Below are 72,089 nucleotides of genomic sequence, written 5' to 3' on the forward strand. Positions count from 1 at the left end.
CCTGGGTAGAGTGCTATGGCATCACAGCTCACAGCAACCTCTAACTCCTGGGCTTAAGCGAGTCTCTTGCCTCCACCTGCTAAGTAGCTGGGACTACAGGCGCCTGCCACAATGCCCGGCTATTTTTTTATTGGAGCCGTCATTGTTGTTTGGCAGGCCTGGGCTGGATTCAAACCGGCCAGCTCAGGTGTATGTGGCTGGCGCTTTAGCTGCTTGAGCCACAGGCGCCGAGCCCAATTTGTTCCTCTTACGATGGACAAAGAATCTCCTAGTATCATTTGCCCCTGTCTCTCCTTAGCCCTATTTAAGAGGATAAAACACATCTTTAAGACTTTGAGACATGATATTTGTAGAGTATTTCTTTTTTTTTAATTTTTATTTTTGTAGAGACAGAGTTTTACTTTATTGCCCTCGGTAGATTGCTGTGGCGTCACACGGCTCACAGCAACCTCCAACTCCTTCCTGGGCTTAGGCGATTCACCTGCCTCAGCCTCCTGAGTAGCTGGGACTACAGGCTCCGGCCACAATGCCCAGCTATTTTTTTTTGGTTGCAGTTTGGCCGGGGCTGGGCTTGAACCCGCCACCCTTGGCATATGGGGCCGGTGCTCTACTCACTGAACCACAGGGGCCGTCCTCTTTTTTTTTTTTTCTTTTTTTTTGTAGAGACAGAGTCTCACTTTGTCACCCTCGGTAGAGTGCCATGGCATCACACAGCTCACAGCAACCTCCAACTCCTGGGCTTAAGCGATTCTCTTGCCTCAGCCTCCCAAGAAGCTGGGACTACAGGCGCCAGCCACAACACCCGGCTATTTTTTTTGTTGCAATTTGGCCGGGGCCGGGTTTGAACCTGCCACCCTCGGTATATGGGGCCGGCACCTTACCGACTGAGCCACAGGTTCCGCCTGTAGAGTATTTCTTCCATATGAATAATAAGTGTGAAAAATATTTTAAAATATTATCACACTACTTATATACATAAAATATCTCTATGAATTCTATTATGTACTGAACTGCTTGAGTACTGGTTATACGATTTGACACTTTCTTCATATTTGTAGGGGTTTTCTGTGTTAATACGTTTTTCATGTATAGAATGGTTTGAGCACAAGTTAAACACTTGTCAACTTCACATTTGTAGAGTTTCTCTTCAACTTGAATTCTATTGTGTATAGAAAAGAGTGACTGCTACTCAGGAGGCTGAGGCAAGAGAATCGCCTAAGCACAGGAGTTGGAGGTTGCTGTGAGCTGTGTGATGCCACGGCACTCTACCCAGTGTGATAAAGTGAGACTCTGTCTCTACAAAGAAAAAAAAATAATAAAAAAAGCAGGGCCAAAAACTTCAAAAAAAAAAAAAAAAAAGAAAGAAAAAAGAAAAGAGTAACAGCTGGCATAAGGCTTTATCACATTTTCATATTGTTACAATTTTCCTCTGATTTGATTACTTGTATTGTTAATAAGGGCTGAAGACCAGTTAAAACTTTTGCCATGGCTTGGCACCCATAGCACAGTGGTTACAGTGCCAGCCACATCCACTGAGGGTGGCGGGTTCGAACCCGGCCTGGACAGCTAAATAACTACAATAACAAAACAACACAAACCAAAAAAAAAACGTTTGCCACATGGGTGGTGCCTATAACTCAGTGGGTAGGGTGCCGGCCACATACACCAAGGCTGCAGGTTCAAACCCAGCATGGGCTAGCTAAAACGACAATGACAACTGTAACAACAACAAAAAATAGCCAGGCATTGTGGCAGGTGTTTGTAGTCCCAGATACTTGGGAGGCTGCAGCAATAGAATCACTTAAGTCCAAGAGTTTGAGGTTGCTGTGAGCTGTGAAGCCAGGGCATTCTACCAAGGGTGACATAGTAAGACGCTGTATCAAAAATAAATAAATAAATACAAATAAAAAATAAATAAACCTTTGCCACATTATTTCCATTTGAAAGATTTCTCTCCAATACAAATTTTCTTATGCATAGAAAGATTTGAGGTCCAGTTAAAGTCACTGCCACACTTCACATTTGTAGGATTTCTTACCAGTGTGAATTCTTTAATGGTTAGCAAGTTATGAAAACAAGGTAAAGGTATTGCCACATTCTTCTTTTATTTTGAGATAGCGTCTCACTATGTCATACTAGGTAGAGTGCCATGGCATCATAGCTCACAGCAAGCTCAAAGTTTTGGGCGCAAGAAATCTTCTTGCCTCATCCTCCTGGGTAGCTGGGTCTACAGGCAGGTGCACAATGTGTAGATTTTTTTTTTTTTTTTTAAAGACAGGGTCTTGCTCTTGTTCAGGCTGGTCTCAAACCTGTGAGCTGAGGTGAGCCACCTGCCTTGGCCTCCCGGAGTTCTAGGATTGATCCACTGTGCCTGGCCAGAATGAATTTGTTCATTTTTAGTTAGGTTCAAACTAAGATTAAAGACTTTGGCACATTCTTCAAATTTGTAGGGTTTCTCTCCAGAATTAATTATTTTGATGTACAGAAAGATTTGATTACTGGTTAAAGGCTTTGCCACATTATTGACATTTGTAGGGTTACTTTGCAGAATGAATTTTTTAATGGATATTAAGGTTTGAACTAAAGTTGAAGGCTTTCCCACATTCTTGACATTTGGAGGGTTTCTCTCCAGAATGAATTCCTTTAAGTACAGAAAGGGTTGAGCATTGGTTCAAGGCCTTGCCACATTCTTCACATTTGAAGGGCTTCTCTCCAGAATGAATTCTTTGATGCCTAGAAAGGGCTGAATACTGGCTAAAGCCTTTTCCACATTCTGGACATTTGTAGGATTTCTCTCCAGAATGAATTCTTTGATGTACAGACAGGTTTGAGTACTGATTAAAGGCTTTGCCACATTCTTCACATTTGTAGGGTTTCTCGCCAGAATGAATTCTTTGATGTACAAAAAGGTTTGAGTACTGGTAAAAGGCTTTGCCACATACTTGACAATTGTAGGGTTTCTCTCCAGAATGAATTCTTTGATGTTTAGTAAGGGCTGACCTAAGGTTAAAGGCTTTGCCACATTTTTGACATGTGTAGGGTTTCTCTCCAGAATGAATTTGTTCATGTGCAGAAAGGTTTGATTGTTTGTTAAAAGCTTTGCCACATACTTGACATTTGTAGGGTTTCTCTCCAGAATGAATTCTTTGATGTACAGAAAGGTTTGAGTACCGGTTAAAGGCTTTGCCACATTCTGGACATTGGTAGGGTTTCTCTCCAGAATGAATTCTTTGATGTACAGAAAGGTTTGAGTACCGGTTAAAGGCTTTGCCACATTGTTGACATTTGTAGGGTTTCTCTCCAGAATGAATTCTTTTATGTCTAGAAAGGTTTGAGTACTGGTTAAAGGACTTGCCACATTCTTCACATTTGTAAGGTTTCTCTCCAGAATGAATTTTTTGATGTTTAGTAAGGTTTGATGTAAGGTTAAAAGTTTTGCCACATTCTTTACATTTGTGGGGTTTCTCTCCAGAATGAATGGTTTGATGTCTAGAAAGGTGTGAGTACTGGTTAAAGGCTTGGCCACATTGTTGACATTTGTAGGGTTTCTCTCCAGAATGAATTCTTTTATGTCTACAAAGGTTTGAGTATTGGCTAAAGGACTTGCCACATTCTTCACATTTGTATGGTTTCTCACCAGAATGATTTCTTTGATGTTTAGTAAGGTTTGAGCAAAGGTTAAAGACTTTGCCACATTGATGACATTTGTAAGGTTTCTCTCCAGAATGAACCCTTTGGTGTCTAGAAAGGGCTGAGGATTGGTAAAAAAATTTGCCACATTGTTGACATTTGTAGGGTTTCTCTCCAGAATGAATTCTTTTATGAACAGAAAGATTTGAGTATTGGTTAAAGGCTTTTCCACATTCTTGACATTTTTAGGGTTTCTCTCCAGAATGAATTCTTTGATGGATAGAAAGGTTTGAGTGCCAGTTAAAGGCTTTTCCACATTCTTGACATTTGTAGGACTTCTCTTCAGAATGAATCCTTTTATGTCTAAAAAGGTGAGAGTACTGTCTAAAGGATTTGCCACACTCTTCACACTTGTAGGGTTTCTCTCCAGAATGTTTTCTTTGATGTTTAGTAAGGGTGGAACTAAGACTAAAGCCTTTTCCACATTCCTGACATTTGTAGGGTTTCTCTCCAGAATGAATATTTTGGTGTCTAGAAAGGGTTGAGGAGTGGTTAAAAAATTTGCCACATTGTTGACATTTGTAGGGTTTCTCTCCAGAATGAATTCTTTTATGAACAGAAAGATTTGAGTACTGGTTAAAGGCTTTGTCACATTCTTGGCATTTGTAGGGTTTCTCTCCAGAATGAATTCTTTGATGCACAGAAAGGTTTGAGCTCTGGTTAAAGGCTTTTCCACATACTTGACATTTGTAGGGCTTCACTCCAGAATGAATTCTTTCATGTCTAGTAAGAATTGAGTACCGGTTAAAGGTTTTGCCACATTGTTCACATTTATAAGGTTTCTCTCCAGAATGAATTTTTTGATGTTTAGTAAGATCTGAACTAAGGTTAAAGACTTTCCCACATTCTTGACATTTGTAGGGTTTGTCTCCAGAATGAATTTTCTGATGTCTAGAAAGGGTTAAAGAACTAGTAAAGTTTTTTCCACATTCTTGACATTTGTAGGGTTTCTGTCTAGAATCAATTATTTTACATCCAGAAAGGTGTGAGTACTGATTGGCAAGTGTGGCACATTCTTCATAAAGGTAGGGTTTTCCTATAGTATCAGTGCTTCTATGGTTATAACATGTTGATCTGTGGCTAAGACAATTGCCATAATTTTTATACTTGTAGAGTTTTACTCCAGTGTGAAGTCTCCTATGCTTAGAGAGGCTTGAACAAAATTTGAATACTTTGCTACCCTCTTTACATTTGTACTGTTTTTCTCCAATATGAATTATCTTATTTTTAGTAATGTGTGAGCATAGGTTGGAGGCTTTCCCATACTTTTTACACTTAAAAGTTCTCTCTATGGTATACATCATCTTATGTCTATTTAGATTTGACAGTTGTCTGAAGACTTTCAAGCATTTACTACGTTGGAAGACTTTCCCATGGGTAGCTGTTAAACATTGGTCAAGTCCACTGTCACATACTTTCTGCTGCTTACACTCATACACACTTTCCCAATGTTTTGTTAAGTTTAAATTCTCAGGTCCACAGCTTTGATATCCTCTCAGAATCATCTCTGGGAATAAAATATTTGTGTCCAGATCTTGCAAATAATCTTGGCCAGGATGATTAGATATAGCTGGAAGAAATTTAAATGATAACAATTTTAGCCACTGACATTTTAATCAGAATTGAGTAGATATAGTTACACATTTTATCTGCAAAATCATGGCAAGTACATTAGGAAGATTGCATAATACGGTACACAGATACTAATTATCTTAAAGATAAATAAATGTTGCATGTATACACTGCATTTTGGGGAATTCTAAAAACCAGGTAAGAATTTGCAGCACAGCAGATGAGTAGAAGTTGTAGAGTCAACATAGAGGCTAGGCGCACTGGCTCATGTTTGTAATCCTAGCACTCAGAGACATTGCGGTGATGGAATCACTTGAGCACAGGTGTTTTGAGATTAACCTGAGCAAGACTGAGACCCCATTTCTACCACAATAGAAAAATTAGTCAGAAATGGTGGCACATGGCTATAATCGTAGCAATTCATGAGGCTGAAGGAAGAAGATCTGTTTAGCCCAGACTGAGGATACTGTGAGCTATGACAACACAGCACTTTACCCAGGGTGACAGAAACTCAGTCACAAATAAATAAATAAATAATTAATACATAAATAAATTTGTGTGGTTGTATGTATATATACACGTAAATATATTTGACATTTGTAAGGTTTCTCCAGAATGAATTCTTTGATGTACAGAAAGGTTTGAGTACCGGTTAAAGGCTTTGCCACATTCTGGACATTGGTAGGGTTTCTCTCCAGAATGAATTCTTTGATGTACAGAAAGGTTTGAGTACCGGTTAAAGGCTTTGCCACATTCTGGACATTGGTAGGGTTTCTCTCCAGAATGAATTCTTTGATGCACAGAAAGGTTTGAGTACCGGTTAAAAGCTTTGCCACATTGTTGACATTTGTAGGATTTCTCTCCAGAATGAATTCTTTGATGTCTAGAAAGGTTTGAGTACTGGTTAAAAGCTTTGCCACATTCTGGACATTTGTGGGTATATTTATTTATTATTTTAGAGACATTATTTATTTCTTTGTAGCCCTTGGTAGAATGTTGCGGCCTCACCACGCACAGCAGCCTCCAGCTTTTGGGCTTAGGTGATTCTCTTGCCTCAGCCTCTTGATTAGCTGGTACTACAGGCGCCCACCACAACGCCAGGCTATTTTTTTTGTTGTTGTTGCAGTTTGGCAGGGGCGGGGTTTGAATCCGCCACCCTTGGTATATGGGGCTGGCACCCTATTCACTGAACCATAGGCGCTGCCCATCCCACACAAATTTATTTATGTATTGATTTTTGTATTATGTATTGAAAATAATAAAAGGAAAAAAATTAGTAAATAAAAAATATTATGGAAAGAGCAAAATAGAATGGAAAGAATTTAGTCATAGTTAATCACCACAGACTTTACCCCATCTTAATACAGCATGGTGACAACGGAAGTAAACTTCCAAATCTCAGCTTGTTCCTTAAAAGCAAAAGAGGTACAACTGTGTTAATCTTTCTTGCTTTTGAGGGCCTTTCCAAAGAAAGGCTGCTGTCTCCCTTGAGTGAGGGTGCTGAAAGAAATGGTGCCTTAGTTCATAAGACAAACTGAGGGCACTGAAACCAAAGGTAAAATATTGTTACAGCAGCAGAGACTCCAATACAACAGGCAGATTCTGGTCTAGCAAGTGATGACAAGCTCCTATGACATGCGGGAAAATGCTTCAACTCAAAAATAACCACACAATTTCACAGACAAAGCATGTCAGAATGTAATAGTCCTGGGGGGGGAGGGGGGAGAGGGAGTGTGGCTCATTGAGTAGGGTGAAGGTCCCATATATTAAGTATTAAGGGTGGCGGATTCGAACCCGGCCCCAGCCAAACTGCAAAAACAAAAAAATTGCCAGGTGTTGTGGCAGGCACCTATACTCCCAGCTACTTGGGAGGCTGAGGCAAGAGAATCACCTAAGCCCAAGAGCTGGAGGTTGCTGTGAGCTGTGAGGCCACAGCACTCTACCAAGGGTGACAAAGTGAGACTGTCTCAAAAAAAAAAAAAGATGTAATAGTTCTTTCTTAGGACAACATGTTTCAGAATGTTGCAGGATACAACCATATCACCAAATTTGTGAAAGGTGGCTTTTCTAATTCTCAAAAATCAATGACACATTATAATTTACAAAATGTTAGGGTGCCAAAACACAAAGAAACTAAGTAAATAATCTCGAATCAATCATAAAAAATAGCTAGGAGAAATACAAAGAGTCCCCTAATAAGTCAGATGAGGATCAAGGACTTGCAAGTCACACACGAGAAGAAAATACTGAACACAGCCAGAGAAAATAAATGCATTACTATAAGCATGCCCCTGTGTGATTACTAATGGATTAATCAACATAAACTTTCCACATCATGGTGGCACCTGTAGCTCAGTGAGTAGGGCGCTGGCCACATACACCCAGGCTGGCGGGTTTGAACCTGGGCCTGGGCCAGCTAAACTACAGTGACGACTGAAACAACAACAACAAAAAATAGCTGGGCATTTGTGGCAGACACCTGTAGTCCCAGCTACTTGGGAGGCTGAGGCAAGAGAATCACTTAAGCCCAAGAGTTGGAGGTTGCTGTGAGCTGTGACACCACAGCACTCTACTGAGGGCAACATAGTGAGACTCTGTCTCAAAAAAAAAGAAAAAAAGGCAGTACCTGTGGCTCAAGGAGTAGGGTGCGGTGGCCCCATAAACTGGGGGTGGCAGGTTCAAGCCTGGCCCCAGCCAAAACTGCAAAACAAAACAAAACAAAACAAAAACAAAAACCAAAAAACTTTCCATATCAAAAAAGAGTTGGTAATATAGTCAAAGTACTGAAAGAACAACAACTTCAAAGGACATATACGATATCCAGCAAAACTGCCCTTCCAAATGATGAAAAAAATAAATATTTATCAAGATAGATGCTGAAAGCTGCCACACAAGAAATGTCAAAAGAAGCCCCTTTCATTGATAATGAAATGATTCTAGACAACAATACTAAATTATGCAAAGATAAATAAGCACTCTACAGAGGGCAACATTGTGACACTCTGTCTTAAAAAAAAAAATCTCTTTTCTAGATAACTACAATGTTCCACTGTGAATGTGGACCAATCCAAAGCAAGTATTTTATTCTCACTTGGTCACCTGGGTAGAGTGACATGGTGTCACAACTCATAGCAACCTCAAACTCTTGGGCTTAAGCCATTTTCTTGCCTCAGCCTCCCAAGTAGCTGGGACTAAAGGCTCCCACAACAATGCCCAGATATTTTTTCCGTTGTTCTTGTTGCAGTTGTCATTGTTGTTTAGCTGATCCAGGCCGGGTTCGAACCCAGCCTGGGTTCGAACCCAGCCTTGGTGTATGTGGCCGGCTCCAAAACCACTGTGCTACAGGCGCCGAGTCTCTCTCTCTTTTTTTTAAGAGTCTGCTTTTTTTGTTTTTTTCTTTTTTGAGACAGAGCCTCAAGCTGTCACCCTGGGTAGAGTGCTATGGCATCACAGCTCACAGCAACCTCCAACTCTTGGGCCCAAGTTATTCTCCTGCTTCCACCTCCCAAGTAGCTGAGATGACAGGCGCCCACCACAATGCCCATCTATTTATTTATTTTTTTGGTTGCAGCCATCATTGTTGTTTGGCAGTCCCGGGCTGGATTCCAACCTGCCAGCTCAGGTGTATGTGGTTGGTGCCTTACCCACTTGAGCCACAGACGCTGAGCCAAGAGTCTCTCTCTTTTTTTTTTTTTTGTAGAGACAGAGTCTCACTTTATGGCCCTTGGTAGAGTGCCATGGCACCACACAGCTCACAGCAACCTCCAACTCCTGGGCTCAGCAATTCTCCTACCTCAGCCTCCTGAGTAGCTGGGACTACAGGCGCCTGCCACAACGCCCGGCTATTTTTTGGTTGCAGTTTTGGCCGGGGCCGGGATTGAACCCGCCACCCTCGGTATATGGGGCAGGCGCCCCACCGACTGAGTCACAGGCGCCGCCTGAGTCTCCTTTTTTTAAAGACCAAGTCTCACTTGGTAGAATGCCATGGCGTCATAGCTCACAGCAACCTCCAACTCTTGGGCTCAAGTGATTCTCTTGCCTCAGCCTCCCAAGTAGCTGGACTACAGGCGCCTGCCACAATGACTGGCTATTTTATTTTTGTTGTTGTTGAGACAGAGTCTCACTATGTTGCCCTGGGTAGAGTGCTCTGATGTCACAGCTCACAGCACCTCCAGTTCTTGCACTTAAGTGATTCTCTTGCCTCAGCCTCCCAAGTAGCTGGGACTACAGGCGCCCGCCACAATGCCCAGCTATTTTTTTAGTATACGTGCTGCCAAAGCGAGCATGATGCCTGGCTATTTTTTTGCGGTACTTGTCATTGTTGTTTGGCAGGCCCAGGCTGGATTCAAACTGGCTGGCTCTGGTTTATGTGGTTGGTGCCCTTAGCTACTGAGCTACAGGTACAGAGACATGCTTGGCTAAGACAGAGTCTCACTTTTGCTCACGCTGGTCTTGAACATGTGATCTTAGGGAATCCAACTGCTTTGGCCTCACAGAACGCTAGGATTAAAGGCATGAGCCCCTGCGCCCAGCCCCTATTTTCCTTAATATTAGTCAATATTTTGTTGAATGACAGCAGGTATACTGAATATTTTATGTAGTACTTGGCAATAAAATTTCATGGAAATATACAATTTATTAAAATGAAGTACTTATCAGAAAATGTTAATAGGGCGGCGCCTGTGGCTCAGTCGGTAGGGCGCTGGCCCCATATGCCGAGGGTGGCGGGTTCGAGCCCGGCCCTGGCCGAACTGGAACAAAAAAATAGCTGGGGCGTTGTGGCGGGCGCCTGTAGTCCCAGCTACTCGGGAGGCTGAGGCAGGAGAATCGCTTAGGCCCAGGAGTTGGAGGTTGCTGTGAGCTGTGTGATGCCATGGCACTCTACTGAGGGCCATAGAGTGAAACTCTGTCTCTAAAAAAAAAAAAAAAAAAAAGAAAATGCTAATAAACATTTAAAAACAATAAAGATAATTTTTATGTTATTAATATATTGCTCTTTTTACAAAAACTAAAAAGATTTAATTCACTCTTTAGAAGCAATCAAAAGCCTTACATTTATAAATAAAATAAAACCATGAACTTTGTAAAATATAATTCATACTATGTAAAATAAGCATTTGGGAAATATTAAAATATAATTTAGATACAGGTTGAGGAAAGCAATGACAATTCTCTTGATTTCTTTCTTTCTATTTTTTTAGAGACAGAGTCTCACTCTGTCGCCCTGGGTAGAGGGCTGTGGTGTCACAGCTCACAGCAATCTCTAGCTCTTGGGCTTAGGTGATTCTCTTGCCTCAGCCTCCCAAGTAGTGAGGACTATAGGCACGGGCCACAATGCCCGGCTACTTTTTGTTGCATTTTGGCCAGGGCCAGGTTCCAACTCACCAACCTTGGTTTATGGGGCCAGCACCCTACTCACTGAGCCACAGGCACCGCCCAATTCTCCTGATTTCTTTTTGCCTGTAGTAAACTAGAACTTTCAAGTGAGCCTTTTAATAAATAGGGAATGCCTACTCATTATCTAAATTACTTCTTATATAAGTTGAATTTCTAACACATAGTTCTGCATATTTAAATCTAAAATTACAGAAAATTTAATACAGAATAAAATCAAATGTGAAAATCAGCAAGATGGCAGAATAGCAGTCCCATGTTCATGTATTCCCCCCATGGTAGCAAAAATTTGGAAGCCCTCTATGGGGAAAAATGTTCCTTTTTTTTAGACAGAGTCTCATTATGTTGCCGTTGGTAGAGTGCCATTGCATCATAGCTCACAGCAAACTCAAACACTTGGGCTTAAACGATTCTCTTGCCTCAGCCACCCAAGTAGCTGGGACTACAGGTGCCTGTCACAATGCCCAGCTATTTTTTCTTTTTTCTTGTTGTTTTCATTGTTGTTTAGTAGGCCCAGGTGCATGTGGCCAGTGCCCTAACCATTGAGCAACAGGCACTGGGCCAGGGAAAAATGTTTTAATGACACCCCAGCATAGTGACTCACACCTGTCATCTCACCTACTTAGAGGCAGAGGATCACTTCAGTCCAGTAGTTTGACACCACCCTAGGCAATACGTGAGATGCCAACTAACAAAATATGATTTTATGAGAGCTTTAGAATGCTGTGAAATTCTAATGCCCTTAAGAAGGGTCATTTAGAGAAGGCAAACACTCATTCACTTGGCAAGCTAGAGGATCCCTTGTCCAAAGAATGACCTGCTCAATTTTATCCCACTGAGAATTCTGAAGTGACTATGTGGGCCCCTCCGACTTCTCCCAGCCATAACCTTGGGAGTGGTCCTAGCTATCCAGAGACCTGGAAGATGATGCACACCTGTGACCATGGAGACAGGCCTGCAGATCTTGGCACTTTGTGTGTGTGTGTATGTGTTTATGTAATTATTAGTGTGTATTTATATATATAGGTATATATGAATATATACATATATAGATACACATACAAATAGTAATATGTATAGCTATACATACATACACACACACTCATACACATGAAAACCTCCATAGTTGGCCATCTCCCTACATTGACCACCTCTTCATGCTGACCTCATTTTCATAAGCTAGACATGCAGTACATGTGTGTATTGGTATAGCAGGCCTAGCTCCTTATGCTACTCACCTCTGTGTATTGAGAAGTTTGTTTTTTTTTTTTGTAGAGAGAGAGTTTCACTTTATGGCCCTCGGTAGAGTGTCGTGGCATCACACAGCTCACAGCAACCTCCAACTCCTGGGCTTAGGCAATTCTCCTGCCTCAACCTCCCGAGTAGCTGGGACTACAGGCACCCGCCACAAGGCCCGGCTATTTTTTTGTTGCAGTTTGGCCGGGGCTGGGTTTGAACCCGCCACCCTCGGCGTATGGGGCCGGCGCCCTGCTCACTGAGCCACAGGCGCCACTCGACAAGTTTGTTATAGTTCCTTGAGTGGTCAATTTTAAGAGTTTCTGCTGCATGTATGTGTATGTGTGTGTGTGTGTTTGTGTGAGTATGAATAAGCATATCCTAAGCCACGGACAATTAAAAAATTAGAGTTATTTTGTAATAACAAGGATGTTAATATATCTTCAGGAATATACTACATTCCCCCAATGACATAGTATATTTAGGAAATGTAGCTACCAGATACGGGGCCTCATATTTCTAATCCTAATACACAGGCAGGCCAAGGCAGGTAGACTGCAGGAGCTCAGAAGTTCAAGACCAGCCTGGGGAAGAGGGCGATACCAACTCTACTAAAAATCACAAAATTAGCCAAATGTAGTGGAGGGCTCCTGTATTCCCAGATACTCAGTAGGATGAGGCAAGGGGATTCCTTGAGGCCAAGATTTCAAGGTTGCTGTCAGCTTTAAGGCCACGATGAGACTTTGTTTAAAAAAAAAAAAAAGAAAGAAAGAACAAAAAAGAATTTTAGGGAGTAGATACCTATAACTATACCTGTAGTCCAAGCTACTCGGGAGGCTGAGGCAAGAGAATCGCCTAAGCCCAGGAGTTGGAGGTTGCTGTGAGCTGTGTGAGGCCACGGCACTCTCCTGAAGGCGATAAAGTGAGACTCTGTCTCTTAAAAAAAAAAAAAAAATTTCTAAATATATTTTCCACAGAATCTTATTTGTAACCTTCATAGTATAAAAATATATAAAGCAGAAAATATACAACAACTATTTGTGGTATTCCTGGAAATTCTGAAAAAAACACTAATATCACCATTTCACTTACATATTTTGGATATGATGCTGAAGAAAAACAAACTTTTTTTCAGATACAGTCTCATTCTGTTGCCCATGCTAGAGTATCGTAGGATTAGCTTAACTCACAGCAACCTCAAACTCCTGGGTTCAAGCAGTTCTCCAGCCTCACCTCTACCCACTTACTCCCATTAGGTGGGACCAAAGGCAACAACTACAATGCCTGGATAATTTTTCTATTTTTAGGACAGATAGGGTTTCACTCTTGTTTACACTGGTCTCACATTCCTGAGCTCAAGCAATCACCCCACTTTGGGTCTCAGAGTGCTAGGATTACAGGTGTGAGCCACCACACCCAGCATAAAGAACATTAAAAGAACATTTTTTCTCAGAGATACTAAAAAATACAACATTTTTTTTTTTTATGTCCTTAAAAGCAATGGAAGAGCAGTCACAACTTGCAGTCACATGGAAGCCACAGGAAGTTCCTTTATTCTCACTGTAATCCAGCAGGAATATTACTGAAAAAGTCCTTCTGAAAATTAAAACCAAGAGCAGGCATAGTGGCTCACAACTGTAAACCTAGAACTCTGGGAAGCAAAGGTAGGACAATTGCTTCAGCTCACAAGTTTTAGATCAGCTTTAGGAAGTGTGAGACCCCCTTTCTACTAAAAAATAGAAAAACCATTAACCAGGCATTGTGGAGAAACCTGTATTCCCAGCTATTTGGGAGGCTGAGAGAGAAAAAGGTCACTGTAGTGTGAGGCAAGAGAGTGAGATTCTGTGTCAATAAGGAAATACAAATAAGAAAACAAGAATAGAGATGCCCTTATGTAAGAACAAGAGAAAGAAACCCAGGATTCTCAGAAATCATTTACACTTAAGCTGAGCTTTCCTAATCACATTGCATTGTGTGGTTTTCTCCTTGTACTTTGGACCACTGACCAGTGTTATCTGCTTCATTCCCTCCAACCTACCTGGGGCCTTGACCACTGTATGGTGTGTCTTCACCTTCCAGGGTTCTTTGCTTTGCTCCAGACAGGTGATGAGGTCTGGCTTAGAGACAGAAAGACCTGTTTTATTAGAAAAAAGAAACATGACTCTTGTTGGGATTCTTCAAGTGGCAATCTATTACCTTGCTAAACTAGAGAAAAAGAACATTTTAGAAGATCCTGAAATAATAACCCCCAGACTGTTCCTTACAGAAACTTTAGAATCCTTAAAAAGTATTTAATGCTGGAGGACTCTTAACTCCACTACCCAGTACTACTGAAGTTAAAATTTGATGCTAGAAATCAGATTTAAACCTATGGGTAACAATCTTTGGCACCAAATTTCTGAAATTATCATTAATGTAGTGAAAGACATAAGTCAGCTCAAAAAAGGATATGAAAATAAAACATCTACAATATCAAGATATTTTAAAGTTTTCCTTAGAAATAAGAACCTGATCCTCATGCACAGACACAGTCAAAGACGAGACTGAATAAAAACATTCTTCTACAAAGAGAAGATATAAATTGCTTGGTGTAGACCTGGAACTGTGTATTCAAGTTATCCTCACCTAGGAAGACCAGGTGTCTGTAGGTCTCTAACATGACATCCCGATACAAATTCTGCTGAGCAGGGTCCAGGCAATCCCACTCATCCATAGAGAATTCTATAGACAAGTCTTTGAATGTCACCACTCCCTGAAAGAAAAGCATATTTACCAAGAAGCCAAGGGGAGATGGAATTTCACATTTAGTTAAATTGCTGACTTATATGAGTTACTAGAATTACCTAATAAGTATAGAAGAGATATATTCAGGCTTGGTGCCTGTGGCTCAAGTGGCTAATGCACCAGCCACATACACCTGAGCTGGCAGGTTCGAATCCAGCCCAGGCCTGCCAAAGAACAATGACAGCTGCAACCAAAAAATAGCCAGTTGTTGTGGCAGGTGCCTGTAGTCCCAGCTACTTGGGAGGTGGAGGCAGAAGAATCACTTGAGCCCAGGAGTTGGAGGTTGCTGTGAACTGTGATGCCACAGGACTATACCCTGGGCGACAGCTTGAGGCTCTGTCTCAAAAAAAAAAAAAAAAAAAAGAAGAGAGATATTCTGTCATGTGTTGTCTAACACTGAATAATGGGGATGATAGAACATCCACAAAACCAGTGTATGCACTATACTTTTTTGGTTGACACAGTAGAAATGAAAGGCCACCAATACTGGCGTGTAGATTTTTGTGCTTTATTAATGTCATACAGTATAAATTGTGTACTTTTTTTTTGAGACAAGAGTCTCACTTTATTGCCCTTGGTAGATTGCCGTGGCATTACAGCTCACAGCAACCTCCAACTCCTGGCCTTAAGCGATTCTCTTGCCTCAGCCTCCTGAGTAGCTGGGACTACAGGTGCCTGCAGAACTCCCAGCTATTTTTTTTGTTGCAGTTTGGATGGGGCCAAGTTCGAACTCACCACCCTCAGTATGGGGCAGGCACCCACCCACTGAGCCACAGGCACTGCCCAAGTTGTGTATGTTCTTTGATTTTTTTTTTTTTTGAGACAGAGCCTCAAGCTGTTGCCCTGGGTAGAGTGCTGTGGCATCACAGCTCATAGCAACCTCCAATTCCTGGGCTTAAGCGATCCTCTTGCCTCAGCCTCCCAAGTAGCTGGGACTGCAGGTGCCTGCCACAACATCTTCTCAGACATTGCAAAGGTGTTTTTTCTACAGACAAAAGTGATGAATACAGAATAAAGTTCTCCAAAGGGTGCCTCAGGAACCTTTGTGAACTGGAGTGGCCAGCGTTTGGTGTAGGCTGGCCCCCTACAGGTTCCTTTGATCCTTTCTTATTCTGACAGGTTTGGAAAGCAGTCACTGGAAAGCCTGGTCACCCCTATCAGTTTCCTTACATTGATGTATGGACCAAGGTGGTGAATAATCCCCCTTCCCCCTTGGCTCTGCACCTCTTCTCTCCATCTAGGAACCACAAAGGCCCCTTCAAAGTGCCACCCCATCCTCACAGCGCCTGAGGAGGCAGAGGCTCCTAACATTAACCCTTGGCTTTACCATCCTTCTGGCCCTTCAGCCCCTCCCATGGTCTCTCCCCCACATATGTAGGTGTGATCCTCTTCTGGTCCCCCAGAGACTCCCTCCCCTAAATCCTCTACATCCCCACCTGTACCCGATCTCTCCCCGCTGCACAAAAGCCCCAGGAGAATTTGTTTATGTTTCCTGTACTACAAATGACCTTTATAATTGGAATCAACAAAACCCCCCATTTTCAGAGAAACCTCAGGCCCTCATCTCTCTCTTAGAATCTGTCTTTTTCACCTATCAGCCTACTTGAGATGATTGTCAGCAACTTTTACAGACTCTCTTCACTACCAAAGAGAGAAAGTGTATTCTTAGTGAGGTTCGTAAGTCATCCAGGAAGGGACACATTCCCTGACTACCAAGAATGGGCTGAGCGAGTTTTCCTATCTAAATGCACCGGCTGGGATCCAAAAACAATGAAGGTAAGAGGTCCCTAGATACTTATTGCCAGACTCTTCTGACCAGCTTGCGGAGGGCTGCCCCAAAACCTACCAACCTGTCTAAGGTAGGCAAAGTCCGTCAAGAGCCCACAGAGTCCACCTCAGCTTTCCTAGAGAGGGTCCTCGAGGCATATCAGACTTATACCACTATAGACCCAGATGCACCCCCAACGGGCAATAAATATGCTTTTGTTATGCAGCCAGCCCCAGACATCAGAAGAAAATTACAGAAGTTAGAAGGCTTAGAGGGAAAGAACAGGGAGGAACTCACAAGTGTGGCACAAAAGGTTTATAATAATAAGGAAGCTCCAGAAGAAAAAGTAGCCAGAAGATTAGGAAAAGTAACTATCACTGCCTTGCCAGCGAACCTACAGGAGAGGGAGCTCTAGGACAGGGAGGGAGGGAGTCAGTCAATGGCCGCGCCTAGGAATGAATCAACGAGCCTACGGCAAGCTACAACAAGGAACAGGGACACTGTAAAGACCAATGTCCACATAATCCTAGGAAAAAGGGGCAAAAGACTAAACCTATCCTGTCCATAAATGAAGACTGAGGCGGCCATGGCTCCTTACCCATTTGTCCCCAGGAGCCTGCGGTAACTTTTTTTGTTTGTTTGTTGTTTTGAGACAGTCTCACGGTGGTGCCCTTGGTAGAATGCATCACAGCCCACAGCAACCTCAAACTCTTGGACTTAAGTGATTCTCTTGCCAAGTAGCTGGGACTACAGGCACCCACCACAACACCCATCTGTTTTTTGATTGTAGTTAGCATTGTTGTTTGGCAGGCCCAGGCTGGGTTTGAACCTGCCAGCTCTGGTGTATGTGGCTGGCACCCTAGCTGCTTGAGCCACAGGCGCCAAAACTTAAAGATTCACTTTGGGACAACCGACTACAGTTTATGACCCTCATCATGTCTTGCCCCTACTTCAGCAAAATAAATATATCAAGGTATATTACTTACTAATCCTGAAATATGATTAGAAGCGGAAGTTGGACTGAACCCAGCCACTCTACTTCTTAACCTTAATAAGAACTAAAAGTAGCCGGGCGTTGTGGCGGGCGCCTGTAGTCCCAGCTACTCGGGAGGCTGAGGCAAGAGAATCGCTTAAGCCCAGGAGTTGGAGGTTGCTGTGAGCTGTGTGATGCCATGGCACTCTACCGAGGGCCATAAAGTGAAACTCTTGTCTCTACAAAAAAAGAAAAAAAAAAAAAAGAACTGAAAGAACAGCAATGTCTAGAGGTAATTAAACAAGTCTTTTCTAGCCAAGGAGACCCTTCCGAAGAGGTAGACTGGACTCCGTGTATAGACAGAAGCAGTTATATTGAAAACAGAACTGGAAATAGTGACTGCAGAAGGGCGGGTAGAAATGAAAGCCCTTCCACCAGGGACTTTGGCCCAAAAGCTGAATTACTTATCCTAACAAGGACATTAGAACTGTCAAAAAGAAAATTTTCTTATCTAATTCTTCATATTTAAAATGCCATATTAGAGGCCAAGCACAGTGGCTCATGCCTGTAATCCGAGCACTCTGGGAGCCTGAAGTGGGAGGACTGCATGAGCTCATGAGTTCATGATCTCAAGACCAGCTGGAGCCAGAGAAAGACTTCGAGACCTCATCTCTAAAAAAATAGGAAAGTGTTATGGTGGGTGCCTGTAGTCCCAGCTACTTGGGAGGCTGAGGCGAGAGAATCGCTTAAACCCAGGAGTTTGAGGTTGCTGTGAGCAGTGATGCCACAGCACTCTACCGAGAGAGACAAAGTGAGACTCTGACTCAAAAACAAAATGCCATATTAAAAAAACAAAGATTACTAGAAGAAGAAAAAAAGATACTAAAAAGAGTTCAGAAGTTTTACAACTATATGAAGCAGACTTCTTCCCCAGAAGGTGGCAGTCATGCACTGCCCAGGACACCACAAAAGACAATCCTGTGCCCAGAGAAATCAGAGCGGACTTTGAGGCAAAGCAAGCTGCAAGACTGACAGTATCGGCCCCCTTAATGCCACCGCTACACCTATCTGATTTCAATGCCACCTATAAGACAAGACATTAAAAAAAAAAAAAAAAAGAAAAATTCCATGATAAAAAATAAGAGTTGACTCGGCTTGGTGCCCATAGCACAGTGGTTATGACGCCAGTCACATACATCGAGGGTGGGCGGGTTCAAACCTGACGTAGGCCAACTAAACAACAATGATAATTGCAACAATAAATAGCCGGGTGTTGTGGCGGGTGCCTGTAATTCCGGCTGAGGCAAAAAGAATCACTTGAGCCCAAGAGTTGGAGGTTGATGTAAGCTGTGACGCCACAGCACTCTACCAAGGGTGACATAGTGACACTGTCTCCAAAAAAAAACAAAAGGGTGGCTTCAGTGGCTCAAGCAGATAAGGTGCCAGCCACATACACCGGAGCTGGCAGGTTCGAATCCAGCCCAACCCGCCAAAGAACAATGATGGCTGCAACCAAGAAATAGCTGGGTGTTGTGGTGGGCGTCTGTAGTCCCAGCTACCTGGGAGGCGGAGGCAGGAGAATCGCTTGAGCTCAGGAATTGGAGGTTGCTCTGAGCTGTGATACCATAGCACTCTGCCCAGGATGACAGCTTGAGGCTCTCAAAAAAAAAAAAAGAAGAGCTGACTCGACCACAGGCTAAGAAGGGATCATACAACGCAGAAGTCTAACACCTCAGGTAATTAAAGGACTTCATAACATGACACCTTCTGCTAAAAGCCTTAACTGAGTTCCTTCCGTAAGTTGGAAACAGGCAACTCACCCAGATAATCAAAAATAAATATTCAGTGTTTGCTTTGGACAAGAACCAACCTCAAAACAGACAACAGATCTAAAAAAACCACTCTGAACATACCATAAGATAATGCCCTTTGAAAACTAGCTGATAGACTTCAAATGCCCTCATCCAAAAGTCTGAAATATTTACTAGTGTTAATGGATACTGTTTAAAGATATGTAAAAGATTTTGCTATGCAAACAAAGAAAACAACAGAAGTAATAAACGTCCTTCTGAAAAGCATTATACCCCATTATGAGCTCCCCAGGTGTCTTCAAAGTAATAACCGTCCCTCTCTTATGGCAGAAGTTACACAGCATGGAAGCAAATTTTTGAAAAGTAACGAGAAATTGACTACAGCCTGGAGACCTAAATCATCTGGAAAAGATTAAAAGAAAATAAATGAGCTAAAAAACAAAATTGCCAAACTATGCCAAAAGATCCATTTACATTAAAACCAGGTACTGCCCTTCCAATTAGGTGTCCTTTACCTGTCAATAAAGGTAGCCCCCTAGAAGCAGGCTCAATTGCATTTCTTACAAAGTTGTTCATAAGAAACTCTTTCTGGTCGTGTCCCTAGCTCAGTGGGTAGGGTGCCAGTCACATACACGCAGGCTGGCAGTTTTGAACCCGGCCCCGGGGCCAACTAAAACAACAATGACAATTGCAACAAAAAAATAGGTGGGCATTGTGGCAAGTGCCTGTAGTCCCAGCTACTTGGGAGGCTTAAAGGAGAGAATTGCTTAAGCCAGAGAGTTGGAGGTTGCTGTGAGCTGTGATGACACAGCACTCTACCGAGGGCAACATAATGAGACTCTGTCTCAAAAAAAAAGAAAATGAAACTCTCTCAGGTAGTCTCAATTCTTTTTTTGAGACAGAATCTTACTGTGTCACACTCCGTAGAGTGCCATGGCATCAGAGCTCACAGCATCCTCCAACTCTCTGGCTCAAGCGATTCACTTGCCTCAGCCTCCTGAGTAGCTGGAACTATAGGCACCTGCCACAACACCTGGCTATTGTTAGAGACGAGGTCTCGCTCTTGCTCAGGTTGGTTTCCAACCTGTGAGCTCAGGTCAATCCGCATGCCTCAGCCTCCCAGAGTGCTAGGATTACAGGCATGAGCCATGGGCTTTCGGCCTAGGCAGTCTCAATTCAAATGTCAGGGCAAGCTGAATATAATGTTTAAGTGCAAAAGTATGTGCAACAAATGCAGCAAGTGGTATCTCTTATTCACAAGTTCTCTCTTCCCAGACCTCAGTCAAACCCTACAGAAAATTTACATGCCTTTTGTCCTACTAACCAAGTCCAGCTCAAAGTCTGGAAAGAAGGGCCTGAGAAAAACAGCTGAAAGAAAAGTAAACTAGTCCAGGGCAGCGCTTGTGGCTCAGTGAGTCGGCCCCGGCCCCATATACTGAGGGTGGCGGGTTCAAACCTGGCCCTGGGGGAGGCACCTGTGGCTCAGTCGGTAAGGCACGGCCCCATATACCGAGGGTGGCAGGTTCAAACCTGGCCCCGGCCAAACTGCAACCAAAAAATAGCCGGGCGTTGTGGCGGGCACCTGTAGTCCCAGCTACTTGGGAGGCTGAGGCAAGAGAATCGCTTAAGCCCAGGAGTTGGAGGTTGCTGTGAGCTGTGTGAGACCACGGCACTCTACCGAGGGCCATAAAGTGAGACTCTGTCTCTACAAACAAAAAAAAAAAAAAAAAAAAAAAAACCTGGCCCTGGCCAAACTGCAACCAAAATAAATAAATAAATAAATAAAATTAAAAAAAAAGAAAAGTAAACTAGTCCAGAACATACACTCCACTCAAGCCGTATCTCACTCCAGAATAGTTTTGAGGCCCACAAAAACTAGACTGCCTCTCCTGGAGGAAGCACCAAGTTAAGACTGAAAAAATACAATCCCCAGTCACTGTCCTCTTAAGACTATACACAGTTGTGTGCTCACCCCTGATTTGTTTCAATAGAATTACTTCCGTAGAACAACTATTTATTTTATGCCTAATGGAGATGTGCACCCGCTAGAATTTATCAGAAATATCCCACTTTTCTATATATCCACAAGATTATCACATACTCAGATATTTATAGTTAAAAAACAACCACTACTGTCAAGAAAAAAAGATATATTTGGTATATAACTGAAAAGTGTAACTACTAGTCATAAATATATTACTTTTAAAAGGTGCCCATTCCGGGCCCAGCCCTGTCTAAAACTGCAAAAACAACAACAACAACAACAACAACAACAAAATAGCCGGGTGTTGTGGCGGGCACCTGTACTTCCAGCTACTCCGGAGGCTGAGGCAAGAGAATTGCCTAAGCCTAGGAGTTGGAGGTTGCTGTGAGCTGTGGGACGCCATACTGAGGGCAATAAAGAGATTCTGTCTCTTAAAAAAACAAAATAGGGTGGCGCCTGTGGCTCAGTGAGTAGGGCGCCGGCCCCATATACCGAGGGTGGTGGGTTCAAACCCAGCCCCGGCCAAACTGCAACAAAAAGATAGCTGGGTGTTGTGGCGGGAGCCTGTAGTCCCAGCTATCGGGAGGCTGAGGCAGGAGAATCGCCTAGGCCCAGGAGTTGGAGGTTGCTGTGAGCTGTGTGACACCGCAGCACTCTACCGAGGGCAATGGGGTGAAACTCTGTCTCTACAAAAAAAAAAAAAAAAAAAAAAATAAAGGCTCCATTCCAATATACTATCTTTAATAATTCCTTACTTAAATGTAACTTAACTGCCTTTGTACCTTATGTCATAGGCACACCAAGCTACCTTGAAGATAGATTTGGCACCCAGGCTTTTTCATGTATCCCTGCTACAACACAGGGAAACTTGTTCTCTAGGATTAACCCCTTTTAGGTGTCGCCAGTAGCTCACCCCCATGCTGAGGCTAGTGGGTTTGAACCTGGACTGAACGTAGACTGGGCCAGCTAAAACAATTACAACTGCAACAACAAAAAAATAGCCAGCCTTTGTGGCAAGCGCCTGTAGTCTCAGGTACTTGGGAGGCTGAGGCAAATGAATCGCATGAGCCACAGAGTTTGAGGTTACTGTGAGCTGTGATGGCACAGCACTCTACGAGGGTGGCATAGTGAGACACTATGCCACATTAAATAAAAATAAAAAATAAGGCAGCCATTAATTATATATTATTAAAAGTCAATTACTGATGTAAAAACTTTAAAAAATATATATTGCTTCAATTTATCTAAAAGTTCCCAAATCATCAAGTTAAATGTATAAATGACATACTCCAAATAATACAACGAACAAGAATTTTCAGAATATACAACAGTTCGTATCTAACATATTGTCATAATTAACTAAACCAAATCTTTTTTTTTTTAAATTAATTAATTAATTATTTATTTATTGTGGTTTTTGGCCGGGGCTGGGTTTGAACCTGCCACCTCCGGCATATGGGACCGGCGCCCTACTCCTTGAGCCACAGGCGCCGCACTTTTTTTTTTTTTTTTTTTTGAGATAGAGTCTCAAGCTGGCCCCCTGGTAGAGTGCGATGGTGTCACAGCTCGCAGCAACCTCCAACTCTCAGGCTTAAGCAGTTCTTTTGCCTCAGCCTCCCAAGTAGCTGGGACTACAGGCGCCAGACACAAAGCCCGGCTATTCTTTGGTTGGAGTTGTCACTGTTGCTTAACAGACTCAGGGCAGGGTCGGATCTGCCACCCTAGGTGTACATGGCCAGTGCCCTTGCCGACTGAGCTATAGGTGCTGCCAACTAAATCCAAATCTTAATAGTTATTCTTTTCTTTTTGAGACAGAGTCTATGTCACCCTCACTAGAATGCCATGGTGTCACAGCTCACAGCAACCTCAAAATCTTGGGCTCCAGATTCTCTTGCCTCAGTCTCCCAAGTAGCTGGGACTACAGGCACCCACCACAATGCCGAAGAAATGCTATTTTCTTGTAGTCATCATTGTGGTTGGCAGACCTGAGCTGTGTTCCAACCCTCCAGCTCCAGTGTATGTGTCTGGCACCCTAGCTGCTGAGCTACAAGCGCTGAGCCTTAATAGTTATTCTAATTTATATATTATATGCTTCTTATGTGTTACAAAAAACAATATATACCATTCATATGTACCCACTGTTTCATAAATTTCCAAAACCAAAATTAAACCGCACAGCCCTCATGTCAATCTAACTAACCATAACAATGATTTCCATTTGAAATAAATTTCATAGGGGGTGGAGCAAGATGGCAGCCGAGTAACAGCTTCCTTGCATCTGGGCACCGTGAGTCTGGGGATATAGGACTCCAGGCATCTCTGGCTGGTGGGATCTGCCTATCATCACCCCTGAGAGGATACAGGGAGTCAGCGAGAGACTTCTGGACCCCAAGAGGAGGACTAAAACAGTGGAAAACCGGCAAGTGGTCGCGTGTGTTCAATCCGCCTAAACCCGCCCGCAACTGTAAGTTCAGTAGCAGCGAGACTGCAAACCAGAAAGGCCTTACCTGTGAACTGTTTTGGTGTCTTTGGACTTGGCACTCAGCTGAACTGCCTTGGGGAGAGCCTGAGCGGGAGTGCGGAGAACTCTGGCCTTTGTCTAGGGCCCCAGTCTGAGCCGCTGAGCCAGACGGAGCTAATGGAGTTTGGCTCTGGGTCACAGGCAGACATTGTGAGCGATCTGCCCTGGCAAGCTCCGCCCTCAGGGTCGCAGAGCTAGAATTGGGTGGGAGCTGGTAACCCAGCGACCAAGTAGCCTAAGGGCGGGGTCTGAGCTGCCTTGCAGCCCTAACCCTCGGGGGCAGAGGGAGACCAGTTTTGACACACAGGGTAAGTGGATAGCCACTTCCGCAGTGATTCCAGCAACAAGCACTTCCCTGAGAAAGCTTCTGCTCAGTAAGTGAACAAGTTCAAAGTGCCTTTTAAGTGGGCTGAAGAGAGATTTAGGGTGTCTACCTGCTGGGGTTCGAGAAACTAGCAGCCTCCAGTCGTATCAGAACTGTGATTAACATCTCATACCCCAGAAGACCACGTGTTGCCCAGACAATATTCAATTCCATATACATACTGCTTTGTTTTTGGTTGCGTGTGTGTTTTTTTTTGTTTCTTTGTTTGTTTTTTTTTGGTTTGGTTGTTTTTTTTGTTTATTTTGACGTTCTAGATTGTTGTTTTGTTTTTTAAGTTCAACCTTTTCCATACAGATCCTTTTTCTTTCTCAATTTTTCTAGTTTAATTATAATTTCCCATTGCTGCCTATTTCAATAATCTGAACTTCATTTTTGTTAGTGTTTCTACCACTATTATTTGGTTTTTCCAGCCAATTTTATCCCGTAAAGTTTTCTGTTTGCTTGTTTTGGTTTGATTTATAGCATTTTTGTCTTTCCTCTCTACTTGGTGGAGGTAGGGTACTGTGTCTGATCAGGTTAGCAAAGAGCTGCTGACCTCAAGGGAACCACCCCACTTGGCACCCCCCAGAAGGTGTTTTTTTTTTTTAAGGTTGTATCAAAGTACCCTACTGTACACCTATATTGCTCTGTCTCCCTCTTTCTGTGCCTCTCTTCTTTTTGTCAATATTCCTTTCACCCAACCACTCTCCTTTCTCTATTTTTCTTTTTTTTCATTTTTTTTTTCTTATCACTCAGTCCTCATTTCTTTCATCGCTTTTTTGCTCTTAAACCTTCTCACCCTTCTGGTCCTGTAACCCTTAGTCCACAGGCACAAGAACTTAAAGAGCAAGAGGAATTGAAAGGAAAAATAGGGCAAGTAAACAGATAAAAGAAATCACCCATGAGTAAGAATCAGCAGAAAACTCCAGGCAACATGAAGAACCAGTCCAGAACTACCCCGCCAAGGGACCATGAGGTAGCTACTGCAGAGGATTCCACCTATACAGAAATGTTAGGAATGACAGAAAGGGAATTTAGAATACACATGTTGAAAACAATGAAGGAAATGATGGAAACAATGAAGGAAACTGTTAATAAAGTGGAAAACAACCAAAAGGAAATTCAAAAACAGAATCAAATAAGAGATGAACGATATGAAGAATATAAAAAGGATATAGCAGAGCGGAAGGAAATGAAACAGTCAATCAGGGAACTTAAAGATGCAATGGAAAGTATCAGCAACAGGTTAGACCATGCAGAAGAAAGAATTTCAGAGGTAGAAGACAAAGTTTTTGAGATAACTCAGATAGTAAAAGAGGCAGAAAAGAAGAGAGAGAAAGCAGAACGTTCACTGTCAGAATTATGGGACTTTATGAAGCGTTCCAACATACGAGTTATAGGAATTCCAGAAGGGGAAGAAGAATGCCCCAGAGGAATGGAAGCCATACTAGAGAATATTATAAAAGAAAATTTCCCAAATATTACCAAAGATTCTGACACACTGCTTTCAGAGGGATATCGGACCCCAGGTCGCCTCAACTCTAACCGAGCTTCTCCAAGACACATTGTGATGAACCTCTCCAAAGTCAAGACCAAAGAAAAGATTCTGCAAGCTGCCAGGAGTAAGCGCCAGTTGACATACAGGGGCAAATCCATCAGATTGACCGCAAACTTCTCTAATGAAACTTTCCAAGCAAGAAGACAATGGTCATCTACCTTTAATCTACTTAAACAGAACAATTTCCAGCCCAGAATTCTGTACCCTGCTAAGCTAAGCTTCAAAATTGATGGAGAAATCAAATCATTTACGGATATACAAACATTGAGGAAATTCGCCACAACAAGACCAGCTCTACAGGAAATACTTCAACCTGTTCTGCACACTGACCACCACAATGGATCAGCAGCAAAGTAAGAACTCAGAAATTAAAGGACAGAACCTAACCTCCACACTGATGCAAAAGATAAAACTAAGCAATGGACTCTCACAAAATAAGACGAATAGAATACTACCACACTTGTCAATTATCTCAATAAATGTTAATGGCTTGAATTCCCCACTGAAGAGACATAGATTGGTTGACTGGATTAAAAAACACAAGCCATCCATTTGCTGTCTGCAAGAAACTCACCTGGCTTCAAAAGACAAATTAAAGCTCCGAGTCAAGGGTTGGAAGACAATTTTTCAGGCAAATGGAATTCAGAAGAAAAGAGGAGTTGCAATCTTATTTTCAGACACATGTGGATTTAAAGCAACTAAAGTCAAAAAAGACAAAGATGGTCACTTTATATTGGTCAAGGGAAAAATACAACAAGAAGACATTTCAATTCTAAATATTTATGCACCCAATTTAAATGCTCCCAGATTCTTGAAGCAGACCTTACTCAGTCTGAGCAATATGATATCTGATAATACCATCATAACAGGGGACTTTAACACTCCTCTTACAGAGCTGGACAGATCCTCTAAACAGAAATTAAACAAGGATATAAGAGATTTAAATGAGACTCTAGAACAACTGTGCTTGATAGACGCATATAGAACACTCCACCCCAAAGATAAAGAATATACATTCTTCTCATCACCCCATGGAACATTCTCCAAAATTGATCATATCCTGGGACACAAAACAAATATCAACAGAATCAAAAGAATTGAAATTTTACCTTGTATCTTTTCAGACCATAAGGCACTAAAGGTGGAACTCAACTCTAACAAAAATGCTCGACCCCACCCAAAGGCATGGAAACTAAACAATCTTCTGTTGAATAACAGATGGGTGCAGGAAGAAATAAAACAGGAAATCATTAACTTCCTTGAGCATAACAACAATGAAGACACAAGCTACCAAAACCTGTGGGATACTGCAAAAGCAGTTTTGAGAGGAAAATTCATCGCTTTAGATGCCTACATTCGAAAAACTGAAAGAGAGCACATCAACAATCTCACAAGAGATCTTATGGAATTGGAAAAAGAAGAACAATCTAAGCCTAAACTCAGTAGAAGAAAAGAAATCTCCAAAATCAAATCAGAGATCAATGAAATTGAAAACAAAAGAATCATTCAGAAAATTAATGAAACAAGGAGTTGGTTTTTTGAAAAAATAAATAAAATAGATAAACCATTGGCCAGACTAACGAGGAATAGAAAAGTAAAATCTCTAGTAACCTCAATCAGAAATGATAAAGGGGAAATAACAACTGATCCCACAGAGATACAAGAGATCATCTCTGAATACTACCAGAAACTCTATGCCCAGAAATTTGACAATGTGAAAGAAATGGATCAATATTTGGAATCACACCCTCTCCCTAGACTCAGCCAGGAAGAAATAGAGCTCCTGAACAGACCAATTTCAAGCACTGAGATCAAAGAAACAATAAAAAAGCTTCCAACCAAAAAATGCCCTGGTCCAGATGGCTTCACTCCAGAATTCTATCAAACCTTCAAGGAAGAGCTTATTCCTGTACTGCAGAAATTATTCCAAAAAATTGAGGAAGAAGGAATCTTCCTCAACACATTCTATGAAGCAAACATCACCCTGATACCAAAACCAGGAAAAGACCCAAACAAAAAGGAGAATTTCAGACCAATCTCACTCATGAACATAGACGCAAAAATTCTCAACAAAATCCTAGCCAATAGATTACAGCTTATCATCAAAAAAGTCATTCATCATGATCAAGTAGGCTTCATCCCAGGGATGCAAGGCTGGTTTAACATACGCAAGTCTATAAACGTTATCCACCATATTAACAGAGGCAAAAATAAAGATCACATGATCCTCTCAATAGATGCAGAAAAAGCATTCGATAAAATCCAGCATCCTTTTCTAATTAGAACTCTGAAGAGTATAGGCATAGGTGGCACATTTCTAAAACTGATTGAAGCTATCTATGACAAACCCACAGCCAATATTTTACTGAATGGAGTAAAACTGAAAGCTTTTCCTCTTAGAACTGGAACCAGACAAGGTTGTCCTCTGTCACCTTTACTATTCAACATAGTGCTGGAAGTTCTAGCCAATACAATTAGGCAAGACAAGGAAATAAAGGGAATCCAAATGGGAGCAGAGGAGGTCAAACTCTCCCTCTTTGCTGACGACATGATCTTATACTTAGAGAACCCCAAAGACTCAACCACAAGACTCCTAGAAGTCATCAAAAAATACAGTAATGTTTCAGGATATAAAATCAATGTCCACAAGTCAGTAGCCTTTGTGTACACCAATAACAGTCAAGATGAGAAGCTAATTAAGGACACAACTCCCTTCACCATAGTCTCAAAGAAAATCAAATACCTAGGAATATACCTAACGAAGGAGGTGAAGGACCTCTATAAAGAAAACTATGAAATCCTCAGAAAGGAAATAGCAGAGGATATTAACAAATGGAAGAACATACCATGCTCATGGATGGGAAGAATCAACATTGTTAAAATGTCCATACTTCCCAAAGCAATCTACCTATTCAATGCCATTCCTATCAAAATACCAACATCATACTTTCAAGATTTGGAAAAAATGATTCTGCGTTTTGTATGGAACTGGAAAAAACCCCGTATAGCTAAGGCAGTTCTCTGTAATAAAAATAAAGCTGGGGGCATCAGCATACCAGATTTTAGTCTGTACTACAAAGCCATAGTGCTCAAGACAGCATGGTACTGGCACAAAAACAGAGACATAGACACTTGGAATCGAATGGAAAACCAAGAAATGAAACTAACATCTTACAACCACCTAATCTTTGATAAACCAAACAAGAACATACCTTGGGGGAAAGACTCCCTATTCAATAAGTGGTGTTGGGAGAACTGGATGTCTACATGTAAAAGACTGAAAGTGGACCCACACCTTTCCCCACTCACAAAAATTGATTCAAGATGGATAAAGGACTTAAACTTAAGGCATGAAACAATAAAAACCCTCCAAGAAAGCATAGGAAAAACACTGGAAGATATTGGCCTGGGGAAAGACTTCATGAAGAAGACTGCCATGGCAATTGCAACAACAACAAAAATAAACAAATGGGACTTCATTAAACTGAAAAGCTTCTGTACAGCTAAGGACACAATAACCAAAGCAAAGAGACAACCTACACAATGGGAAAGGATATTTGCATATTTTCAATCAGACAAAAGCTTGATAACTAGGATCTAGAGAGAACTCAAATTAATCCACATGAAAAAAGCCAACAATCCCTTATATCAATGGGCAAGAGACATGAATAGAACTTTCTCTAAAGACGACAGACGAATGGCTAACAAACACATGAAAAAATGTTCATCATCTCTATATATTAGAGAAATGCAAATCAAAACAACCCTGAGATATCATCTAACCCCAGTGAGAATGGCCCACATCACAAAATCTCAAAACTGCAGATGCTGGCGTGGATGTGGAGAGAAGGGAACACTTTTACACTGCTGGTGGGACTGCAAACTAGTACAACCTTTCTGGAAGGAAGTATGGAGAATCCTCAAAGCACTCAAGCTAGACCTCCCATTTGATCCTGCAATCCCATTACTGGGCATCTACCCAGAAGGAAAGAAATCCTTTTATCATAAGGACACTTGTACTAGACTGTTTATTGCAGCTCAATTTACAGTCGCCAAAATGTGGAAACAGCCTAAATGCCCACCAACCCAGGAATGGATTAACAAGCTGTGGTATATGTATACCATGGAATACTATTCAGCCATTAAAAAAAATGGAGACTTTACATCCTTCGTATTAACCTGGATGGATGTGGAAGATATTATTCTTAGTAAAGCATCACAAGAATGGAGAAGCATGAATCCTATGTACTCAATTTTGATATGAGGACAATTAATGACAATTATGGTTATGGGGGGGGAAACAGAAAGAGGGAAGGAGGGAGGTGGGTGGGGCCTTGGTGTGTGTCACACTTTATGGGGGCAAGACATGATTGCAAGAGGGACTTTACCTAACAATTGCAATCAGTGTAACCTGGCTTATTGTACCCTCAATGAATCCCCAACAATAAAAAAAAAAAAAAAAAAAAAAAAAAAAAAAAGAAATAAATTTCATAGATATGAAAACAAAATAAATAGAAGTAGAGAATGTGGTAGACACAGACACTCTTGCAACCTTTTTTAGCTGAGAACTGAGAATGCACTTTCCAACATAGGGGAAGGAAATTCATCAAACAGGCCAAACCAGAAATAGGGAATAAAGATAATAATCTTGAAAAAAAAACCAAGCAATCAGTGAGGCACTATAGAACAAGTTAATAGCATGTTTAATGATTTTTATGATGTTGATTTTGTTTCATTAACTTTCTAATTGTTATATGTATCTTGTCTTCATGTTGTTAATCAGATAAGTATAACTTTTTTTAGGACATTTTTGTAATTATTTCCTATATCACTTATTAAAATTTGTTAATAGACAAAACAACTTTTAAAAATTATTGTCGCGGGCGGCGCCTGTGGCTCAGTAGGAAGAGCGCCGGCCTCATATACCGAGAGTGGCGAGTTCGAACCCAGCCCCAGCCAAACTGCAACAAAAAAATAGCCGGCGTTGTGGCGGGTGCCTGTAGTCCCTCCCAGCTACTCGGGAAGCTGAGGCAAGAGAATCGCCTAAGCCGAGGAGTTGGAGGTTGCTGTGAGCTGTGTGACGCCCCAGCGCTCTACCGAGGGTGACAAAGTGAGACTCTGTCTCTAAAAAAAAAAAAAGAAAAAAAAATACTCTCTCTATTCCCCGGAATTGCTGGTCTTTCCAATAATAAAGCTTCCCCACAATCATCTCACTATCTCCGCGTTTAACAATGACAGGCAATAGAGCCACTTCCTGTTCACCAACACCATGAGCCACCACGCCTAATCCTAAATTTACGTTTAACAGGAGAATGGCAGGACTGGGGTCCCAGGACAGTCCCTCGGTGAACAAGCCCCACAAACCCAGCTGGGATTCTTCCCGCGGACCTTTCCATTGTCATCACCTGGGAGGGACTCCGGGTTCTGCAGGCACAGCTGCTCAAAGAGAGCTCTGGGCCGTGGTCTAATTAACCGCTCCAGGAAAGGGCCTGATCCCAGCTGCCTGCCCCACTCCACGTTTTGCCCAGAGGGGTCTGAGGGCCAAGGGGCGCCAGTAGCAAACTTTAATCAGAAGACTCTACTGCTGAAGTGAAATTGCCCGGTCCCGCCACAGCCACTTCAGGCTCCAACCACGCCCCTCCCCCTCTCAGGACACCCAGTCTCCTAGACTCACCATTTCCCAGCCTCCGGGATGTCCCGGTGTCCTCCCTACAGATCTCCCAGTACCTGCGGGTTACAGGGTGACAGAAGCTGCTGCAGAGACACCTGGATCGTTCGGGAGTTGCAAGAGTTGAAGAGCAGACCCGAGATCCGAGCCCTGCTCACCAGACAAAAGCTGCTCAGGATCCCTGACTCCCCACCTGCTTTCTGGCTGTGCATCTGATTGGACAGTTCATACTGGAGCATCTCTGATTGGATAGAGTCTCAGGCCCCACCTCTCTGTCCTTGAGTGACAGGAATTCCATAGAACTAGGGGCTGAATGAGACAGAATACTAACAGTTTCTTGATCACAGCACTTTTTATTTTTTTCTTTTCCTTTTATTGAGTAAAGGCAGGAACCACTACTTTCTTCATGTTGATATTCCAGGGCCACTGTGCTTGCCATAGAGACCTGTTTCACAAATTTTGACTAAAGGAATGAAATTCTATTTACTGAAGGTTTAGTCTGTGCTAGCCTTGGACACCTATTTAAATAGGAGTGAAACTCTGGTTTGGGGGTGTTTACAATATATATCATGCCCTCTAGGTAAAAACATGCACAGAAATAACTTAGTCACCTGATAGACAGATGGAGGACATTGGGAGTTCCAAGCAAAGACTGGCAGTTCAGAGAAGGGTGAAAGTAGGTCTAGTCTCCAGTGAGGGGGCTGGCATTGCAGGAGGCTTCATGCAGGAGGTGGTATTTAAGATCCCAACTAACAGGCACCACGTAGGGGTACCTGGTGCACCTCCCAGGTGAAGGGCTCAGGTACAATATGGACTTTACCTAACAAACTCTGTAGCTCTTTTTACACATGGCTTTGTGCCTTATCTGGATACAGCTTTGCCTGAGGGATATTTTTACTTAGCCCTGAATATAAATTATATCCTTTCATTAATTTAATGATATAGGCTTGGTGCCTGTAGCTCAGCAGCTAGGGCTCCAGCCACATACACTGGAGCTGGTGGGTTTGAATCCAGCCCAGACCTGCCAAATAAGACACTACAACCAAAAAACCCCAAAACAAAACAAACAAACAAAAAAATAGCCAGGTGTTGTGTTGGGCTGTTAGTCCCAGCTGCGTGGGAGGCTGAGGCAAGAGAATCACTGAAGCCCAGGAGTTGGAGGTTGCTGTGAGGTGTGATGCCATGGCACTCCACCCAGGGTGACAGCTTCACACTCTGACTAAAAAAAAAAAAAATAAACAAATAAATACTTTACTGTTTAAATAGCACCCAAACAGTATGTTTACCCTGTATTTGAATTAGCCAGCTGGACATAGTTTATACAACTTTTTTTTTTTTTTAATTGAGACAGAGTCTCACTTTGTCACCCTGGGTAGAGTTTTGTGGCGTCACAATCACAGCAACCTCAAACTCTTGGGCTTAAGTCTTGCCTCAGTCTCCCAAGTACCTGGGACAACAGGCACCCACCACTGGGCCCAGCTATTTTTTTGTTTGTATGTTTGTTTAGCAGGCCCAGGCCGAGTTCAAACCCACCAGCCCCGGAGCATATGGGCCTACCACTGAGCCATGGGCACTCCCCTAGACATAGTTTAGATGATCCCAATTTTGTGGACAACATTCAAAGCATCATAATCAGGAGCCAGTGGAACATATGCCTTCTTCTCTTCATCAGGCCTGATCAGAAGGTTGACCTCAGCCATGGCAATGTCATAAAGCTTCTCCATACCCTGTTTGACCTGGTGCTTGTTTGATTTGACATCCACAATGAACACAAGTGTGTTGTTTTCTTCTCTCTTCATGGTAAAATCAGTGATCAGGGAGAACATGATGATGGCCCAGTGGTCAAGCTTATCTCTTCAGGGGAGCTCTTCCTGGGATAACTGGGCTGCCTCTGAAAGAGCCACAGTGTCTTTGACCGCTGAAATGTGGGTGATGTATAAATATTTATTTTTGTGTGTCTGTAGTTGCCTTTCAGCACTGCCTTTTAGCCTTCAATGCCTTTGCTTTGGCTTTGGCTCTGGGAGGGACAGGAGCTTCCTTCTTGGCTTCAGCACCATCTTGTGAAAAGCAACAATTATTTTAAAGTTTGGGATTTTTTAAATTTTCCTGAACTCTCATGTTTTAAGGGGTGGTCTGAGCTTTGAAAGGGGTGGGAGTCCTCTAATTCATCCTGTCCAATAGCGATCAAATGAGAGCTATATGTGCCACTTCAAATTTTCTAGTAGCCACATAAAAGATAAAGAAATAGGTTAGGGCAGTGCCTGTGGCTCAGTGGGTTGTACACCAGCCCCATATACAGAGGGTGATGGGTTCCAACCTGGCCCTAACCAAACAGCAACAAAAAAACAGCCGGGTGTTGTGATGGGCCCCTGTAGTCCCAAGCTACTCAGGGGGCTGAGGCAAGAGAATTGCTTAAGCCCAGGAGTTGGAGATTTCTATGAGCTGTGATGCCACAGCACTCTACCAAGGGCAATAGAGTGAAACTCTGTCTCTAAAAAAAAAAAAAAGAAAGAAATAGGTTAAATTGATTGTTATTGTTTATTAAACCTAACATATCCAAAATATTATTTTCATAACTGATCAATAAAAAGGTACTAATGAATTACTTTGTTTATGTATCTTTAAAATTCATTCTATGTGTTAAGTAGAGCACAGCTCTATTCAGAACAGCATGTGGACAGTTGCCTCCACATTGAAGCGCAGCTCTGTGGGCTCTCAATCTACCCTCAAAGATGTAACTGGCCTGACCAACATTGTTTTGTTGTCAGACGTAAGGGAACATTCTACTCCTCAGGTCCCAGGGTAGGAGAGACAGTGCCCGAAGAGTGAGCAGGGGGCTGCATGCAAACAGTGTTTACCGGTGGACACACACTTCATCCACTGTTGGGTGGATGCCTATCTATCTTCCAGAAATCATACAAAAATCAAGGGGATCCCAAGACGAAACCTTAACATTTTGATTACCTAACTCCAAATACCCTATGTAGCATGGGATATACACATAACACATGTGATTATCATGACTGGACACGGTAGGCTGAGTGTGACATCTCAGCTTCTGAGAGGTACCTGAAGTCAGATGAGTATATCTACAACCTTCTGGGATTAGTGAACTCCAGTAATTAATCCAAAGGGCTAGGCCTTGGTCTCCAAAAACAGCACTAATGGACCCAGCACCAGCTTCTTCTTCTCTTGCTGTGACCTACAGCAAGCAGCAGACACCTGGGGGCTGAGCTGGGTAACCAGGTATGTGGAGCCAGGAGAAGTGGCAGGTAAAGACTGTGCTGGCTCAGGACCTGGGCAGGACTCAGCACCTGTGTGTGGGCCTGGCAGATGACCGGGCTCCTTCCACTTTAACACCTAGAAGACACACTACCGTAAGTCACAGATTGTGAGGAAAATATAATAGTGTCATCAAGGCAAAAATGACATTTCTCAGTACAACCCACAGAGACAATCTTGCACAAATATGTTTGATCACAACACTGTCCACACTTGGAGGGACATTTAGCGTGTTCTTTTCCCAATTCTATTGTCAAACTATCTGCTACTCATTTACCTGAAATCGTCACATGTGAATCTGTGACAAACATAAAAATTTGCTATTACAATGTTCAGGGATAAAATTTTTAATGGAAATGGATAATGAGCAGTATGTTGCACAGTTTTATTAAAACACTTTCTCAGTTCAGCACCTGTAGCACCATGGTTACCACGAACCTGGCTCTGGCCAGCTAAAGAATAATGAAAACTGCAACAGAAAAATTGCTAGACCTTGTGGCGAGCACCTGTAGTCCCAGCTACTCGGGAGGCTGGGGCAAGGGAATTGCTTAGGCCCAAGAGTTTGAGGTTGCTGTGAGCTACGACACCATGGCACTCTTCTGAGGGCAACATAGTGAGATTCTATCTCAAAAAAAAAAAAAAAAACAATTTCTTTTCTTCATTTAAGCATTATGATATCCATGCAGACATTTGCACAATAGTGAAAATATTTATATAATAAAACCCATCACAAGTACTACCAATTGAATTCATTCCAAAATTTTCCTTATTTAGAAAAGCCAACTTCAGTCACCCTAGTCACATTTTAAAGTAAACAGATCACATTATTTAGTTTAAAAGTATTTCACTAACTATATCTAATGATTTCAAAAATTCTTATGGAAAACACTGTTATCAAAGCTAACAAAAACAAATAATTCCTTTCTTTTCACTTTGAGACTTACTCTGTCACCCTTGGTAGAGTGTTGTCTCATGCCTCATAGCAACCTCAAACTCTCGGGCTCAAGCAATCCTCCTCCCTCAGCCTCCCTAGTAGCTGTGAATATAGGTGTGCACCACTGCTCATAGCAAGTTTTTCTATTCTTAGTAAAGACAAGGTCTAACTCTTGCTTCTAATCTCAGGCCATCCACCAGCCTCAGCCTCCCAGAGTGCTAGGATTACACTGTGCCCAACCTAAATAATTAGCTTATGTCAAATAAAGACATGTTTTTATTAATTTTTGTGATTGAAACTCTATAGTTCTACAGCCATAGAAGTTACATGATCCATCTAATGCATTACATAACAAAAACATTTAGCCTAGAAATTTAAATTGACAAAATTAAAGATTTTTTGCACATAAAAGTTCATAAACCATGATTACTTATAAAAAATACCATGGAGGGTGGCACCTGTGGCTCAGTTGGTAAGGTGCCGGCTCCATATACTGACGGTGGTGGGTTCAAACCTGGCCCTGGCTGAACTGCAGCCAAAAAAAAAAAAATAGCTGGGCATTGTGGCAGGCGCCTGTAGTCCCAGCTACTCGGGAGGCTGAGGCAAGAGAATCGCTTAAGCCCAGGAGTTGAAGGTTGCTGTGAGCTGTATGATGCCATGGCACTCTACCAAGGGCCATAAAGTGAAACTCTGTCTCTACAAAAAAAAAAAAAAAAAAAAAAAATACCATAGAAACACACAGATACTCCAAAGGAATTTTTTCTGAAAACCACAAGATTAAAAAAAAATGCATAGGGCGGTGCCTGTGGCTCAGTGAGTAGGGCACCGGCCCCATATGCTGAGGGTGGCGGGTTCAAACCCAGCCCCGGCCAAACTGCAACCAAAAAATAGCCAGACGTTGTGGTGGGCGCCTATAGTCCCAGCTACTCCGGAGGCTGAGGCAAGAGAATCGCTTAAGCCCAGGAGTTGGAGGTTGCTGTGAGCCGTGTGATGCCACGGCACTCTACCCGAGGGCGGTACAGTGAGACTCTGTCTCTACAAAAAAAAAAAAAAAAAATGCATAAAATTGAGAATAATGCATATAACTAGAGATTGATAGCTTTGCTCAGTTTTCTGAGGAAAAGCAAGAAATTGCAGTGTCTACAAACATTTTAGCTCTCCTGGATATATAATTAATTACAAATGTAAAATGGAGATCTCACTTATAGAAGAGTCTCAAATTTTAATATATTAGGAAGAAGCAAAATATGATATTATAGTAAGAGATGGCCAGTGTTCTCTGACTATAGAATAAAGAACACTTAGGTTGATAAAAAGGGAACACAACAACTAATGGAGGACATTAAAAAAAAAAAAGCCTTTGAAAGAAGATGTCATTTCATTTACATCAGAACTCATTTAAAAATGTGCAAATAATATTTACATCTTTTTCTCTTTCTTTTTCTTTTTTGTTCTGAGACTGTCTCAGGCTGTTACCCACCAGGGAGGACCATGGTATCATCATATCTCTCAGCAACCTCAAACTCTTGGGCTCAAGCCATCCTTATGCCACAACTTTTCCAGCACCTGAAAATACAGGTGTCCACCACAATGCCTGACTAATGCTTTTATTTTTTAGTAGAGATGATGTCTCAGTTTTTCTCAGGATGGTCTCAAATTCCAGAGCTCAAACAATACACCCATCTTGACCTCCCAAAGTGATAGGATCACAAGTGTGAGTTACCACATTAGGTCAAATATATTCCTAAAACTTGGGGTAATGGAGTTAATAAGTAGGAAGTAAAGCAAATTTAGAAAGACAAACCAGTGGAAGCCCAGGCAGGAAGCTCATACAGGCGTCACAGTGGGATATATGGTGGCCCAGACCATGGAAGTCTCCATGGTAGTTGTTAGAAGTGGTCCCATGTTCTGCATATTTTGAAGTTCTTGTTGTTAGTGTAACCAGCTTTATAACAAAAATGTTATAATTCTCAAAGTCTTTGTTTCTTTATGTTCTAAAGGAGTTTTCAGTGTTACTGTTACGACAGAAGCAGGCAGCTAAGTGGCCTTTATGTGACAGGACTGAAACAGTGAGTGTTATCTCACCCTCATATCCAGTATCTGTATAAGTATCCCAGCAACTGCAGCCTTAGAGAAAGGAGGAAAGAGACAGAGAGCTCTCAGGACAAGTTGCTGAGCAAAAGTTTGTAATTTTCTGTCCACTGATACTATTCTTTTCAGTTTTTTTCCCAGGAAAATGAGAACCTCCTGGCAGCCCAGAGATCGCCATAGAGCTTTACCCTACCTGATTGTCCAGAGAAAGACAAGATGAGCTATACACCAGCACAAATTGCACTCAAGAGCCAGTGGGCCTGGGCACAAAGCTAAAAGAATGAACAATATAAAGGTCTACCTCATCATAATACTAAAATTCCCACTCTGGGGAGGGATGTGTCCACCATTTATTGTTCATGGAATGCATGTGCTAGCATGATTCCTCACTGCGCTTGCATGCCCTGCACTGCACCCCAAATGTGTAATGGGGCTCCCTCCCATTATGCATTATTCATTTTCACCTCCATAAAATGCCCTGACACTGCTAATGAGAGAGGTGTATTTGAGGCAGCCTAGACCTCCTCCTCCCACTTGATGTGTCCTCTGAAATAAATCGTTTTGCAGCTCAGCACCCATAGCACAGTGGTTACGGTGCCAGCCATATACACTAAGGGTGATGGGTTCAAACCCAGCGCAGGCCAGCTAAACAACTGCAACCAAAAAATAGCCGTGTGCCTGTAGCCCCAGCTACATGGGAGGCTGAGGCAAGAGAATTGCTTACGCCCAAGAATTTGAGCTTGCTGTGAACTGTTACGCCACAGCACTCTACCCAGGGCAGCAGCTTGAGACTGTGTCTCAAACAAATAAAGAAAGAAAAAGTAAAAAGAATAGGCTCGGCACCTGTGGTTCAAGCGACTAAGGCACCAGCCACATACATCTGAGCTGGTGGGTTAAAATCCAGGCAGGCCCGTCAAACAACAATGACAGCTGTAACCAAAAAATAGCCGGGCGTTGTGGTGGGCACCTGTAGTACCAGCTACTTGGGAGACGGAGGCAGGAGAATCGCTTGAGTCCAGGAGTTGGAGGTTGCTGTGAGCTGTGATGCCTCAGCACTCTACCCAGGGTGACAGCTTGAGGCTCTCAAAAAAAAAAAAAAAAAGGAACAAGAATTGATTGTCAGATTGTACTTTGTATAAGAACAAAAAACTGAATTGTAACTTTCATTATTTAGAAGACAAAATTAAAAGTAAATGGGGTCGTGATGATGAAGCTAATCATCGTTTTAAGAAGGGGAAGTAATGTAGAAATATGTGTGCAGATAAAGGACACAGAAAAATGGGTAGGCATTGTGGATCATGCCTGTAACCCTAGTACTCTGAGAGGCTATGGTAATAGGATTGCATGAGCTCTTCTGTTCAAGACACTAGTTTGAATGAGAGTAAAATCTAGCCTCTGAGTTGTGCTTCATACCTCTAGCTTTATACACTTTTCAGTCTGAGGCAGCAGGACTATTTTATCCCAGAAGTTTGAGTTTGCTGTGAGCTAGGCTGATGCCATGGCACTCTGGTTTAGGGTAAGAATGAGGCTCTGATTCAAGAAAAAAAAAAAAAAAAGGAAAAGAAAAGAAAACTTTGAGAGGAGATGAATTGTGGATTATGGTGATGTTCTTTTCCCAGGTGGCTATATCAAACCATTTGTACCTTATCAGGTTATACATTTGGGGGGTATTTTTTAGACAGAGTCTCATTCTGTTGGCCTGGTTAGTGTGTTGTGGCATAATAGCTCACAGCAACCTCAAACTCTTGGACTTAAACAATCGTCTTGCCTCAGCCTCTGAAGTATGAGAGACTACAGGTGCCCACCACAATGCCCAGGTAGTTTTTCTATTTTTTTTTTTGGTAGAGACTGGATCTCACTCTTTCCCAAGCTTGTTTTGAATTCCTGAGCTCAAGCAATCCACCCACCTCAGCCTCACAGAATTCTAGGATTACATGCATGAGCCAACACGCTCAATCCAAATTATACATATTAAATGTATACAGTTAACATATATGTGGGTGTATATTCCATGTATACAATTTAAATTGTTAATAAAAAGTAACTGCAGGGTGGGTAAGGGACTTGAAGAGGAACCTCTCTGAAGAAGACAGGTGCACGGCCCAGAGACATATGAAAAAAGGCTCATCATCCTTAATCATCAGAGAAATGCAAATCAAAACTACTTTGGGATATCATCTAACTCCAGTAAGATTAGCCCATATCACAAAATCCCAAGACCAGAGATGTTGGCGTGGATGTGGAGAAAAGGGAACACTTCTACACTGCTGGTGGGAATGCAAACTAATATGTTCCTTTTGGAAAGATGTTTGGAGAACACTTAGAGATCTAAAAATAGACCTGCCATTTGATCCTACAATTCCTCTACTAGGTATATACCCCAAAGACCAAAAATCACATTATAGCAAAGATATTTGTACCAGAATGTTTATTGCAGCCCAATTCATAATTGCTAAGCATGGAAGAAACCCAAGTGCCCATCGATCCACAAATGGATTAATAAATTATGGTATATGCACACCATGGAATATTATGCAGCCTTAAAGAAAGATGGAGACTTTATCTCTTTCATGTTTACCTGGATGGAGCTGGAACATATTCTTCTTAGTAAAGTATCTCAAGAATGGGAGAAAAAGTATCCAATGTACTCAGCCCTACTTTAAAACTAATTTATAGCTTACATATGAAAGCTATAACCCAATTATAACCTAAGAATATGAGGAAGGGGGAGAAGTAGGGGAGGGGAGAGGGGAGAATGGGTGGAGTGAGGGTGTATTGGTGGGACTACACCTATGGAGCATCTTACAAGGGTACATGTGAAACTTACTAAATGTAGAATGTAAATGTCTCAACATAATAAGTAAGAAAATGCCAGGAAGGCTATGTTGACACAGTGTGATGAAAATATGTCAAATGGTACATAAAACTAGTGTATGGTGCTCCATGATCACATTAATGTACACAGCTATGATTTAATAATAAATAATAAAAAAGGAATTAGAAAAAAACTAACAATAATTATTCCAACAACCAAAAATATATATTCTGTATTGATTCTAACATTTAGGAAGAAGTGTCTTCAAATAACATATATTTAAGAGGTTCAGCCTGTCCTCTTCTGGCTCTCACAAAAAATTATGCTACAAAACATGTCCAACAGTTTTTAAGTACTCCGGGGACATAGACTTCTGTTTTGTGGCAGGCTTCATATCAACTTGATCATAGTCACATTCCAAAACAATTACTTTGGTATCTCACAGGAGTCATAGTATAAACAAGACAGCAAAATAAGCAGGCCATCCTTCATTCCCTAAGAAGATGCTTCTATTCCCTACAACATAGTAGACATGTGTATTCAATGAATATTTTGGAATGAAGAAAGTAAGAATTTAAGCACTGATGCCTTGCTTTCTTCATGACCAGAAAGAAGAACAATGCAGACAACACTTAATATGGCAGAAAGAAACTATCCTTTATGAATCATCAAAATTCTACCTGACATAGTGTATTATAATTGGATGACAGGCTCAGCACCCATTGCCCAGTGGTTAGGGTGCCAGCCACATACACAGAGGCTGGTGGGTTAGAACCTAACTGGGGACTGCTAAACAACAATGACAACTGCAACAACAACAACAACAACAACAAAATAGCTGGGTGTTATGGTGGGCACCTGTAGTTCCAGCTACTTATGAGCCTGAGGCAAGAGAATCACTTAAGCCCAGAAGTTTGAGGTTGCTGTGAGCTCTGACTGGTTAGCATTGGTTCTAATCACGTCAAAGAAACATCATTTGATCTATTTATCTCTGTCACTTTCCAGACAGGTAAGGAAATTTTATCTTATTTTACTTTTTCCCTCCATTTTTATTTTACTACATATGTGCATATCCAATATAATTTAATATTGGTCATTTGCAAGATTTTAAAATTCTAACATCTATGTAGTCAACTTTGAACACTAAATATATAGGTGGAAAGCCTATAAATAAGCCTTTAAGTGGTTCCATTTTGTGAAGGTAAGTTTGAAGTCTTTTGTGAGTTAGAAAGGAAAAAAACCTGGATAGAATTCCATATGTGGAATGAGAGAAGATATTTGCAGGTTATGTATCCAACAAAGGTTTAATAACCAGAATCCACAGAGAACTCAAATGTATTAGTAAGAAAAGAACAAGTGATCCCATCGCAGGCTGGGTAAGGGACTTGAAGAGAAACTTCTCTGAAGAGGACAGGCACACGGCCTACAGACATGAAAAAAATGCTCATCATCCTTAATCATCAGAGAAATGCAAATCAAAACTACTTTGGGATATCATCTAACTCCAGTAAGATTAGCCCATATCACAAAATCCCAAGACCAGAGATGTTGGCATGGATGTGGAGAAAAGGGAATACTTCTACACTGCTGGTGGGAATGCAAACTAATATGTTCCTTTTGGAAAGACGTTTGGAGAACACTTAGAGATCTAAAAATAGACCTGCCATTCGATCCTACAATTCCTTTACTAGGTATATACCCAGAGACCAAAAATCACATTATAGCAAAGATATTTGTACCAGAATGTTTATTGCAGCCCAATTCATTATTGCTAAGTCATGGAAGAAGCCCAAGTGCCCATTGATCCATGAATGGATTAATAAATTGTATATGTGCACCATGGAATATTATGCAGCCTTAAAGAAAGATGGAGACTACCTCTTTCATGTTTACCTGGATGGAGCTGGAACATATTCTTCTTAGTAAAGTATCTCAAGAATGGAAGAAAAAGTATCCAATGTACTCAGCCCTACTTTAAAACTAATTTATAGCTTTCATATGAAAGCTATAACCCAATTATAACCTAAGAATATGGGGAAAGGGGAGAAGGAGTGGAGGGGAGGGGGGAGAATGGGCGGAGAGAGCATAATTGGTGGGACCACACCTACAGTGCTCTTACAAGGGTACATGTGAAACTTATTAAATGTAGAATATAAATGTCTTAACACAATAAGTAAGAAAATGCTAGGAAGGCTATGTTAACCAGTGTGATAAAAATATGTCAAATGGTATGTAAAACCAGTGTATGGTGCCCCATGATTGCATTAATGTACACAGCTATGATTTAATAAAAAAAAGAAATCAAAAAAAGTGCAAAGAAGAACTCCGTATGTGGATAAAGGGCTGGTCACATAGAAGTGATTAAAGGCCTGGCTTCGTGGGGGCAGGCCTGTAGACAGATACTTGTATATCTCAGGAATTTCCAGACTACTCCCTAAAGGTGATTAACTGCCTCCAGATGGTCTGTTAAAGGTCAAGCACTCAAACATCTTATTCCCCCAGAACCTTGTTTTTTATGTAAGCTTTGTTGGAAGAAATAAAGTTGCTGCATGCCATGAGAGAGCTACAACCTTTTTTATTCCCTATAGAATTTCATTGCAGATCTTAATCTCTGTGGCACCGCACCACGCAACTTTCACACAACATTTTGGTGCAGGGAGCAGGGTGAGCTTCCAAGGACAGCATGGGCCCATTTCCTTGGGATCGCTTCTCTGTTCGAGTGGTTGTCAGCTTAAGGTGAGCCTGGTACTTTAAAACTGGAAGAAAGGAAGGTTGTCATGCCCCGTAAGTACGTGAGACTTCCAGCAATAGAATAAGGAAATAATGGGAAATTCTCAGTCCTTGCAGGACCAGTATGTGGCCCTGTTAAAGTCTACAGGCACCACTGTTTCTGTTTTACAAAGACCTTGCAAGGACTGTTTCAGGTAGTAACTAAACATTGCTACTGGTTTACTCCGAAAAGAAAAATCAGTTAAATTTAAAAGTTTGGAAGAGTGTAGGCAAAGCTCTTAGGCACACCCATCAGAGGGAAGAATGTATAAGTAGAGATATGTGGGTCCCCTATCACTTGGTAACTGTGGCATTGGAACCCTTACAATCTAGTTCCAATGCAGAATGTCTTAAAAATTTCCCTCCCCCGCCTCCAAAAGAGGGACAGACTGTAAAAGAGCCTGTGTATAATGAACCAGAAAATCCAGAAGTTAAGAAAGAGTCAGAGAAAAATCTAACCGAAAGTGACTCAGATCGTACTATAACTAATTTTTCTGATAGCGAGGACATGACCGAAATTAAGAAAAAGTTAACCCAATGTTGCCAGGCCATTGAGAAACATTATTCAAACCCCCCCAAAAGTAAGTATTTTCTGACCTTACAAGATAAACCTTTGACTCCCCATTGCTCCTCCAGGTTGCTATCCCGTGTGGCCAAATCCTCTGGATTCTCAATTCGTTACTAAACTTAATTTTCCTGTTGATCTGGCAACTTTTAATATCCTCCAAAATGCCGAGTCTTCCTCGGCACTGCCGCAAGCTTCTAATGCTCAGTCCACCAGTGCTTTCACTTTCCCACTACCTAAGGAAGTGCTTGAGGATAGTCAGGTACAAACTAGTCATATTCCTAGTCAACTAAAAGTTTTAAACCATATTAAAAGATGCTGTTCATGCTTATGGCCCTAACTCACCATATGTTATGGGGATTTTAAGATCTTATTGTGCAAATCATTTACTTATTCCTGTAGATTGGGATACTTTAGCACAGATGACTTTGAACCCAGAATAATACATTCAATTTAAGTCCTGGTGAATGGAGGAAGTGAAAAAACAAGCTTGTTGTTATAGACTCGAAAATCCTCTTACTTCTAACTTCGATCAGTTAACAGGAACTGGAATCTTTGATGGTATAAATGCTCAAACACTGTATTCTGGCTCAAATTCGAGATAATTGCCTTACTGCATGGCAGCATCTCGATAGAAAGGGGCAGATTAGACAATTTTTCACAAAAATATTTCAAGGAAACATGAACCATATGCTGAATTTATTGCTCATTTACAATCAGCAATTGAGAGATCAGTGCCTGGAGAAGATGCCCAAAAATGTTGCTCCTGCAACTGGCTTTCAAAAATGCTAACAGTGATTGTAAAAAAGCCATGGCTGGACTCAAAAATCAGGATAATGTCACAATTGATCAATATATTCGTGTTTTTTGCAAGGTAGGATCAGGCACTTTCCAAGCTAATCTGTTAGCCTCAGCTTTGCAACCCAGAATTATGAAATCTAAATGGTACAATTGTGGAAAATTTGGCCCCATTCAGAAAGAATGTAGAAAAGGCAAAAGTGAAACTAAAACTGAGACCAAGCCACCAGGCATTTGTTGCCAGTGTGATAAAGGCAGACATTGCACAAATGAGTGTTGTTCAATTAAGGACAAAGCTGGAAATATTTTGTCTTCTACACAGAAACAGGGAAACTCCAATGTGGGGCTGGCTCGAGGCCCCCAGACAAACAAGTTGATCTCTTTTCTTCAGCAGTTTCCAGTGAGCAATGGCCAGGCTCATGCTCAAATAAATCAGAACTAGGTTCTGTTAACAAAGTCTATGTCCAGGATTTATTTCATGGCACTCAAGGAAGTGCAGCCTTGGATATCCCTATATTAACAGATGTTAACTTTAACAGTGGGGACTCTCCTAAAAAATTACCCACTGGAATTTATGGTCCCATACCTTCAGGGACTGTAGGATTAATACTAGGAAGAAGCAGTTTTACTATGGAAGGACTCTGTGTATACCCAGGAATCATTGGTGAAGATTATAAGGAAGAAATTTTGATAATGGCTTCAGCCACAAAAAATATCCAATTGTCTGCAGGACATCGTGTGGGTCAAATATTTATTTTACCATATCATAAAGGCAAAACATCTCCTGTTACCAGGGAAGGTGGTTTTGAAAGCACAGGAAAACACGTCTTTTGGCATACTTTCCTAAATGATGTTCGCCCTCAATGTAAAGTGACATTGAAGGTAATATTCAAATTGAGGGGCTAGTGGAAACTGGAGCAGATGTCTCTATTATTGCTCCTCACATGTGGCCTGAATGTTGGTCAAAAGCTCGAGTGAAAGCTACTTTTGTTGGGCTTGGAACAATGACTAATATTGAACAAAGTTCTTCTGATTTACATCGTCAAGGACCTGAAGGACAAGCAGGTTGTATCTGCCCTTATGTTGCACCCATAGCCATTACCTTGTGAGGTTGAGATCTAGTACAACAATGGGGAGCCATGCTCACTATCCCCACAATTTCAAAGGCTGCTAAAAATATAATGTTTAATACGGGCTATGATCCAACTCAGCCCAGCTCTTCTAGAAAGCCTGAAATAACTCAAATTGGCCATAATTAAAAAAAAAAAAAAGGACTGGGGTTTCCTTCTTTATCAGAGGATTTTTCTTAGGGGCCTCTGCCCAGCACTTTGCCCTTTCCTTGCAGTAGAAAACAGATAAACCAGTTTGGGTGGAGCAGTGGCTTCTTCCTTTAGTAAAATTAGAAGCACTACATCAATTAATTGATGAACAATTACAAGCTGGACATATTAAAACCACGACCAGTTCATGGAATCCCCAATATTTGTAATTAAAAGTAAATCAGAGAAATGGAGAATGTTAACAGATTTAAGAAAAATTAATGCAATCATTCAACCAATAGGTCCTTTACAACCCAGAATTCTTTTTTTTTTTTTTTTTTTTTTTTTTGTAGAGACAGAGTCTCACTTTATGGCCCTCGGTAGAGTGCAGTGGCCTCACCCAGCTCACAGCAACCTCTGGCCTCACCCAGCTCACAGCAACCTCCAACTCCTGGGCTTAAGTGATTCTCTTGCCTCAGCCTCCCAAGTAGCTGGGACTATAGGCACCCGCCACAACACCCGGCTATTTTTTGGTTGCAGTTTGGCCGGGGCTGGGTTTGAACCCGCCACCCTCGGTATATGTGGCCGGGGCCCTACTGACTGAGCCACAGGAGCCGCCCAGACAACTCAGAATTCTTAATCCAATTTTAATACCAAAACATTACCCTATAATTATTATTGACTTAAAAGATTGCTTTTTAAATATTCATTTGCAACCAAAAGATGCGGAACATTTTGCTTTTACCAGTCCTGCTTTAAACAATGAAAAGCTCACTTGGACGTTCCACAGGAAGGTATTGCCTCAAGGTATGCTTAACAGTCCCACCTGTCTCAACTATTTGCAGATCAACCTTTTAAAGAATTTAGGAAATCTTTTTCAGAGGCCATGTGTTTACATTATATGGATGATATATTGTTGACTCATCCATGCCCTAATCAATTACAAGAATGATACCAATTAGCATGTTCCAAATTTAAAGAATATGGTCTTCAATTGGCAGAAGATAAAGTTCAAACTCAGGAACCTTGGGAATATTTAGGATATTGCATTACTGCTCAAAATATTGTTCCTCAAAAAGTGCAGATTAGAAGAGATTCTCTTCGAACTCTAAATGACTTTCAAAAATTATTAGGAGAGTGGGCGGCGCCTGTGGCTCAGTCGGTAAGGCGCCGGCCCCATATACCGAGGGTGGCGGGTTCAAACCCGGCCCCGGCCAAACTGCAACCAAAAAATAGCCGGGCGTTGTGGCGGGCGCCTGTAGTCCCAGCTACTCGGGAGGCTGAGGCAAGAGAATCGCTTAAGCCCAGGAGTTGGAGGTTGCTGTGAGCTGTGTGAGGCCACGGCACTCTACTGAGGGCCATAAAGTGAGACTCTGTCTCTACAAAAAAAAAAAAAAAAATTATTAGGAGATATTAGTTGGGTACGGCCAACTTTAGGAATCCCCACTTATTCTCTTATTAATTCATTTTTCATTTTGGAAGGGGATCCCGATCCTCACAGCCCTAGACAGCTTACTCTTGAGGCTGAAAAAGAATTACAGTGGGTTGAGGAACATATTCAGGATGCTCAGTTAAACCAAATTTCTCAAATCAATAATTTTTTATCTATGTATTTCCATCAATGCACTCTACCAAAGGACTGATTGTGCAAGAAACAGCCTTTGTTGAATGGTCCTTTTTACCTAATAAAGCATCCAAATGGATGGAAACCTATATACAGAAAATGACCTTTATAATATTAAAAGGAAGACAGCACTTAACAATTAATAGGAAGAGATCCTGAAAAAATTGTTGTTCCTCTAACTAATAATCAAATTTCTGACTTACTTATCTTGACTACTGAATGGCAAATTGCATTATCAGATTATATCAGAATAATAGACAATCATTTTCCTCCAGATAAAAGAATTCAGTTTCTTAAAAATACTTCCTGGATTTTGCCTAAAGTAGTAAAAATTAGAACACATCTCACATGCAGAAATGTTTTAAATGGATGCAAATAAAATGGGAATATCTGGATATTTAGGTCCTCATACTCATAAATTACAACAATCCCCTTATTCATTTATACAAAAAACGGAGCTATTTGTTATTATATTACTTCTAACAGATTTTCCTGATTGTTCCCTTAACATTATTTCTGATTTACAGTATTCTACTCATACTTTGCCATTGAATTCACAAGAACTTACTTTATTGTTTTCATGCCTTTAGCAGTTAATTTGAAATAGATCTTACCCTATATATATATTACTCATGTTAGAGCTCACTCCAATTTACCATTTTATTGTGCAATCAAACTATTGATCAGTTAGTAGGTTCAGTTTTTTCTGCTCAACATGAGCATACATTACATCATACTAATGCTCAAGCTTTAAAAAGAAGACATGACATTTCTTGGCATACTGCAAGAGCTATATTATGCTTTTGCCCTACTTGTCAGCTTTTAACAGCTCCATATTTACCTATGGGAGTCAATCCTAGAGGATTATTATCTAATCAATTATGGCAGATGGATGTTACTCAGTTTCAAGAATTTGGAAAATTAAAATGTATCCATCATACTGTAGATACTTTTTCTCATTTTTCTTGAGCTTCAGCAATGACATCTGAAAAGCCTGTAGCTATAATTTCTCATTTATTAGAAGCCTTTTCAGTCATGGGTAAACCTTTGACTATAAAAACAGATCATGGTTCTGCTTATATTTCTAGCAAATGTCAAGCTTTTTTAAAATTACATAATATAAAGCATATTGCTGGAATTTCTGGTAATAGTACAGGACAGGCCTTTATCGAGAGACAAAATCAAACTTTAAAAGAAATGTTGTTAAAACAAAAGAAAGGGGGAGAACTGTATAATATCACCCCGAGAAATAGATTATCTTCAGCTCTTTTTACTTTAAATTTTTTGAATATGAATGACAAAAATGAGACTCCAGTTCATAAGCATTGGATCAAAATTACTTCTCCTCCATTAAATCAACCCATTTATTATAAGGATAGTCTAACAAACTCATGGACCCTGGCACATGTTATATGTTAGGGAAGAGGCTATGCTTATATTTCTACAGGAAATACTAAACTTTCGGTTCCAGATAAAAACTTGAAACTCCGACATGGCCCCCTGGACACACACCCGGAAATTGGAGAAACAAATGATGTCCCACTTGAATGGACTAAAACTGGCAGCAACATGGAAGGAGACAATCACTGCTGCCTTGGAGAAAGGAAGCATCACCGATGACTTGGGGCCAGGTAAAGAAATTATCCATCAAGTGGAAGAACTGGTGAATTACACCCACCAGCAGATGAATGCCTCCAATCTATTTCTGGCAATTATGGCCCTTTTGAGTGTCCAGATTCAAGGACAAAAATATGAATATTGGACTTATATTCCTAACCTTCCTTTACTTCAAGGTGTTAGTTGGTTGGGACCTACTATTCCTATTTATGTTAATGATTCTTCTTGGCTTCCTGGTCCTTATGACACCAGAGCGCCGTTCCAGCCTAATGAAGAAGGCATGGTAATTTCTAATTATATTACTGGGGTGATTGGTCCTCCCATATGTTTTGGAGACCACTCCCATTGCCTTAACATGCCTATTCAAATGTGGGCTAGTGTATACAAACATAAGCCTGAAAACAAAGAACAATATCTGAAGTGTTTATGTTAAGTGCTTACTCTCTAGACGAAGTCTGTATTGATAAGATTTCTTCCAATCCTGAATTACCACCTTGTAAAAGGCATATGTTTTCAGAAATTCATGAATCAGTACATTGGACCAAATGTGAAGGAGATTTTGCACATATGCTTATTGATACTGCAGGTGGAAAAATCTTGGATTGGGGACCTATGGCTTACTTAAGATCAGACTTGAATCAGCTTTGTCTTTAAAAATTTTGTATAATAAGAGTAAAGAGTCAGCTTCAGCTTCTGAGTATATTTTGTGAATGAATGGAGGGTTTTCCCTCCCATTACCTGGAATTGCCACATATTCTAAACAAATGCATTTGTGGAAAATTGCTGTAGCTTTACAACCTCTTAAGGCTTGGACTGGAGGATTATTTTTCCATAACAACCTACAAGAATATGAAATGAAGTTTGTGGTAAATGACACCAAGTACATTTAAGCCTGTTCACAACTTCCTTTGTAATAAAATTACACTTTGAATTTTATTGGAATAAAATAAGAGAATTATTTTGTTCTACTTGCCAATTGTTCACTTGTATTAACAATTCTTGGAGTTTTAATCTATCTAAGGAACAATTGTATTTGCTGAGAGCTCACACTGGAGTTTGGCTGCCAATCAACTTAAACAGACATTGACAGGAGTCCCCAGCATTGTCCACTCTGCAACTTGTAGCTGATAAGATCCTGAAAAGAAGCAGACATTTCATCGGTCAGCTCACTGCTGCCATCTTTGGGATTATCGCTGTTACTGCTGCCACTGCTACTGCTGGTGTTACATTAACCGAAAATATTAAGACTCAAAACTTTGTGGCCTATTGGCATAAGAACTCTGAACAATTATGGACTGCCCCAAAACAGATTGATACTGAAATATATAATAGATTATCAGATTTAGAACAAGGCTTTGTTATGTTAGGTGATGAATTGGTCAATTTAAAAAACAGATAAAATTGAAATGTGATTGGAATATGTCATCTTTTTGTATTACCCCTGTTATGTACAATGAAACTCAGTTCCTTTGTGAAAAAGCAAAAAAAACATTTGTTAAACCATGAAAGTTTAACCATGAAGTGTATTCCACTTTTCAGTATAATTTGGAAAAAGTGGATAGAGATGCGATTTTAAAAGGAATTGCTGATGGAATAGAACAGTTAAATCCATTGCCAAAAATTAATGGTCTAATTGGAAGTTCCATAGGATCATTTGCATTGTTATTAATTTTGTGTTTGATTTTATATATTGTGTGTAAGAGAATTAATCAAGCTAAGTAAGAAAATGAAAGACATGCTGCAATTTTCACATTAATGATGAGTGATGTAAATGCTCCAAACCTCAATAAAAAAGAAATGGGGAATTATAGACAGAAAGTCTATAAATAAGCCTTTAAATGGTTCCATTTTGTGAAGGCAAGTTTGAAGTCTTTTGTGAGTTAGAAAGGAAAAAAAACCTAGATAGAACTCTATATGTGGCAAAAGGCTTGGTCACATAGAAGTGATTAAAGGCCTGGGTTTGTGGGAGCAGGCCCGCAGGCAGGTACTTTTATATCTCAGGAATTTCCAGACTACTCCCTAAAGATGATTAACTGCCTCCAGATGGTCTGTTAAAGGTCAAGCATTCAAACAGCTTATTCCCCCAGAACTTTGTTTTGTGGTTTTGTTTTGCATTACTTAACATAAGAATAGCTTTAGATAATGTTAGTGAAGTGGTTATTGTTAATCTGTAGTACTGTAGGCACCAGGCAGTGAGAGGCCTGGGGCTAAGATTTAAGGCATATGTTTATTGATTAGTTGAGACTATATAAGCTTTGGTGGAAGAAATAAAGTTGCTGCATGCCATGAGAGAGCTACAGCCTTCCTTATTAGCCATACAATTGCATTACAGGTCTTAATCTCTGCAGCACTGCACCATTCAACTTTCACACAAAATATTTTCTTCGTGTGCAATGTATATGCATGAGTCAATAGATAGAATGCTTAATTCTACATCTTGAAATCCGGGCAAGGTCTTAAATACTTTTGTGGGAGAATTGAGCCAGGAGTCAGATGGAAATGAGGCCCCCTGCATCTTTTCCCCTGTGTCTTGTGGCTTTCATATCCTGCTTTATAGCACTGTAACAAGAATCCATACAAAATGTCCCTTTGTGTTTTTAGGTACCTAGGGCAATCACACCTAGAAATATTTTTTAATTGAGGTTATGATGAGTAGTGGAAAGGAAAAATGTCTCCATCACACCTGTTTATAAAAGACCAGGCAAGCAGAGCTACACACACTCTGAATCTGGATGTGTAAGAGAGGGAACTTTTCACTTGAGCTTCAGCAAGTAATTGGGAGGTGAAGAGCCAGACATGTTCTGTCCCTGTATGCAATGCCCCACTGAGCAGCCCCTTTTCAACAGACCTGCTTTACAGAAAACGGCCCAGATAAACACAATCAATCATATGAAGAAATAGGTAAGACACTATTATTATACCAGTAAGAACCACAGCTAAAGGCAAGATAAAAGCTTGGACTTTTCATATGGAGGCTGGAAGGAGAGTGGGAGTCAGGGATCCTGAGTGTGTATCTTCAGTATTTTTTCTTTCTGAGATTGGAAATGGGAAATGGCTTATAGACATCAAGGGGCTTTGAGAAATGGAACAATGATCCCCTGGATGAGTATTCTTCCTGTTTACTTTGATACAACTGAACAGTTTCAGTTGAGAAAATAACCCACAAATATGCCCCAGAGATAGACAATGGGCTCTGCACTTCAGGACAGGGGAGTCTTCTAATCTTGTTTTGGCAGTAGGATCAGTGCCTAATGTACACAAAGAAGTGAATTTAAAAGGAAAAATAAAGTCAAATCCAAAAGCAGCACTATTGGACCAGATAAGATTTGATTTTTCAGGCTTGGCACCCATGGCATAGTGATTAAGGTGCCGGTCACATACACTGAGGCTGGCATGTTTGAACCTGGCCTGGGCCAGCTAAACAACAATTGACAACTACAAAACTAGAAGAAGAAGAAGAAGAAGAAGAAGAAGAAGAGGAGGAGGAGGAGGAGGAGGAGGAGGAGAAGGAGGAGGAGGAGGAGGAGGAGGAGGAGGAGAGCCGGGCATTGTGGCTGGTGCCTGTAGTCCCAGCTACCTGAGAGGCTGAGGCAACAGAATAGCTTAAGCCCAAGAGTTTGAGGTTGCTGTGAGCTGTGATGCCACAACTCTATACCCAGGGTGACATAGTGACACTCTCAAAAAAAAAAAGGGCAGCACCTTTGGCTCAGTGGGTAGGACACTGGCCCTATATACTGAGGGTGGTGGGTTCAAACCCAGCCCTGGCTGAACCACGACAGAAAAATAGCCGGGTGTTGTGCTGGGTGCCTGTGTCCCAGCTACTCAGGAGGCTGAGGCAAGAGAATTGCCTAAGCCCAGGAGTTGGAGGTTGCTGTGAGCAGTGTGACGCCAAGGCACTCTACTGAGGGCGATGAAGTGAGACTCTGTCTCTACAAATAAATAAATAAATAAATAGATTTTTTTCAGGTAAGAGGTGACAGGGGCGCAATTAACACAGTATTGCCTGTCAAGGGAACTGGGATCTCTTTGACAGCCAAACCCTCTCAGATTCTGGAGTCTGCAAAAAGAAGAATCAACTTATACTGTCAGTTTCATCTCCTGATTATCCAGGATAGACTAGGGCTTTTAAGGCATTTACTCAGAGGTGCTCACTCAAACACTCATTTTATCCACAGAATCTGGTTTCAGTTCCGATGGGGGGAACTAAAGAAAAAAGAAAATCATTTCCATGGGAAGCTTTGGAGATAAAGCAGAAGGTTGAATTTATTTCTTTGCCCCCAAAGTGATCAATATATAACTTTTACAGGGCTTTGGCAGAAAGGGGGTATCTCAGTGGTGAGAGGATCTTATAATCCTGCACTCAGAGAGCATGGTGAGGGGAGAGGATCAGCCTTACAGAGAATGACCTGGTCAGGGAGTAGGAGGAGAGACAAATGAGATTTGCCTGAAAGTGCATGGGAAGGTTCCAGAATGAGCAACTGAGCAACCTTGGAAATAGTTCTGGTGAGTCTCTCACTCACATGATTCCTGCACAGAGTACTGTCTCCAAAATAGGCACGGCTTGACTTTGGAAAAGAAACCAAAGGTTTCTGATATTGTACACAGAGGTGACATGGAGAAGGCCTGTGATGCCTGTGGTAGGGGTCCCCAAAGGGCCCACACTGGGTGCAGCAAGTGGTCCAGACTGCGGTTACAAGTGGCCCAGATTTCAGTTCCAAATGGCCCAGATTGTAGTTCCCAAAAGATCACTTGCCTCAGTGCTATGTCTGAGGTCATTTATCAACACATATGCTAGTCTTGGTCAGAGCAGATGGATTTTCTTGTAATCTTCAAGCACTTCTCTGAGCTCACCTGGCTGCAGTGGCCTGTGAGCACAGCAGAGCAGACTTATTCCATGGCCACCCATGTGGACTTTATCTTCTCTGCTGAGATTTTTCTACACTGACTGATCCTAGGGATCCAACCTGGAAGAAACAGGCTGTGTATGGAGAAACACACAGCTCCTCCTAGGAAGGACATGGACACACCCCATCCCTTGACAGGAGGTCACAGGCTGTCAGTGGATCAGATGAGATGTGATCTGGGGACTCCCAGATGCTCTTCAGCAGAAGATGCTGCTCTGGTTGCAAGGTCAAAGACCTAATACTTCTCAGATTTTTCCAGATGACCAGCTTCACAATTTTGGACACACACTTAAAAAATGACAGGAGTAGTGAAGGTCTTAGTAAAAGGATTTGAACAATATAATAGAAATTTGAACTCAGTTTCCTTGAGGGCTAGGATGACAGGCAAATTTTATATTCATGTAACATAGTTGATACCTTTTGGTTGTTTTATGACAGTCATGTCATTCTTTCTAATTAAAAACATATAATGTGACTCAGAGCCTGTTGCTCAGTGCCTGTAGCAGTGTGCCTGTTACACACACCAGGCTGGTGGGTTTGAGCCCAGGCCAGGCCAGCTAAACAACAACAGCTGCAACCAAAAAACAGCTGGACATTGTGGTGGCGCCTGTAGTCCCAGCTACTCAGGAAGCTGAGGGAAAAAAACCACTTAAGCCCAAGAGTTTGAGGTTGCTTCCCTAATTGCGGTGGCTAAAACTTCCATTACAATGTTAAAGAGCAGTGGAAACAATGGGCAGCTTTGTCTGGTTTCTGATCTGAGTGGAAATGATTTCAATTTAACTCCATTCAATTCGATATTGGCTGTTGGTTTGCTGTAGATGGGCCATTATTAGTTTAAGAAATGTCCCTTCTATACCAATTTTCTTAAGTGTTCTGATCAGGAAGCGATGCTGGATATTATCAAAAGCTTTTTCTGCATCAATTGAGAGAATCATATGGTCTTTGATTTTTAATTTGTTTATGTGCTGAATTATACTTATAGATTTATGTATATTGAACCAGCCTTGAGACACAGGAATAAAACACACTTGGTCATGATGTGTAATTTGTTTATGCGTTGCTGGATTCTGTTTGTTAGGATCTTGTTGAATATTTTTACATCTGTATTCATTAGTGATATTGATCTATAATTTTCTTTTCTTGTTGGTTTTTTTGCTGGTTTGGGAATCAGGGTGATGTTTGCTTAATAGAACGTGTTGGGTAGTCTTCCTTCATTTTCTACATTTTGCAACAGGTTGAGTAATATAGGTACTAATTCCTCTTTAAAGGTTTGGTAGCATTCTGAAGTGAAGTCGACTGGTCCCAGGCTTTTCTTTTTAGGGAAATTTTGTATGGTTGATGCAATTTCAGAACTTGATATAGGCCTGTTCAACATTTCCACTTGATTCTGGCTAAGTCTTGGAAGGTGAGGTGCTTCCAAGTATTGGTCAGTTTCCTTCAGATTTTCATATTTCTGAGAATAAAATTTCTTGTGATATTCATTAAGGATTCTTTGAATTTCTGTGGAGTCTGTTGTTATTTCATCTTTGTCATTTCTGATTGATGAGATTAGAGATTTTACTCTTTTTTTCCTGGTTAGGCTAGCCAAAGGTTTATCTATTTTATTGACCTTTTCATAAAACCAACTTTTTGATTTATTGATCTGTTGTATAATTCTTTTGCTTTCAATTTCATTTAATTCTGCTCTAATTTTGGTTATTTCTTTTCTTCTACTTCGTTTGGGGTTGGAATATTCTTCCTTTTCCAGTTGTTTGAGATGTTCCATTAAGTTGTTAACTTCCTCTCTTTCCGTTCTCTTGTGGAAGGCTTGCAGTGCTATAAATTTCCCTCTTAGGACTGCCTTTGTGGTATCCCAGAAGTTCTGATAATTCATGTCTTCATTGTAGTTTTGTTCCAAAAATTTGGCAATTTCCTTCTTAATCTCATCTCTGACCCAGCTATCATTCAGCATAAGGTTATTTAACTTCCATGTTTTTGTATGAGTATGCAGATTCCTGTTGTTACTGAGTTCAAGTTTTATTTCATGGTGATCCAAGAAGATGCAAGGAATAATTTCTATTCCTTTAAATTTACTGAGGTTAGACTTGTGACCTAAGATGTGGTCGATTTTGGAGTATGTTCCATGGGCTGATGAGAAGTACGTATATTCAGTTTTGTTGGGATGAAATGTTCTGTAGATATCTACTAAATCCAAATGTTGGATGGTTAGGTTTAAATCTAAAATTTCTTTGCTCAGCTTCTTATTGGAGGATTGATCCAACACTACAAAAAGAGTGTTGAAATCTCCAACTATTATGGAGCTGGAGGAAATCAAGTTGCTTATGTCTTTTAGAGTTTCTCTTAAAATTGAGGTGCATTCTGGTTGGGTGCATAGATATTAGTAATTGAAATCTCATCATATTGAGTATTACTCTTAACAAATATGAAGTGACCATTCTTATCCTTCCTTACTTTTGTTGGTTTAAAGCCTATTGTATCTGCAAATAGAATTGCAACACCTGCTTTTTTTTTTTTGTAGAGACAGAGTCTCACTTTATGGCCCTCGGTAGAGTGCCATGGCATCACACAGCTCACAGCAACCTCCAACTCCTGGGCTTAAGCGATTCTTTTGCCTCAGCCTCCCAAGTAACTGGGACTACAGGCACCCACCACAACGCCCAGCTATTTTTTGGTTGCAGTTCAGCCGGGGCCAGGTTTGAACCTGCCACCGTCAGTATATGGGGCCGGCGCCCTACCAACTGAGCCACAGGTGCCGCCCAACACCTGATTTTTTCTGATTACCATTTGCCTGAAATATAGATGACCATCCTTTCACCCTGAGTCTATATTTATCTTTTAAGGTAAGATGTGACTCTTGTATGCAGCAAATATCTGGCTTGAGTTTTTGTATCCAGTCAGCTAACCTGTGCCTCTTTAGAGGACAGTTTAAGCCATTCACATTAATGGAGAATATTAATAAGTCTGGTAAAATTTTGGGTATCGAGTTTTTCAAAGTCCAGTGGACATTTTTAATTCTTTCACCACTGCGGAAGTTGGAATTTGATCAAAAGTTTCTGAGTGAGTTTACTTTTGTGGTATAGGATTGGGTTGGTCATTAAGGAGGATAGGTCTGAGAATATGCTGTAGAGCTGGTTTGGTTATGGCAAATTTCTTCAACATATAAATGTCATTAAAGTATTTAATTTCTCCATGATAAATGAAACTCAGTTTAGCAGGATACAGGATCCGGGTTGAAAATTATTTTTCTTTAGGAGATTAACAGTCAATGACCACACTCTTCTGGCTTGAAAAGTTTCAGGAGAGAGATCTGCCATCATTCTAACATTCTTCCCTTTGTAGGTAATGGATTTCTTATGTCTGGCTGCTTTCAGAATTTTCTCCTTCATATTAACTTTAGTGAAGTTAATTATGGTATGCTTGAGGGATGTCTTATTTGGATTGAGTTGTGCTGGGGTTCTGAAACTGTCTGCTATCTGAATTTCAGAATCTCTTGGCATGTCTGGAAAATTCTCTTTTATAATTTCATGGAGAAGGGCCTCTGTGCCCTGCGAGGCCACTTCATCACTTTCAGGGATTCCATTGAGGTGGATATTAGCCTTCTTTGAATTATCCCAGAGCTCTCTCAGAGAAACATCCGTTTTACTCTTCATTTCTCTTCCTCTTTGAGAGTTTGGGAGCATTCAAAGGCTTTGTCTTCAGTCAGAAATCCTTTCTTCTGCTTGCTCCCCTCTGTTACTGAGGGTTTCTACTGTATTTTTCAGATTTTTGAAGGCTGCAAATTCTTGCTTCAGTGCGTCAAAATTTTTGGTGGTTTTGTCTTTAAATTTGTTAAATTCTTGAGACAACTTTTGAATTGCTCCTCGAATTTCTAATTCCGACTTTTGCATTACTCCTCAAATTTCTAATTCCAAATTTTCCTCCATTCTATTAATCTTGTTTGCAATCCAAATTCTGAATTCGATTTCTGACATCTCGGCCAGCTGTTTATGAATGGGATCTTCAGTTACATCTGCCATATCTTTCCTTGGGGGGATTGATCTATTCTGGTTATTCATGTTACCAGAGTGTTTCTGCTGATTCCACCCCATGATTGTTTTACACCATTTGATTTTTCCCCTGGAGCTTTGTCGAGGACCTGTACAGTGCTATGGCCTGAGAAACTGGGGACCTGTTTGGTGTGGTGGGGCTAAGTGGTTCTGTCTTGTTTTCAGCTGGTCTCTGTTTGACCCTAGTGAAACAGTTACTCTGGATTGAAGTGTCAGGGGGCCTGCATTTCTGTTTCAGATCTGTTCTGTGGGGGTTGCCACCTGATGCCTGGCCTCCTCTGGTGGCCCAGGGAGACAGGAGGTGTGGCTTCAGAATATCCAGGATTGAGCACTATTGTTGCCAAAGACAGCTGCTGCTCTGCACCTTGAGGCACCACCACTCTGGTGTGGTTCTCTCTCAGCCGACCATCCTCTCCTCACTCCCATGCCAAAGAGTCAGCACTGACCAGCTGTAGTTTAGGCTCTGTCCACACCCCTTGAGAAATCACCGAAGAATCTGGACTCCTGGGGGACAGGCCTCCAGACTTCAGAGTGAGAGTGGAGGGGAGTGCTGGGAGCTCAGAGTTGTAGGTAGAGAATATATACAGTTTTATACAGTTTTATGCCTGGCAGGAGAACGCCGTGGCACCCTAATAGGGGAGGTAGGCCCAGTTTTTAGAGGGTCTCTCCCGTGGAGTTTAGTGGGAGGACCTTTAAACTCTGCCTGTTTGTTTGTGGGGCACTCTGAGCCATTCTCATGGGGGAGGGGACTCCTGTCCGCTTGGTGATGGATTTTGTACCTTTTGTTTCTATCCTTGTGGTCGTAGCTTACCTCAGTGGGGTTGATGTGCGTTCTTCAACCTTCTCTCTTGGTGCAGCTCAAATCCACCAGGTTACTTACTAAATTTCTGTCCTTTAACTCTCCTTCTGGACAAGAGCCTCTGTGGAAAGCTGACTTCAGTCAGCCATCTTGTCTCCACCCCCAGATTTACGTATATTGAACGACCCTTGAGACCCTGGGATAAATCCCACTTGGTCATGGGGTGTATATATTTTTTGATGTGTTGTTGGATTCTGTTTGTTAGGATCTTATTGAGTATTTTTGCATCAATATTCATTAGTGATATTGGTCTATAATTTTTTTTTCTTGTTGGGTCTTTCCCTGGTTTAGGGATCAAGGTGATGTTTGCTTCATAGAATGCATTGGGTAGTATTTCTTCTTTTTCTATATTTTGGAAGAGGTTTAGTAATATAGGTACTACTTCTTCTTTAAAGGTTTGGTAGAATACTGATGTAAAGATATCTGGTCCTGGGCTTTTCTTTTTAGGGGGATTTTTCATAGTTGATGCTATTTCAGAACTTGATATAGGCTTGTTCAACATTTCCACTTCATTCTGGTTAAGTCTTGTTAGGTGGTGTTGTTCCAAGTATTGGTTGATTTCCTCCAGATTTTCATATTTCTGATAGTAAAGTTTCTTGTAATAGTCATTAAGGATTTTTTTGAATTTCTGAGGGGTCTTTGTATTTCATCATTACCATTTCTGATTGATAAAATTAGAGATTTTACTCTTTTTTTCCTGGTTAGGTTTGCCAAAGGTTTATCTACTTTATTGATCTTTTCATAAAACCAACTTTTGGATTTATTGATCTGTTGTATAATTTTTTTATTTTCAATTTCATTTAATTCTGCTCTGATTTTGGTTATTTTTTTCTTATGCTGGGTTTTGGGTTGGAATATTCTTCCTTCTCCAGTTGCTTCAGATGTTCCATTAAGTTATTAACTTTCTCTTTTTCCCTTTTCTTGAGGAAGGCTTGCAGTTCTATAAATTTCCGTCTTAGGACTGCCTTTGCAGTATTTCAGAGGTTCTGATAATTCATGTCTTCATTGTTGTTTTGTTCCAAAAATTTGGTGATTTCCTTCTTAATCTTGTCCATAACCCATAAATCCTTCAGCATAAGGTTATTTAGCTTCCATGTTTTTGTATGGGTATGCACAGTCCTATTGTTCTTGAGTCCAACTTTTATTCCACGATGGTCTGAGAAGATGCAAGAAACAATTTCTATTTTTTTCTGGTTTGCTGAGGTTAGATTTGTGGCCTAGGATGTGGTTGATTTTGGAGTATGTTCTGCGGGCTGATGAGAAGAATGTATATTCAGTTTTGTTGGGATGAAATTTTCTGTAGATGTCTGTTTAATCCAGATGTTGAATGGTTAAGTTTAAACCTAAAATTTCTTTGCTTAGCTTCTTTTTGGAGGATCTATCCAGCACTGCTAAAGGGGTGTTAAAATCTCCAACTACCATGAAACTGGAGGAATTCGAGTTGCTCATGTCTGTTAGAGTTTCTCTTAGAAATTGAGGTGCATTCTGGTTCAGTGTGTAAATATTAATAATTGATATCTCATCATATGGAGTATTGCCTTTAACAAACATGAAGTGTCTTTCCCCACTCACAAAAATTGATTCAAGATGGATAAAGGACTTAAATTTAAGGCATGAAACAATAAAAATCCTCAAAGAAAGCATAGGAAAAGCACTGGAAGATATTGGCCTGGGGAAAGACTTCATGAAGAAGACTGCCATGGCAATTGCAGCAACAACAAAAATAAACAAATGGGACTTCATTAAACTGAAAAGCTTCTGTACAGCTAAGGAGACAATAACCAAAGCAAAGAGACAACCTACACAATGGGAAAGGATATTTGCATATTTTCAATCAGACAAAAGCTTGATAACTAGGATCTATAGAGAACTCAAATTAATCCACATCAAAAAAGCCAACAATCCCATAGATCAATGGGCAAGAGACATGAATAGAACTTTCTCTAAAGACGACAGACGAATGGCTAACAAACACATGAAAAAATGTTCCTCATCTCTATATATTAGAGAAATGCAAATCAAAACAACCCTGAGATATCATCTAACCCCAGTGAGAATGGCCCACATCACAAAATCTCAAAACTGCAGATGCTGGTGTGGATGTGGAGAGAAGTTAACACTTTTACACTGCTGGTGGGACTGCAAACTAGTACAACCTTTCTGGAAGGAAGTATGGAGAAACCTCAAAACACTCAACCTAGACCTCCCATTTGATCCTGCAATCCCATTACTGGGCATCTACCCAGAAGAAAAAAAATCCTTTTATCATAAGGACACTTGTACTAGACTGTTTATTGCAGCTCAATTTACAATCGCCAAAATGTGGAAAGAGCCTAAATGCCCACCAACCCAGGAATGGATTAACAAGCTGTGGTATATGTAGACCATGGAATACTATTCAGCCATTAAAAAAAAATGGAGACTTTACGTCCTTCGTATTAACCTGGATGGAAGTGGAAGACATTATTCTTAGTAAAGCATCACAAGAATGGAGAAGCATGAATACTATGTACTCAATCTTGATATGAAGACAATTAATGACAATTAAGTTTATTGGGGGGGGAAGTAGAAAGAGGGATGGAGGGATGGGGGTGGGGCCTTGGTGTGTGTCACACTTTATGGGGGCAAGACATGATTGCAAGAGGGACTTTACCTAACAATTGCAATCAGTGTAACCTGGCTTATTGTACCCTCAATGAATCCCCTACAATAAAAAAAAAAAAGGGAGAAAAAAACAAACAAACAAATACGAAGTGTCCATCTTTATCCTTCCTTACTTTGCTTGTTTTAAAGCCTATTGTATCTGAGAATAGGATTGCAACACCTGCTTTTTTCTGCTTTCCATTTGCCTGGAGTATAGATGACCTTCCCTTCACCTTGAGTCTATACTTGTCTTTTAAGGTAAGATGAGGTTCTTGTATACAGCAGACATTTGACTTGAGTTTTTGTATCCAGTCCACCAACCTGTGCCTCTTTAGAGGAGAATTTAAACCATTCACATTAATTGGAATATTGATAAGCCTTTTTAGAGGCTTTTAAAAGGGACATTTTTAATCCTTTTGCGACTGTGGAAGTTGGAACTTGATCAAAATTTTCTGGGTGGGTTTACTTTTGTGGTGGAAGATTACACTGGTCTTTATGGAGGATAGCTCTGAGAATATCCTGGACAGCTGGTTTAGTTATGGCAAATTTCTTCAACGTGTGAATGTCATTAAAATATTTAATTTCTCCATCATAAATGAAACTCAGTTTAGCTGGGTACAGGATTCTGGGTTGTCTGTTATTTTGTTTTAGGAGATTAAAAGTCGAAGGCCATCCTCTTCTAGCTTGAAAGGTTTCAGCAGAGAGATCTGCAGTTATTCTAATATTCTTCCCCTTGTAGGTGATGGTTTTCTTTCATCTGGCTGCTTTCAGAATTTTCTCCTTCCTATTAACTTGAGTGAAATTGATTATGATGTAACTGGGGGATGTCTTATTCAGGTTGAGTCGTGCTGGAGTTCTGAAACTTTCTGCTATCTGAATTTGAGAATCTCTTGGCATGTCTGGAAAGTTCTCTTTTATAATCACATGGACAAGAGACTCTGTGCCTTGTGAAGCCACTTCATCATTTTTGGGGATCCTTATAAGACGAATATTGGTTTTCTTCAAATTATCCCAGAGCTCTCTGATAGAGTGTTCTATTTTTGCTCTCCATTTCTCTTCCTCTCTGAAAGTTTGGGAGAATCAGAAAGATTTGTCTTCAATGTCAGAAATACTTTCTTCTGCTTGCTCCATTCTGTTACTGAGGGATTCTACTGTGTTTCTCAGATCATTGAGGGCTGCAACTTATTCTCTCAAGGAATCAAAATCTTTGGTAATTTGGTCTTTGAATTTGTTGAATGCTTGAGACATCTTTTGGGTTACTGCTTGGAATTCTAATTTGATCTTATTTGCTATCCAGATTCTGAATTTGATTTCTGACATCTCAGCTATTTGTTTGTGCATGGGATCTTGTGCTGTGTCTACCACTTTGTTCCTTGGGGGAGTTGATATACTCTGATTATTGATATTGCCAGAGGTTTTCCATTGATTTTACCTCATGATTGTTTTTCACCATTGCCTCTGTGTGTCCTCAGAGTTGAGGAGGTATCTCTCCAAGATTAGATCCCAGCGGGATCACTCCATTGTTGCTGGATATTTGTATGGAGTGACCCTGTGTATCTCCTCTGTGGCTGCCCTAGCCAGGGAGTTCTGGTTGTGGGAGCAGCTCTGGGGTGTGGCACACCTGGATCCAGCAACAGGGTGGGGGGTTGCGAACATGGTTCTGGGAGTGCCTGGCACCTGATGACTTTGGCAGAGAGTGCCCTAGGCTCCAGCAATCTCTGGCCAGGAGAAGGGCTCCATGCAGAGGCAGGGAGAGCTCCAGATGGTGCGTGGCTACCAGAGTCCCTGGCCAGACAACCAGGCCGGTGTTGAGACAGGGAGGGTACGGGAGGGAGGATGCAGGGTTGCACAGCTCCTGGAGTTCCTGGTCAGGGTGTGCGGAGGCCTGGCGGGCGCGGGTTGTGGGTTGCAGCGCAGCTTGTAAGGAGGTCCTTGTGGGCGCAGGTCGTGTCGTCTGGGCAGTGTGGGTCGTGGGTTGTGGGTCACGTCACTGCTCATACAGAGGTCTGGGTGGCCACAGGTCACAGGTCATGGGGTGCGAAGCTGCATGACTTCTTGTGGAGATCCTGGTGGGGGGAGGGCTTGGCGGGTCCCCTGGAGTCTCTTGCTATGGGGGAACTTGGTCTGGCCCTCAGAGAAGGGGGCACTGCTCAAGAACCTCCTCCCTCAGTGTCAGCAGGGGTTAGGCTTCTGGTTCATTGGGTAAGAGGGGAAGGGTACACTGGAAGTTCAGAAAGGCAGCGAAGATCTTGGTTCGATTTTTCTGCCTAGCAAGAGAGTGTTCACAGTTGCGGCAAGGTCCCTCTGAGGAAGTAGTCCCCACTTCCCACAGCACTCACCTGTGGGGTGAGGCAAGAGGTTCACACTGCTTGTCCATAAAAAACCCACAGGAGCAAACGAAGAGAGAAAAGAAAGGAGACAGAAAAACAAAGGAAAACCACAGCTTTCTTGGGGGTGGGGATGTACACTCCTTTTTCCAGATGAAATTTGTACCTGAAGCTTGGTTTGTTGGAGTCACAGCTTGCCTTAGTGGAGCTGACCTGCAGTTATCATCTGTCTCTCTACTGGGCTCCCAGTCTTCAGCTTAATTGGGCTGTTTCTGGACATTATCTTTCCTTTTGGATAGGAGCCTCCCTCAGAAGCTGCTCTCAGCTGGCCATCATTCCCTCCACCCCCCCGCCTGGCTATTTTTTGGTTATAGTTGTCATTGTTGTTTGGTGGGTCCAGGCTGGATTCGAATCTGTCAGATCCAGTGTATATGGCTGGCACCCTAGCTGCTTGAGCTACAGGTCCCGAGCCTGTTCTTGTATTTCTTTTCAAACATCTTATTGTAAGATCATTAACCTGCACTCTCTCTCCACAGTTACCAAATCAGCTCTTAATGTGTGAAACTTCCAGAGAATTTCAAGATGAGGGTAACAAAGAATTTAAGGAAATTTTGCCCCAATACATGACTCCTTGGTATAAAGAATATTTCAAGTTAGGGCAGTGTCTGTGGCTCAGTGGGTAGGTCGCTGGCCCCATATACTGAGGGTGGTGGGTTCGAATCTGGCCCCGGCAAAATTGCAACAAAAAAATAGCTGGGTGTTGTGGTGGGTGCCTGTAGTCCCAGCTACTCGGGAGGCTGAGGCAAGAGAATCACCTGAGCCCAGGATTTGGAGGTTGCTGTGAGCTGTATGATGCCATGGTACTCTACCAAGTGTGATAAAGTGAGACTTTGTCTCTACAAAAAAAAGAAATAAATAAAAGGAATATTTCAAGTTAAAAGCAATTCATAATCAGGAGGCCTTCCTCTATCTACATAAAACCTGAGTAATCTGATTGAGAATCACAAGGGGCTGCTGACTTCCCTATTATATAGTAATAGACCTAGCCCCAAGGTAATTTGAAGCAGGATACCTGTCTTTCAGGTTAATCTACAGATCAATATGTTTCCACCCATCTACACACACCATCCCCTAGCAACCACATGCTGAACTTATTATTTTTTTGGAGGGGGGACAGAGCCTCAAGCTGTCGCCCTGGGTAGAGTGCCATGGCATCACAGCTCACAGCAACCTCCAACTCCTGGGCTCAAGTGATTCTCCTGCCTCCATCTCCCAAGTAGTTGAGACTACAGGCACCTGCTACAATGCCAGGCTAGTTTTTAGTTGCAGCCATCATTGATGTTTGGCGGGCCTGGGTTGGATTCCAACCTGCCAGTTCAGTTGTATGTGGCTGGCACCTTAGCTGCTTGAGCCACAGGCACCGAGCCTCACTTGCTGCACTTATACTTTCCAAATTCTCCCCTCTCCCTTCCAAAAGGTATCTATAAAAATCTCTGACCATCACTGAGACTTTGGGTAATCATTCTTGTCATTCCCTAATGTGCACGGTGTTCGGAAATAAACCTTTCTCTTCTTATTAATGTACCATAATTGTGAGTTTCAGTGAACAAACCAAGGGAAAAGGCCAGGTTTTACTGAGATCCCTGCATCTGTTATCAGTAATTTTTTGATTCATCTCAGAAAGTGTTACTTGTAACTAGCTAAGTCCAAAGTTTGTCCTTTAAGGAAAGTAGTGAAAAAGTTGGCAAGTTTTCTCAAATACAAATTTCTGATAACTTTGGAGATTAAATACCATTGGACTGAAAGCAAGGTTGCAGAACTTTAATTACCAAGGTAAAATGTCCATGACTATTGCTAATGTAACTTCAAATAGAACATAAATCAGTTACATGGAATTGGGTTGATTTGTTATGGCTTTTTGTTGGAAACATTGCTGATTCTTTCTGTGTTCTGTTTTCCAGAACTCAAGAAAACCATTTTCTATCTTTTGAGCTATTTGTAGCTTTCAGTAATGTGTATACTTATAAGCAAAATTTGAAACATTTATTTTTCTCTCCTTGATTTCTCCAGAATTTGAAAACCATTGGTAAGTATTCTTTTTTTTTTTTTTTTTTTCTGAGACAGGGCCTCAAGCCATCACCCTGGGTAAGACTGCTGTGGCATCACAGCTCATAGCAATCTCCAACTCACGGGCTCAAGTGATTCTCCTGCCTTCACCTCCCAAGTAGCTGGGACTACAGGTGTCTGCCACAATGCCTGGCTATTTTTTGGTTGCAGCTGTCATTGTTGTTTGGCCGGCCCAGGCTGGATTCAAACCTGCCAGCTTAGGTGTATGTGGCTGATACTTTAGCTGCTTGAGCCACAGATGCCGAGCTGGTAAGTATTCTTAATTTCTAACAATACACTTATTTGCATAAGTTCAATAAGAATCTGTTGTGTTCTATAGGACATGATGAAAGCATTGGTTATTTTACCAAGACTTTGACTGGGATAAAAAGAAATTTTTTTTTTATTAAACCATAGCTGTGTACCTTAATGCAATCATGGGGTACAATGTGCTGGTTTAATATGCAATTTGAAATATTTTCATCAAACTAGTTAACACTGCCTTTGCAGCATTTTCTTAGTTTTTGTGTTAAGACATTTATATTCTACATTTAGCAAATTTCACATGTACCCTTGTAAGATGCACTGTAGGTGTGGTCCCACTGATTACCCTCCCTTCACTCATCCTGCTCCCTCCACTCCCATCCCTCTCCCCTGTAATAAAATTTTCAGAGGTGTCCAAGCTGTGTTAAGGAATTAAGGTGGACTTTATAAGGCCAATAAAAAAGCCCATTGGAAAAACTGGCCAGATACCCATCAATAACATTTTCTGATTTGTGGTAAGTAATGAAGGTTGCTTTCTGACAGGTTCAGGAATTGAAATGTGCTTGGCGACCTCAAGAGAAGAGGAATTTACCCAATTCTTACAGGTATCTACTAGCACAAATGAACCCTGGGCTTGTGAGAGGCTTTTAAGTCTAACCTGAGATTCCCAATAAAAGATTCCAGCAAAGCCAATTTTAAAAGAAAGAAAAGCCTAGATGGCTAATAATTATTATTGCTGCACTTTATGCAAATAATTAGACCCAGTATACTGAAAGTGAAGTTTATTTTGGCAATTAAATTGATTCTGCTGTAATTTGTTTTTAGGAATATGAAGAATTTGAGAGAGAAAAATGGTTCAAAAAAAAAAAAATGCTGCAGCCCACTTGTATTAGATTCCAACCCTGCCTGCAATGCTAGCTTGTAGAATTAGACATAGATGTTTAACTAAACTGATCTGTTAAATGGGACTAAAAGAATATAGAATTATATAAAGTAGTTATATTTGCTTCAAAACCAGAAGGCTCAACAAAGATCACCTGTTGGCTACAGTGGAAAAATCTGTGCAATATTAAGCACTTTCTGTTTTGTCTATATAGATACCTTGAGAGAAATTGGAAATTAGATAAAAAATTTCCAGTAAGTGGTATAGCTGCAAAATGGCCTCATAAGCAGCTCCACACCCAACTGATTTTCAGGAATATTCACTTGAATTGCCCAGGACTTTGAATCAGTTCTATAACGATTCTTAAAATTAAATATTATCTTAAGAACTGTGCTAAGACTGTAAATAAGAATACTAATATTCTCATCATGTGAACCTTCGTAGATATTTGTAAGTGATTGCTAAATGGTTTCATTCTTTTATCCTGGACCCAAACTTGATTTAGTCTCTGTCAGTGTAGAGTGGCCAGAAAGCCACACATATATACAAGCTGGCTGAGGTCGTGCAGAAGCCAGATGAAATTCCTGGGGATTTCTATGAAAGACTGTGTGAAACATCCAAACTGCCCAAACTGATGTATGAAGCCGCAAAGAAGAAAATGAAAAAGCCAATAGATTAATTTCAGTCTGGATGTACTCAGGATAGATGGAAGCCTTCCCCACCAGGACAAGGAAGGCTCATGAAGTGGTGAGAATGTTGCTCAAAGAAATCATCCCATGGTTTAGGTTGCCACTCTGGATTGGATCTGACAATGGACCAGACTTTGTAACAGAGATAGTGCAGATGACAACCTAAGACTTGAGTATCCCTTGGAGACTACATGTGACCTATAGGCCTCAAAACTTAGGTAGGGTAGAGAACATGAATAAAACCACAAAAGCAGGAATCAGTAAACTCCCCTTACAAGATAATGTATAACAGGCCTCCACCAATCTTCTGCAATTTACCAGGGACTCCATAAAAAACTGGAAGAGACCAAATCTCACAGGCAGTTAAAAGCCCTAGAAAGAATAACAAAGAATATTTTCACATGGATTATTAACCATATTCTGTTTAGTCTTTCTGTTTAGTCCTTTCTCTCCAGAGGATGACTTAGTCTAGGGGAAGGACTGGAACCTAGTCCTTCTCAAAACAAGGTGGAAAGGATTCTACACCATCATCCTGACCACATCCATAGCAAATGGAAAGGATCCCTGTCTGGATCCATCACAGAAGGCTGAAGAAAGCTTCACTGTCCATGTGGGAAGCAAAAACAGGTATGGCCAATGCCTGCAAGGTAACTCTTGAGAAGGACAAGATGTCCCGCTGTAGCCACAGAACAGGAGCTGGCTGGTTGATGCATGGCTGAAGAGTTGGGAAATTCCTCATGGAACTTACCTTAATTGGACTTTAGACTTTGGAAAAGAGGGAGCAGGAATGTGATCTGTGCACCCACACTACTAAGGTAGGACAAAATATGACAAAGACCTTACTCTTTTATAGCTTTTGTGAGGAAACTTGCACTCACAATAAGAAATAATGATTAATACATAACACAGAGAAAGGTGAAAACTTGTATGTATGTTTCAACCCCTCAGAGTTTCCCTCTATGGTACAATTAAGGCCTGGATAGAGGACTTGAGAGAAGTCACAGTCCCTGAAGTCTGAATGCTGGTCCACACCAGGAAAATAGGAAAACCAGCCAAGTGACTCTGAAGTTTTGATGACTGCAGCACCATGCAAAGGCGGTGCAGAGGAAGGAGCTGGTGAAAAGGCTATAGGACAGACCAGAAATACTTCTATGCCTTAAATTTCATAAAAAATGGTGTAAGGTTGCATGTGAAAGATAAAAATGTATGATAAAGGCACCTGGGACAGGCTTGGTGCCCATAGATCAGTGGCTAGGGCACCAGCCACATATACTGGAGCTGGCGGGTATGAATCCAGCCAAACAAATAATGACAACTACAATAAATAAATAACTGGGCATTGTGGCAGGCGCCTGTCATCCCAGCTACTTGGGAGGCTGAGGCAAGAGAATCACTTAAACCCAAGAGATTGAGATTCTGTGAGGTGTGACGCCATGACACTCTACCCAGGGCAACATAGTGAGACTCTGTCTCAAAAAAAAAAAAGACCTCTCTTCTCTTAGACTTCACTTTTCCCAAATATTCTCTCTCATTCCCCCCTTTGAGACTCCATATGTATTTTAATTTGGAGTCTTACTATCAGCAGCTTACTCCTATAGATGCTGATGGTGTTTAATATAGAACATGTGTGATGCTCTTTTTTTTTTGGAGACAGAGTCACACTATGTCACTCTGGGTAGAGAGCCATGATATCACAGCAACCTCAAACTCTTGGGCTTAAGCAATTCTCTTGCTTCAGCCTCCCAAGGCACCCACAATGCTCAGCTATTTTTTGGTTGTACTTGTCATTGTTGTTTAGCAGACCCAGGCTGGGCTCGAACCCACCAGCCTCGGTGTATGTGGCTGGCACTCTACCCACTGAGCGACGGGTGCCACTGATGCACTTTTTTTTTTTTTTTTTGATTTACAATTGTCTCAACTTTTCAGCATGTGTACTTGACTCTTAGTGGGAGGAGACAGGGAATGATTAAGTACACTTTGAGGATGGCTAGTAGTCCTCCCACTTTAGTACCTACGAGTTCCACAAAGACTACACTGCCAAACAAGTCAAATTTACAGCAGAGTCCATTTATTGAAGAGCCAGCAGGCGACTGCCTCAGTGTCCCAAAATGGGGTTTCTGAGAGCAGCCCTGAGTGCTTAAGGAGTCAGGTGTTTAAGGCTTGGTCTGCATCCTGGTTGGCATACAGGCTGTCCAGGTACATTGGGGATGGGTTAGCAAGCATTGTACAGAAGCAGAATTTTGCAGTCAGTTAGCTATATGTCATATATCTTTGCTTTAATATTTTCCCATACATTTTAGTTCCACTACTTTTTCTCCATACATCTTTGTCTCAGTATTCTCTCCACCTGGCATTGTTTAAAGGTCAGTCCGGGGACAATTAGTTCATTTTCCAGGCCCAGGACTTAGTCAAGGAATTCCCATCTATCTTGGGAGTGAACCAGATTTATTTCATTTTGTTGAGGGTTTGCAGCCCAGGAATTTGTCAGAAGTTAACTGGTATTTTTCTACTTTAGCCTGGACCTAACACCACTAGGGTTTTAAATTCTCTAAGGGTTGAAAACCAGTCTTTGTACAAGTTTTGAGAGTTCTACCTGTTCCAAGTCTGCACTGGAACATGGCCCAATATCTGAATTTTTCTTTATTATGGCTCTTAGATTTCTACTTTTTTAACAATTTGCAAGACTAGCTATGGAGCAATACGCTGACCCATGGAGCAGTCTCTCTTCAATACTTATTTCTTGAGTATTCTTTTACAATATTTTTGTCTTCTTTGCTATAGTCTTCACTGTCCCAGGTGCCTTTTTTTTTTTTTTAAGAGACAGGATGGAGTGCAGTGGCTATTCAGAGGCACAATCCTACTACTGATCAGCATGGGAGTTTTGACCTTCTCCATTTCTTACCTGGGCCAGTTCACCACCCCGTAGGCAACATGGTGCCTCTCCACCCCCGGGAGGTCATCATATTAATGCCAAACTTAGTGTGGACACATGATTGGCATAGCGCACTACAACCCAGAACTCCTGGACTCAAGTGATCTGTCTGTCTCAGCCTCCCTAGTAGCTGGGACTCAGGTGAGCTCCACACCTGGCTATTTTGTTGTTGCAGTTGTCATTGTTTGTTTAACTGGCCTGGGCCTGCCAATCTCGGTGTATGTGGCCAGCACCCTACCCACAGAGCTACAGGTGCTGCCCTAAATACTGTTTTTCACGAAAGAAGAAAGACATGGGAATGTAGACCATTTTTTTGAAAGACACAAAATGATTAGAGAATGAATAGATTGGGGAGAAAGAAATATTCTTGTGAATGAGTGTTTTAGGAATCTGAATGAATCTGAGAGGCAAAAAGTATGTTGAGGTAAAAACCATCCTCCAATAGTGGTTGAATAGTTTATCTGCAGCAGGTAAGGAGAAACAATAGAATCCAACTGTTTTTATTTGGGAAGAAGCTTTGTTTGTCACATAAGGACATTTTAGAGCAATCGTTCTCAACCTTCCTAATGCCACGACCTTTAATGCAGTTCCTCATGTTATGGTGACCCCCAACCATAAAATTATTTTCGTTGCTACTTCATGTGTGCAAAAATATGTGTTTTTCAAAAATATGTGTTTTTCTGATGGTCTTAGGCAACCCCTGCAAAAAGGTCATTCAACCCCCAAAGGGGTCAAGACCCACAGGTTAACTGTCTCTAAGAGAGTCCATGCTTATTCTTGTGGTGAGGGTAGCAAGACTACGTTATAAGGACCTCGATATTCAGGCTTACTTCTGAAAAGCTTTCTTTTCAAAGGCACTCAAGCATACTTAAGTTACAGTTTTTTTTTTTTTTTTTGTAGAGTCTCACTTTATCACCCTCAGTGGAGTGCCCTTGTGTCACACTACAATTTATTGAAGAATTATTGATTGCACTCCAACATCAACTTGGCAAGAAACAAAATTTAGGCTTAACCAGTCACAAACTGCCAATTCTCCTCTTATTACAATACCAGAAAAGTTTCACTTGGATAGTCCAAATAAGGTCAATGTATATCTGTATACAATCAGTTCCTGAATTTGGTTTTCTTTTTTTCTTTTTGTTGAGACAGAATCTCACTTTGTCACCTGGGGTAGAGTGCAGTGACATCACAGCTCATGGCAACCTCAAACTCTTGGTCTCAAGGGATCCTCTTGTTTTAGCCTCCAAGTAAATGGGAAAATAGGCACTTGCCACAACACCCCACTACTTTTCAGAGACGGGATCTCACTCTTGCTCAGGCTGGATTGCAACTCCTGAGCACAAGCAATTCACCAGCCTA

The 72,089-nt window shown here is 41.3% G+C and overlaps 1 protein-coding gene across 3 annotated transcripts; it reads right to left on the minus strand.

Moving 5' to 3' along the window:
- Nucleotides 1-3,839: 3,839 nt before the first annotated feature.
- Nucleotides 3,840-31,499, minus strand: LOC128572364 (zinc finger protein 98-like). Of its 3 annotated transcripts, none has more exons than XM_053572238.1 (4): nt 31,330-31,499; nt 14,518-14,644; nt 13,931-14,026; nt 3,840-5,260 (listed from the first exon to the last, which is right to left on the minus strand). In XM_053572238.1, exons 1-4 carry the CDS (start codon nt 31,330-31,332, stop codon nt 3,876-3,878), a joined length of 1,611 nt encoding a protein of 536 aa, XP_053428213.1. In that variant the 5' UTR covers nt 31,333-31,499; the 3' UTR covers nt 3,840-3,875. The 3 variants fall into 3 exon arrangements, 2 of the variants coding, with proteins under 2 accessions (XP_053428213.1, XP_053428214.1); XR_008376188.1 differs by lacking the exon at nt 3,840-5,260 and adding an exon at nt 9,325-10,174; XM_053572239.1 differs by lacking the exon at nt 14,518-14,644.
- Nucleotides 31,500-72,089: the final 40,590 nt, after the last annotated feature.

Source organism: Nycticebus coucang, chromosome 20 (genome assembly GCF_027406575.1).
Source record: "Nycticebus coucang isolate mNycCou1 chromosome 20, mNycCou1.pri, whole genome shotgun sequence".
NCBI lineage: Eukaryota > Metazoa > Chordata > Mammalia > Primates > Lorisidae > Nycticebus > Nycticebus coucang.

Excerpts from the sequence above, each read along its gene's own strand:
- LOC128572364 (XM_053572238.1), bottom strand. Across the intron at positions 14,027-14,517 it reads CAGACACCTGGTCTTCCTAG|GTCTTTCTGTCTCTAAGCCA; the intron begins GTGAGGATAACT and ends CTAATAAAACAG. Across the intron at positions 5,261-13,930 it reads TACAGTGGTCAAGGCCCCAG|CTATATCTAATCATCCTGGC; the intron begins GTAGGTTGGAGG and ends AATTTCTTCCAG.